Consider the following 71,295-nt stretch of genomic DNA (forward strand, 5'->3'; position numbering starts at 1 on the left):
ACCACTTAAACCGAGAGCAACAAGAACAAGAACAAAGCTTGATTCAGGGCGCAGGAATTCAAACTGTTACCTAATACTACTTACATAGAGTATGTTGATCAATAGCGTTATAACACTTTTCTTGCTCATTTGTTAAGCAATGTATATGAATTTAAAACTGGGGTGACGATTGTTATCCATGTAATATCATTTAATAGCCATGGCCTTAAATTAGGTTTAATGAACAATTGCGGTGTATAGGAACATGCTCTAAGACCTTACAATACATCCCCAGAAACTTTTTTTGATTATCATAAGAAAACATTTCCTCATTCAAAAAATGTGAACAACAACTTTCTTTACTGGGGGCTCGGGGAGAAATTGCATATTTTAGGAGAGTGTCCAGGAGTTTTGTTGTTCAAGATAAGTAACTAAGAGGCATGGGGCATACTCAAATTTCTAGTATGTTGATACTGGTGTCGAATGAGGATGACTTGCAAAAAATTACGGTAATTGGAACTAAACCAACCCCGTTCCGACCCTTAACTGCCCCCTTTCTACGTCTCTTTTAATCATAAAATTTTTTTTTTGCTCTATTATAAACTAGATCAAAATTCATCGACAGATTTCAAATATCATCAAAAAATCTCTTTTCGTTTAAGATTTATAACCATGCAAAGCTTAAAATTATCTCCAGCTACACCCTGAAATAACCTAAAATCATCTTAATTTTTACACGAAAATTTTTTTTTACTGTAATTTGAAATCTGTCGATGAATTTTGATCTAGTTTAATATGGAACAAGCAAAAAATTGAAAAGGGTTTTTAAGAACCATACACTAGGGAGGGCTATTAGGGGTCGAGTAGGGTTTGCTACAATTATTTATTACATTAAAATAAAAAATTTTTAGTCTTTATGATTAGATTATAATTGATATTTTAGATTTCAAAATTATACTAAATACTTGTTCATAGGAGGTTTAAAACTTTACTTTTTACAAACTACATTCCTGCAAATAGAAAGCTAATTTAAAAGTGCTTGTAGTTGTAAGCTATAACCGCGTTTTTTAGCGCGGTTATATGTGGAGCTTAATGATTTTCCAAAACAACCATGGACTATTCTTTCAAAATCTCCAAGTACCTTAACGTATATGGCAGTGGAAACTCCAAGACTAGACTCCTGAAAAAAACAGTTTAAAGCTATCTAAGTTTTTAAGCAACTTATTTCAAGCTTTGCCTTCAAAACAGTGCTGCCCTTTGTAGGACACTCTGCAGATGTTTATCTTAGACAGATATTGGTTAATAAACTGTAATCAACAATCTTTGTTTTCAAATAAATTTCAATCTCTTTTAAAACTTTGTCTACAACCTCTAGCAGTATATGTAGACCAGGAATATTTACAAGTTCTATTACTTTTTTGCTTTTCTCGCCTGTTAATAAAGGGGGATTAACAACATTTGTGTACTTTTTGGTTTTTTTAAATTTTTACCATTAGCCATCCATTGGTCGTACAATCTACACAAAGATTCTAGAGTATAATGATCAGCTTTTTGAAAGTCACGAGATGATGTCATGCAATACGGACAAGGGTGCTTGGATGTTCCAGTTTGTTTTCCATCTATTTAAAGGAAAAACTTTAGATCTTCAGATACTGTGTAATCTAAGGATGAAATGTTCAATTTATTCAAAAAATATCCGCAAATTATGGTATTTTTCGTTCAATGAAGGCAAAATGGCCAATATAATAGTTTTGTGGACATTTGAATCTTTAAAATCTTTGCACGCATATCTGTAACACTTATTCAGTTTCTCTGAAACTTTATTACTTTTAATTCTGGTTTTAGGGTTACTGAGAGTGTAACTTTAAGGAATTCCTGCCCTCCATCTACACCTATTTTGATATCAACATCTTTTGTTGACTTCTATGATGAAGTGCCATTGCTACAAGCTCTTCAATGTCGTTGCAATACATAATAGGAGTATCTTTTTCTACCAACTATCATACCAACATCCATAAAAAATCAAAATGAATGAACCAAATTGCAATTTTGTTATCAAAAAATGTTTTTTTTTGGTAATATTTTACTTACCTCTTTGCTTTCTTTTAATTCTAATAGCAATTGGAGTTAATCACAATTGAATAATTTTCCAATCATTTCATCGCTCTCAATCAGTTTAATATTAAAACCAGATTCTACACTTTCCCGTCCTGCCTCAGTTCTCAGAAATTGTGCAACTTCAATCATGTTTTGATTACTTAAAAATCATAATGAAGTTATTTCAAAAACTGGTTTTAAACTCATAACAAATTTATTTTTAAAAGTATTTTTAAGCAACAAAAACTTACCTGGAATGTATTTTTAAGTGAAGCTTGTTGAACTTATTTTAAGAAAAGAAAGGCTTCTTAACTTCAGTTTTTCCGAAAGAGAAAATGAAATCTGAAATCTTTGATAGAACTGGAAAGAACTTTTCCTTGCGTTGTTTGGGATGTTGATTTTACAATGGCAGTCAAATCCTTTTGTCTTTCTAATTTCGTACAGGGATGTGTAATTCCTTGTCCCACTTGGGCATGGGCATGATTTTGAGGTGTTTGCAACGATCCCCCGAATCCCCCCTAGGGTATGGTTCCTAAAAACCCTTTTCAATTTTTTGCTTTTTCCATATTAAAGTAGATCAATATTCATCGACTGATTTCAAATTACATTAAAAAAAAATTTTTCGTTTAAAAATTAAGATGTTTTTAGGCTATTTCAGGGGGTAGTTGGAGATAATTTTAAGCTTTGGATTGTTATAAATCTTAAATGAGGGATTGTTTTCTAATAATAATCAAAAAAAAATATCTGGAGATGTGTGGCAAGGTCTTAGAGCATGTTCCTATGCACCGTGCTATGTTACCTTTTATTTAAAAATGATAGAAAAATCAAGAACACACTCAGTACTAATTAATTATATTTATGTATAAAGTAATGAAGTGAATAAAAAATAAAGTAATTCTAGTGTATTCCATTTACCTTATATGTCGTTTATAGCGGGAAAATCAGCAATAATTATAACAACTTTCATTAAGAAAAACTTCAAACGCTCACTCAACTTCAACAAAATGAGTATAGCTGTAAAGTTACATGTCACATGTGCTGAAAAATACAGTTGTAAAGTAACATGTCACGTGTGCTGAAAAATACAGTTGTAAAGTAACATGTCACATGTGCTGAAAAATAAACTTCTTCTTGTTGAACTGTATTTAGACTGCAATCAAAGCCCACTTTATTAAGTTGCTTCTTCACATTGATCTATTATAAATATTACATCACGTTAACTTGATAAAATCTTTGTTCGGTACTGCTATATAAAATGTCTTATGGCACGTTGGCAATCATTTATTAAAATTTAAAGCAAAAAGTTTTAAAGTAAATGATGATGAGTACAGATGCCACTGTTTTGCGATTGCAACAAAACAGTGGCATCGGCATCTTTAAAAAAATTCAAATTCAATAGGTGTATTCGCATATAAAAGTCTGAAATTTTTTTATTATATTTCAGTTTTTTGTAAAGTGAAAAATTAGTCAGTAGTTTTTAATTTTATCTTAATAAACCTCCCTGCTGCATTATACCTATCTGGAAGATAACACTCCCTGCTGGATTTGATCCAGAAATAAGACTCTAGTTAATTATAAATACAGTTAGATTTGAAATTAAATAACAGTTAGGTTGATTAGAAGTGGACAACTAACTTGCTGTTAACATCTTTCTTACGTCTGTTTGTGTACAAAAAGGTATTAAAGTTTAAGCCACCTGTTTTTGTCATTGAAAACAGTAGCTGATATTTTCTCCCGTTTTAAAGCAACTTGTAATTCTACTAATATTTTAATTTTTACTTGAGTTTTTAGAGAAAACGAAGTTCCTTCAAACGCTTCTCTTTGATTTCAATGAGTTAGTTCTGTGAATAATGTGAATTGATTTATAAGTCAACTAATTTTTTTCTACGTTTATACAGTTTTTAATGAATTAAACTTAGAGCTATAAATGTTGGACAAGTCAACTAATCTAACACAATTAAAACAAACGCAGTTGCTGAATATCATGTATAAGTAAGTTATAGTTGCATAAAACTTTTTGTAAATGTAGATATATATACATCAAATGGTAAAAATAAAATTTGCGATGGAAATGGCACATTTTAAAACAATAACTTTCTTACTAAATGTGTGCTCCACTCAAAAAATATTTGATAAAGGTTTTACAAGTATTATTTTGCATCTGAAATTCATTTTTATTGTATTTAGAATCCTTTCAAAACCTTAAAAAAATAATATTTTCCGTAGCTGGCCATAGACTTTCAAATAATATGCGCATAAATTACATATTAAACTATTAAGAAACGAACTAGAGTACTTTCTTAATGGTCTTCGTGATTTAAAAATAAAAGAACTGTTACTTCAAACGTTTCTTGTTCCACTTTAGATTACAACTTATGGTGGAGAAATGAAAACTGCTATTCGGAGGAGATCCAAAAACCTTCTTCTACTTTTTGTTGTCGACCATTAAGATTTAGATATGAAAAAGAATTAACTAATTTAACACTTATCAAAGAAGTAATTTTGAATTGTGAATTCTTTAATATTGTAGAAATTTGTGTTGAGCTATCTAATGCCAAGTCCATTTCAGTCAGACATAACAGTCAATGTATTATGTTGGATGGCAAAGTCAAAAGAAATGAATAACACGCAATACGGATTATCTACGCTTAATGAATATACAAGATGAGCGCTTTATACAATTTTTTAAGATTGTATTACTTTTAAATTATAACAATTCTAATTACAAAAACCGATTTTGTTGCTGTGCGAATCTTGAGAAAAATTAATGAGAAATCGCAATAATTTTCTATATAAACGTTATTTTGAAAGAAAGCCTTATCAACGGTTGTACGAGTACGTCACGAGTTTCTTAATATTTTCTCTAAACACTATCAATGTAAACAACTGATGCTTTGCTAGCCGTCAGGTTATGACATTTACACCACCAAGAACTCGTAAATGTGATCTGCTGGCTACCTGCTCAGTTTTCAACCATATATATATTCAACTATTAAAAAAAAAATTGATACCAAATATAACATCATGGCTTCTTTTTCTGAAACACTTTATGATAATTGGATTCAACTTTGGGAAAGCTTTCTTCAAACTGTTGAACCACATTTACCTGAGCATTTGCATTGGAATGAACTATGTGTATGTTTTTTGTTTGTTTGTTTTTTTCGTAAAAAAAAGGTTTCATAACTTCTGTTAAGTTTTCTGTTAGTTTCTTTGAAAAAGGCTTCATAATTACTGTTATTACAGCATCTATTAAAACGAGTTTCTCACACCATGATACTTAATTTTACATTTTGCTTAACAACTTTATCCTTATTACTAGCTATTTATAGACAGAGTTTTGCTAGTGAGTATTTGACTATGCTACTGAGATTCAAGCTTGTAGAAATGAAAATTACCAAAGCATTTAAAAAATTTTAAATAAAATTATTTAATATTAAGTATTCTTATTTGTTAAGAAATACCCTTGTCTTTTTTGCTATGCTTCCTTTATTTAAGCAAAAAAAAAAAAAGCTAAAAATCTAAAGGAAACAGGCTGGCTATTAAAGGACATTTTTCCATTAAACTCGTATTTGCTTACAGATCTAAAATCAGTGCTAATTGTATTTGGACTCCAGCTTAATATTTTGCCTGACTTTGGTTCTGTTTGTCACTCAGTCTACCTAGTAAACTAGTTTGTCATATTTGTAAAGCAGGTCTTTGTATATCAAAAGACATCTTAATAATAGATTTTACTTTACTAATAATATGTTTTATATAATCTTCACATAAAAAAAAGCAACAATAATTTAGATGCCTTATGCTTAATTTAAAATGTGTTTCAATTTTTAAAAATCAAAACAAGAATGCAATGCAGAGAGATAATTTTCTATTTTTGTTATAACTTACTACTGAAAGTTTTATATTTTATGTTAATTCTGTTTTCTCTCTTTATGCTTCTTCTATAAAGATTCATTTTATGTATATTCTATTTATCTTTTAATTGTTTCTTTGTTTATCTTAATTTTTTTTACTTTTGTATTTCTAAAATTAATACTTTCTTTTGTGCTTATTTATCTTTATTAGTGGACATTTGTTTTTTACATGGCTGAGTTGCGACTCTATATTCACAGCAAAACTCGTGGATTGGAAAATTGGGAGGTTAGTTAGCATTGAATGTGTGTTCTACTCTAATTTTTCAGTTTTGTGCTATAGGAAGTTACTGTTACTTTTATATTATTAATTTCCAAATATTTCAACAGTTTAAGTAATAAAAATAAAGTTCAGTTAATATGAAAATCTTAGTAAATTTAATTCAGAATTGTTTTAACATGGAATAACCCTAAACATCTTATGTATCTTGTTGTTAATGAGACAATTCTTTGCTTAAAATGTCAACTATTATGACCACCTTTTTATCAAAGTTGTAATTGACAATAACTTATAAATAAAAAGAGCTGCATTTGGTAATGAAGCAAGGAGAAAATTAGAAAATGCAGTTGCCTTTAGTTGAAGTTATTGTCAATCAAAAGGTTTAGTTTTGAAGTAATAAATTGTGAAATAAGTAAATCTGAAATACTATAATTAACATAAGTTATGTTGCTAAATTTGAAAATTTTGTTGCATAAAATATATATTCCATTTTCTTTTTTGTAGATTGTTGTGAATACCACAGTCATTTGTTTCTGGGTGTTTGTTGCGTTTGAAGTTTTACGTATTCTTATTCCCTTCATTTTTTTCAATGATGAAGGTAACTGTTACATTTTTATCAGCTGTTCAGATCTTCAAGTCATATATAAAGATTAAGCAAGTGAATAATATCATTTAATCATTAGTAGTATGTTAATTTCTTACTCAAATTTCAACTGTTTTTCTTTTATTTTGCCTTACATTTTAAACAGTATATTTAGTTATGTAGAGGAGACCAGAACTAGTTGACTATAGTATCAGTTTTTAAAGTTTTTTTAAACTACAGTTTTTAAGTATTTGGTAATTTTGTCCAGGAACTTAGGTTTTGTATCTTAACTTTATATGCCAAGTAGAGGTCTCCCAAAAATAAAAATGAAGTATACCAACCATTCAGTAATGGAGAATGTTGCATATACCCACCTATTAAGTTTGTACAACCAAACAAGTAGGAAAAATGTGCATCAATAAGGGTAAAATTTAAGTACAAATTTATTGTCTATCAAGATGGTAACAATTTTTTTCCAAAATAATTATCCCAGTTCAAGAGAAAACATCTAAATAAAAATAAATGGAATTTTTATACTAATACCGGTTAATGTTATAATCATAGTTACAATTGCAACATGCATAAAATGAAGGATCAACGTCTGTTCAGTGCAAACCTTACATTTTACATGTAGCCTTAACCCTAAAAGTTTTGGGATAGATAAAAAAAAAAAAAAAACTGTGGCATAAAGTAGTAATTTTTAAAAATTTCTTTTAAGTTTAAAGATTTTTTTTGTTTGTTTTACATCTTTTAGTAAACAATTTAAAGGAAATAAAAGTTTCTTATTATTGTTTTACTTTATTTATCTCTTTATTTTAGTACTATTTTTCTGTTTTTAGGATTTTTTAGTGTTGTTAAAAAGTTCTTTTTTAAAAAAGTTCGAAGTTTGCCATATGTTGGAACTAAGGTAAAATTAAAATTCTTCCTTGGCTGATAATGTGATGTATTGGTTGAGATAAAAAAAGATTCAAGTTCCAACAAAAAAATCCTTTATACTTGTATATTGTTTTAAGACAAAATTTAGAAGATTCTTGTTACCTTTGATTCAATTACTATGATGTATTTGATATGGATAGGTGTATAAAATAGTAAACACTTTAATGTGTTAAAAGGTTAACTTAAAAGATAAGAATATTTCATTGTGAAAGACGATGTTAATTGCGTTACTTTTAAAGTTCTTTGATTATTTAGATTCAACAGCAAATAGATAAAACTTGTCAAGATATTGAGAACACTTCATTTTCAACAAATGGCGTTCCTTATGTAACAAAGGTAGTTTTTATAACCTTTTTACTCATTTAAATAAATTTCCTTTCTTAAAATTTCTTTCAAGTTCCCCTTCTCTTTCTAGTTTCTAATCTAGATCTCATTCTATTTCTAGTTACCAGCAAAGGGCCTTACTCCAGTAAGTGTACTAAATTCTTTTCTTTTTTTTTTTTTTTTTTTTAAATATTTTAATTTGTTAAAGCAACAAAAGTAATATTGGTCATTTTTTGAGTATTTATTATTTTTTGTGCTAATGTGTTTTTTGTGTATATTTCCAGGAAAATATTCAATTAGAAATAAAGAAATATAAAGAAATCAGTAAGTTTACTTATTCTGGTTGTTTTATTTCTTTAAAAGTGTTGTATTGTTGAGCTATCTTAAAATTATATCTTGATGTTATCCTTATCTAACCTTTCTGCTAACTATGAATTGTCATTTGTGATATATATGATATAGATAACAATTATACAAAAACCATTATGTGAATCATATCATCTCTATAACTTCATTGTTATCTATATCATTTTTATTACTTAAATTATTATCTTTTGTAGTATTATTTGAAATATAATTAATATCAGTATTATATCAAAAACACAACAAGTTAATGGACAAATTTTCAAAATAGTTTGTGAAAAATTTGAATAAAGTTTTTACAGAAAATTTTAAGATATCCTTTTATTAATACAATGCTTTTAAAAATCCCTAATATATTTGTTTTAGGTGGAACTGAATCTTGGGAGAATGGATATGTTTCTGGCACTGTATATTCTTCTGATAATGTACTGTCAAATCTTATGACCACGGTAAAGTGCTGTATTTTATTGGTTTTAATTTTAAAATTTTTAACCTATGAGATTTTTATCAATCAATCTTTCAATCTAGCAAACTTGTTAAATAATCTGAAATATTTGACTCAAGTACTTTTTTTTAACACTTACAAATCTTTTTAATATATATAAATGTGGATAATAATATGCAATCAAAAGTAACTCAAAAATATTCTCTAACCTCCTTTGGGCACAAAGCCAAAATGTTTTTTTTAGATAAAAAAAAATAATAAATATAACAGCTAAACATATGATAAGGGAACTACAATTAGCAAATAAAAAAAGATTTCAAATTTGAAAGATTATAAAGAACTTAAAATGTTGTAGTAAAACTGCAATAAATGTGTAAAGTAGGATAAAGTGTGGTAATATTGTCAGGCTTTACTAACATGAAATAATTTCAGACAAAAATAGAATAATAACCAATGAAAAAAATATAAAGTTATTTTAAAAACAAGTGAATAGGTTATCTTAAAAACAAGAGTTAATACTTAGTTAACATATATTGGATAAAAATGGCTTCAAATGATGAAGTATATAAAATGATTTTTTACATTTCTTTTGTATATGAAATGATCTATTTATAACTATATTATGTGGGGTAAATTTGTTATGTGAAGGGTAAATTTGTCAGATTTTTTGACTGCAGCATAAATGATAAATGTAAACATGTTTTCAAAATTTACAAGATGTTATTAGTTATTTGCACACAATTTCCACGTGTGTCTACTCCAAAACATCTTTCACGTGCCAGTTCCACTTAACTCACTTCAATTCTACAAACACAGCATAAAGTCTTTCTCTGTTATTTTTTTTGTTGAAAACCCTTAGGTTTGCCTGACTGATTTTGATCAGTGGGAAAAAAGGACATATTTATTTTCAATTTGACTGTTTTAATTTTGTCTTTTCTGCTCTTTTGAGCAGTATTTCACACTAACAGTATTATTATGTGAAGCCTTTTTAGCAGGTGGTTCCTTAACAAAATTTTCATTTTCTAGTGATGTGATGATTAAAATGTACCATTTTGCATGATTAGGGCTAAATTCATTAAACTTTTTGGAGAAGTAAATAGATAAATTTTGGTCTACTTGCAGAATGTCTGTTTTATTGAGGCATTCACTGCTCTTAATCAAGCAAGGCAAACATATTTGCAAATAAAATGAATTGATTACCTAACCTATTAGGCTTAGTAATTGGTTAAGTGAGCATGACAATCTTTAATACACAAATATAGACTTAATGGACAATCTTCAGGCGATTTTCATCTTCCCACACTTAAAATCATCTGAAACACTTTCAACTAGAGCTTATGTTATCTGTGCTATTTTTGCATCACACCACTATTAATTCACACCCAGGTGATGCCCTAATGTTGATGGGCCTGGACCAATAGGATTCAGATATATGTGATCTATACTAAAACCACACCATCTGCTATATGATTTAATTATTTTAGAGTGGAGTAAAACTGACAAAAGAAAATTTTCTGCTAAAATAAGAGCTGAGAAAAGAATTAAAAAGCTCTCATAAAATCATTAGTTCATTTGTATATAAGCTTTATATGGTGTTTGTATGCATCTGTTTTTTCAAGTCATTTAGTCTAGTCTCATTTTATAGTGAATGAGCACTTTCAAACTAGGTGGACAATTTTGTTCCAATTTGGTAGTTGAATTGCCATGCCATCCTCAATATCTGTTAGACATTTGTGACCACCACCTTTGCATAAATCATATAGGAGATCTAGAGAAACCATCTACAGCTAATATTCTTTTAAACTATTTTAGGCTGTATTCTGTTAAAAATAATGTGAAAATTGCATTGAGGCAAAGATACATCATCTTAATCAGCCAAGTACTTGGCCAAAGCCTCAAACCACAATTTTTAATGACTTTATTGATGTGTTTCATGTAGTTTTAAGCAATGTGTAATATAAGGTGGAATCATAGCGTTCTCTACTACAGGCCTATTCATCGCGCAACCGGATTTTTTTGTGGAGGCCTACTTTTTTACGGCAAAAAAGATAATAACTTCGTAATTTTAAAACTAAAAAGTATTTTTAATTCTCTGTATAGCCTAATAATTTTTTTTCATGAAAAAAGAAAAAGAAAGAAAAAATATTTTTAAGTAATAAACAGTGTAAATAAAAGACAAAGAAATTTTTTCTAATTTAAAATTTCACACAATTACATTATTATTACACCTTTAATTTTGACTTTAACATTGAAATACAAAATTGATATTTTCTTAAATTAAGTAGAAATGTTATTAAACCAAACAAAGAATATTAGATAAATTTTGATTAAAATTGTTAACAAAATCTGAAAAAACAAACTACTATTTGAAACTTTTACAAATCTTTTATAAAATAGTATACTATATATATTATAAATAGTAGACAACTAAGTAGACTTCTAAGAGATTTTTAATACTCTTAGAGCAGGTTCTTTGCCAGATCTTGGAGTGACAGTGGTACATAAACTTTTTTAAAAAATGTTGCTCAATATTACACAATGATGTTCTTCCATATCCAATAAATAATGGTCTGATATAATCATAAATAAACCACTTAAAGATTTTTTGCAAACATGATCTTTAATTATTTGAAAAATTACAAAACAAAAAAATGTCCATTGGCACGAATAATCAGTTGGAATTTTTAATCCAGCACGATCTAAAAATTTAGAAAACTGACCATATTTCTGATAATAGAACGTTGTTTGATCTAAAAGTTCATAATCAGTTCGTTCTTTATCATTTCGTGTAACATAACCAGCTATGTGAATAAGTGACATTTTGACATCATCAGCAATAGAAGATTCTAGATCTTGCAAGTTATCAAGAATTTCGCAGCAGTCTTCAGACAATTTGTAATGGCATAACGCACATTGATGACCAGACTTCACATTAAAATTGTCAATATCTACATTTAATTTCAAAAGTAAAGATACATGTTTGATACGTAATTTTTCAATAACTTGTTGAACACTAAGAAAATATGAACCTTGACAAAGTATACTATATTCTTTTTCCAGGTGATCTGATGTAAATTGACCAAGAAGTACATAGTTTTGCGTAGTGCTAAGTAAATATCTACATAAATCTACTAGTCCATAACAAGTTTGATGTATACAAGTTGCAGTATCTTTAGAAAGCTGTTTAATGCGTTTACCTTTGGGACCTGCCATTTTAAGTGCCATATCACCAAATTGTAGTATTAAATTTAAACGGTTGTCATCAGGATTATTGATAACAGCCTGCAAAGGATCATTATGCCTTGTATCAGCACCAATGGCTTTGACATTTAAAATTTTCCACCAACTAATAACTTTATTGATAAATATAGCAGTGTCATTAACATCACTATGAATCATGTCAGGATGTTGCAAAAGAGCAGCGTAAGTTTTTCAGAAATTACTCTTAAAACCGTCAATACACACTGTCATTCAACAGGTTTAGGAGAAATAGAAATTTCATTCAGGTCAGATAACTCTAGAAAGCTACTGGATTCTGCATTGTAAAGCTGTTTCAAATGAGTCCATTTTGCAATCCTGGTTACTCCATTATCGTCAAATATTAATTCCTGAGTTTTTTCAGTTAACCAAAGATTACGAACATTTTTTATGAGGTGTACAAAATCATAAAGTAAATACTTTCCATCTACTGTTAACCATGGTTTTCCCGGAACAAATGTGTACATTTTAAAAAAAGACTGATTGACACGATTCCCATCACATATAATAGCTTTTACATTTGCATTAGCTGAATCAATTATTTGATTCGTTAAATTAATCTGTTCAAACAAAAAATCAGATCGTAATTTTGATATTGGTATCATTTTAATTAACACCTTTGGACCTCCATTTAAACAAACAGCCATAATCCCTAACAATGTTTTGAACAATTCTACTGGGTTATCCTCCGATCTACCAAAAATAGTTCCACCATGGTAAAGCAAAGGTTTTTTAACATATATTTCATCATGTAGTATGATACATAATTTCTGCTTATCTGGAAGAGAGTTAAAAATTGAGTTAACAAATTTGTTTTCATTAATATTAGAAATTTTTGAACTAATTTGAGTCAGTGTTGAAATAGTTGGAAGTTGATAGTCATTACTTAAGCGATTATATAATGCCCTTGATGTTGAAAAATATACAAAAGAGCATATAAGTATTTCAGGTGTATAAAGTTTCTCAAACTGTTTTTGGTCCCATAACTGAAATATGTTGCATAATTACCTCTTTTTTATTGTCCATTTTCAAGGAGCTTAAAAAACGAAGTATCTCATCAAACTTAGACCAGGTGTCAACAGTTATGATTCAATTTACTGTTAAGCTAGAAATGTGACACTTAATCCCATAATGAAATGTTTCAAAGGTAAGATTTTCATAAATTTTAAGTACAAAAAAAGGTATTCCATTAAAAAATTGCAAAGATTGTATAACAACATAGCCATCAACCATAAACGATATAACTGGATATTGGTGATCACTGCTATTGATAAACTTGTTTTTGATGTCACAAAAAGTAGCTTTATCTCTTTTAAGAAATGTGTCTAGCTCATCATCTAATGTACTTTTAATGCCACCTAAAGATCTTTTGGTTGTTCTTTCAGTTGGATTAGCAGTTGGAATTTGAGATAAAGGTATTCCCAGCCAAACAGAAGGAGGACTTTTTGGTCGACGTTTTCCTCCACGCACTATAACTGTATCAAAATTTGGAGGCCAGTGTAACTCACAGATAACAGTATACTTGTTAGCAACCAAATTAGAGTTTGGAATAGCTTTTATCCATTTTACACGCTCAACGTTATCACTTGGAAACCAATATTTTATTAACTTCACTAGATATTTTGTTTTTTTCACTTTGATAGTTGGTGCGACAAGCATACACACAACATTTATTTGCCATGATGATTTAATCTAAATTTTATAAATATATTATTAGCTTTGAATTAAATCTGAAACTCCATGTTTAAATTATATAAGTTTACTAACATTGTATTACATTCCATTACTTAAATATATATCATAAATGACATGACATTTTATCTGGTCTGAACATGGAGAAATAATTTTTTTTTGCCGTAAAAAAGTAGGCCTCCACAAAAAAATCTGGTTACGCGATGAATAGGCCTGTAGTAGAGAATGCTATGGGTGGAATACATACTAGTTCAATATCCATCTGTTTTGCTAATTCAATTGCTTTAAAGATCACACTACTTTTATGACCATCCAAATATAATGCCTTTTTCCAACTCACTTGGTACAAAACTTGTTAAAGTGATGCAAAAACTCAATAAAAATATCTTTATCAATGTATCCACTTTTACTGCAGTGTACTTTAGTACCTTAAGAAAATTTTGAAATATCTGGAACCTTTGTTCATTTGAATATTAAAAAAGGTGGTAAGTTGTCTCCTGCTGGATTGATATTGGTCAAGCATAATGTTAGCATGCCATATTTTCCAACAACTTAAGCACCTGACAGGAACCTTTTTATTGCAATACCTTTGCAGATACTTGGTAAAGATGAAAGACTAATTTCATTACATTTTAAATTAACTTGGAAGTTTTTTAACATTAATTTATGATATCATAAAAATTATTGTAAACTTTTCAAAATGCCAATGACTTTTAATTATGACATAAAAACTTCTGCAGCATTGAAGCATGTTTTTGGTTTAAAAAAAGTGTAAATGGCAGTGTATATTTTTAACATAACATAATCAAAGATTTAAATTTTTTCTGGATCATTATGTCTAAAATAACCAAGTTGCCCTTAATTTGACCAATTTAACTTAATTAAGCAATTTATTATGATGTGATGATTCAAATGAAAATTTTAGAGCAAAGTAAATCATTATGTAGCAAATACTGACATAAATATTTTTGGTAAAATGTCATATAAACTGATTAGTTCTCTTAAACAAAAATTCAAACATGAAACGATTATTTCAACTTTATTATTTACAATATGATATTTAGAGCATAAAAAAAAAGGGTATTTTGAAAAAACATTTCAAATTAAATTTAGAAATAATAATGTAATAACAAGCAGTAACAATGAACAAAAAACCTGGTAGATAGTTACTTTTAGTTCCTTTGCTATATGTTGATAAAGTTAGTTTACCCCACTCTACCCTAGTTGCAAGCTTCAAATGCAAAAATTAAGTTTATAAAAAAAGATGTTGAGAATTCAGGAATTTTCTGCTTTATTTTGAACACAAAATTTTTGAATTTTGTTCATAATTGTTTACTGAAAAGATAAAAACTCAAATAGAAAAGATTTTTCTTTTTTGAAGAATGAGAAAGTTTGATTCAAAAATGAAATTTTTTTTTTTTTTTTATGTTATTTTAATGTCCTTTAAAGATAAATTTGTAAATTTATTATCAGATGTTTTTAATTTAAAAGTATTAAAAAAACTTCTTTACTATTCAAGGTATATGCTGAGTATACATGGTCAAATCCCCTTCACTCAGATGTATTTCCAGATGGTAAGATACTTAGTTTTGCATTTGGATGTTCAACCATAACAGGTTAAAATGTGCTGCTGGTAGGTGTTATAGACAGTGATTTTTTTAAATGCACAGATGAAAAGAAATAAATGTTTTGTAACTTAAGCATAAGACAAAATTTCCTCTAAACGATTAACAATTCAATGAGTAAACATGTAAGAAAGTTTTCATCAATTAAGTGTAAAAATAATATGAACCTATGTGAAATAAAAAAATGATAACCTTCTTAGAGCAGATAGCTTTATGAAAGTTGTTAGAAAAATGCTACAGAGCACATAGCTTTTAGAAAAATTTGTTTTAGAAAAATTTATTTTGCTGAAATTTACTTCAAAAGAGCAAGAAAGATGAATAGGAGTGAAGATTTAATCTTCAATATTTGATAAATCTTTTTTTTTAAAGGAGCAAAAAAAGAATAAACTTCGTTTACTTTTAATAAAAATAGATGCCAAAAAAAAAAAAGCTATTGACAGTGAATCAATCAAATTTTTAAATATCCTCTAAATTGTAATCAGTTGTAAAAAAAACTTTTCTCATAGACTTTTAATAAGATTATCAAAATAATCGATAACGCAGCATGCAATAAAAATATTCATTTTTTAGAAGAATTTTTTTCAAATAATTTTATAAATTTTAAGGTGCTGATAGAAACATCTTTTAAAGTCTATTAATATTAACTTTATTATATGGTTGATGAATATAAAATATCATATTTTAGTATTTTAATAATGATAATCTTATTCACAAATCTGAATAAAATTATTATAAAATCTTTTTTGCTATGTAATTTTCATAAGGTATCCTTCATATATAAATATAAGTTCTCAACAGTTTATTAAATTTTATTTTCAGTTCAATAAAAAGTACTTAAATGCATGTTATAAAAAGTTAAATTTTTTTTTAGTTCGTAAGATGGAAGCTGAGATTGTGAGTATGTGTGTAAACATGTATAATGGCACCTCAGGATGCTGTGGAATGGTTAGTATTTACTTTTTATTGACTGTGTTGAAGAACATATGTGTGTTTAGTCACTCTAATATCCCTATTTCTATCTTTTTTTATCATAAGCATGTCTGCTACAAAATAAACTAGATATCAATCCACTATTTTAAAATGTGTTGTTTCATGAGCCTCTTTATTTGTTTCTATTGGCTAATGAACACAACTTTTGTGTTGAATATTTTCCATTTTGTGAGTAAGCTTTTATTTTATTACTGTAGATGACTTCTGGAGGAACTGAGAGTATATTGATGGCAGTAAAATGTTATCGAGAGATTGGACGTGAGAGGGGCATAAAGTATCCTGAAATGTAAATTTGTTATCTTTCAAAGTTTGAAATGTGTTAGTTTTTTAGTAAACCTGATAAACTTACTAAACTTAAGAAAATCATTCTAGAATTAACTTCATGTTTGATATATTGCAATGTGTAAGTGTAATTTTCAAATTAACCTGATTTCTGATCTCAAATTATATTCCTTGTTGCCATCTCTTGTACTGGTTTAACTTTTAAGATAATTTTTTCTGAAATTCAAAAAATAGTTTTTAAATTTTTTGTTATATAATTAGTTTATTACTACCATATTTATTACTACTTTAAAGTTATTGTTTATTGATATAAAAACATAATTCAGCTGGAAAGATTGTTTAAAATATATTTCTTTTTTTTTTTTTTTTTTTTTTTTTTTTTTTTTTTTTTTTTTTTTTGTTATTTTTTGAAATAATAAATAATAAACATTTCTGGTTTCAGCAAAAAATTTTTTTTTTCTGGGATTAAAAATACTCTTAAGTTTTTAATTCAAAGAAAATGAAAGTATGTCATTTTTTACAATTTATTTTCTTTATTTTAGAATTGCTCCAGTCAGTGCTCATCCTGCCTTTGATAAGGTTTTTTATTTTGTTCTGTTTTTTAACCTTTATTTAGACAGCTTACAAATGTTTTTATTAAAATGTGTGCTGAAGATAAAGGAGTGGTTTAGTGGTTTACAAACCCCCATAGAGGAAACAAAATGAAATATTTTCAATACTTTTTTCTTGTGGATTTATTATCTTTAGCATCTTTTGTATATGGGATACTGTAACTGATTTATGTTCTATATAGATAACACGAATTGTGAGAAATATTAAAATATTTCAGTTTTTTTACTGAACTTCATGGCTCACATATTTTTTATGATTTTGGTTTGAAGAGAAATTTATTGTAACTAAAGATTTTGGTTTGAAGAGAAGTTTACTGTAACTAAAGATTTTAATTTGAAGAGAAATTTACTGCAACATTCCAGAATGATTAATAATGACCCATACAATTTTTGAAATGTTTTGAGGACCACTTAATTAACTTTGATATTTTTTAAAATTGTTTTAAAGCAACAATTTTCTCCTTTTTAAATAGTAATAAAAGTTGCTTGTAAATAATAATAGTTGTAATAAAGGTAATAAAAGTTGCTTTTAAATTAAGAAAAAACAAGTAGAAGTGAGAAAATTCATTTTGCCATAAAAATTGTAATATTACAATTAATTCGCTAGAACAAAAAGTATAAAGCTCAAAGGAAAACTGTCAGTCGTAGTGAAGGTTGTGGATCGGAAAGAAAGTCCAAGAAAAAACCTAGAAAGAGATCTATCAAGTTTGGTGGAACTTTTTCTCAGTTTTTTTACGAAAATCCAGAGTACTTTATTTATGATATTGAAAAAAAACTGGTGTTCCAATCCAAGAAGTCAATAAACCAAGAAGTTAAAAAGATATATGGCTACAAGATGTACAGGAAGTAGAAATTCCCTGTAGAAATTCAGCAAAAGGTGAAAAATACAGTTGAAAACTCCAATGAGAAAATCTACTAGGAAATTGAAAGTGCATTATAATGAATGATGAAACCTACAATTATAATGAACAATGAAACCTACAGCAAACAAGATTGTTTGATACTCCCAGACCAGCAATTTTATGCAATCTCAAAATGAAGAAACCCTGATGCTTTACTAAAAGCAATTAAAAGAGAAAAATTTGACAAGAAAGTTAGTTTAGCAAGTCATTTGTTCATGTGGTTTCAAAACTCAGCCTATTTTCACAAATGGAAACATGAACTTCAAAGTTTATGTGTAACACTGCAAACCAGAGAGACCACCAGGTTTTTATGTCGTTTCACGTAATCTACTGGTTCAAAAGTTGACTTGTAGTCAACTTTTGAACAAATAATATCTTCTTCACCAGATAACTCAAAACTCTGTGGAAACGAAAATCAATCGTGTCCAAACCTTTATTGTTAATTTAGTATTAATGTATATGGTTCATCAAAAATATTTTTAAAATCTAGTTTGCGTGCTAAGGTTTGAAAAATCAATTTTTAAGTTTTTACATATATTCATGTATGGCCAAATTAAACTCTTCTTTCATTAATTTCAAAAAAGATAAAAATAATTTCTAATATATATATTAGTCAATTTGATATTAGCTGCACTATTTTTTCTAAAATTGCATAATTTGCAAAATTACATAACTACTAATGGTTACAAATTATATAGCACAATATGTAATTCATATAATATTTTTATGTGGAGCCATTACAAATTCTACCGGTACACTTAAATTATGGTGGAGGATCTTTCTGTTTCTCTTTACATATGATATATCTATACAAAATGTAAAAACATTCTAAAAGAGCACTTGTGTGAGTAATATTTAATAATAATCTTTTCAACATGATAAAAATGTGATATGGATTTCTCAAGATCATTCAATTTGTCAAAAATATTAGGTTCTCAAGCAATCTTATTCCCAAATCCTTTCCGAAGGGTAGATATTAACTGTTTGGTTTTACTCATAGAAAGTTCTTTTTAGAACCTGAAAGGATACTTGTTTTAATGATCTTCAATTAAACTTGTTAGCAGAACGTCCAACAGTTACAACTAATGGGTTTCCACTAGTTGATAAAGAAAAAGTTGACCCTTTTTGAATGAAGTCAGCATTCATCTTATTTTTTAATAAATCTGAAGCAACTTGCTCAGCTTGAATGCTTCCCAAACTTATGGCAAGAGAAATCAAGTTTGTTACAGCAACTGAAGAAGATCAGATTGGGCATGTTCAGGTGCTAATATTGAGAAACACTTTCCACAGAGTTTTTAGTTATCTGGTGAAGAAGATATTATTGGTTCAGTTTCACTTCTTTGAAGCATTAAAGTTGATTTCCTAGTCAGCATTTTACAATCAACCATCAAGTGATATTTAAATTCGTAATTTTATAAATATAAATCTCTCATTACAATCTATGATTTGATATAAATATTATAATATATATATGTACTAATAAGGTAAAAAAACTCATCAAAATTTTATTTTATTAAATTATTAATCTCTTTTAGAGAGATTATTAGGCTTGCTTTATTGTAACACTTTTTAAAAAAATGAGTTTAAAAATAATTTTATTCTGAAAATATGAGAATTACTTTTAATACTTTCTCTCCCTACAAGCATCTGGGTGTATTACCCGATTTCATGATTTTATTACAACTTTTTTTCCCAATTTTTTAGTAATTTTTTTAAGCATTTATTCAAGGCTTTTAATTGTTATTTTTGACATGTTAATACATGATTTTGAATTCAAAGATATTTTTAATGATCAATTTAGACTAATACTAAATTAATAGTAAACTTTCTGATTAAGTGACATGAAATGGTGTTCCCTTTGGTTCACAGTGGAAAGAATGTTTAAAAAAGTGACTTAATTCTATGATTTGAAAGCATCATGATCTGCCTGTCTTCTGGCTTGATCTTGCATCTTGCTATTATTTAAGAAATGTAATCATATACTATTGACAAAATGACATCAATTTTGTCCCAAAAAACATGAATTCAAGAAACATGCCACAATCTAGTCCAATTAAAAAGTTTGGGGCAAGCATGAATTGTGTAAGAAGGGTAAAATATACAGTCTTAAAAGGTGTGTTTGAATTATTTGATCATCTTCGAAGATATTCTATATGTTCTTTATCTCAATTCTCTTAAGCAAGAAAAATGAAAGTTTGAACAAAGTTTGAATTGAGGTAATTGTAAGTTTTGTTAAGCTTAGTGTCTTTTTTGAAACACTGGTAGGTGTGTTCATCTTTATTAGCATTAATCTGTGTGTGTTCATCTTTATCACCATTTCTCTGTGTGTGTTCATCTTTATCAGCATTAATCTGTGTGCGTTCATCTTTATCAGCATTAATATGGCTCCATCTGACCTTTTTTACATAACTTCTGCTGCAATTTTTTTACAGAATTTTTCAACTCTTCTCCTTTATCTCACTCTCTTATCTTCTCTTCAAATTCTTTACAGCTTTTTGTCTCATTCAATAGTAGAAGTATTAAAGATTTTTTTAGTATTCAAAGTAAAACTCTCCTTTTGCATGAACTGACTAAAAAAGGTTGGTAATCAACTCATAAAGTTAAAGTCACCACCATGTAAAGTTAAAACATCTTTTATAGTGGAAAATTTTTCACTTCTCAATGAGGTAATGTTACAAGTTGTTAAAATTTTCCTCACCTAATCACAGATTTTTCTAAAGACAATCATGTTGTTCCACTACCACAGTTGAGGTAATCCGAGTTTGTAAATTGTTATGAGGAAAATGTTAGCTGCCTGGGTTAATTCTGTTTAGTGCTCAACCACACAGTTTCTAAAATGTGTCTTGTGTCTAAAAAAGATTCTTTTAAATCAAGAAATTTTTTTAATGGTTGAAGTTATATAATGTAGGATAAATTTAAATTTTAATAGTTTATGTTAATATTTTATCATGCATTATGGTTCTGTAGGCATGTCAGTACTTTGGGGTGAAGCTTACTCACATTCCTGTGGATGCCAAAACTGGAAAAGCAAATGTTAAAGTATTTTTTTGCTTCCTTTTTGATAATGATTGATATTTCTAATGATGATCACAATTGTTGATTCTAATAATAATGATGCTAGTGTGATTTAAAACAAACAGAGAAATAGAGAATCATTTGAAGGTTTTTTAATCTCAAATTTTGTTTCTTGATATAGTTTTATGATTTGCAACAGGACTAATGATTCAAAATATTTTTTAGCTGACCAGAAGAGCTATTGGACGAAGGACTATTTTGGTACAAATATTTTTTTAAAGAAAGTAATAACTTTCAAATAAATAAACATTTTACCAATCACAAGTTTAACTTTAGTTATTGTAAGGTGGTATCTCTTCTATCTTCTATCTTTTCTCCAATTAAAAAAATGATTTAATGGATGGTCAAGTTAAATTTTTATTCTTTGTAATGATTTCAGTTGGTAGGGTCAGTCCCAAGTTATCCTCATGGATGCATTGATCCCATTGAAGAACTTGCTGCTGTAATTTGTTCTTTAATTTTTTTTTATGAGTTTTTGAATTAAACTGAAAACATTTTACAAAATTTCTAACAAAAAAAAAGACCAGTTTTTTTTTTTTGGGGAAATTTTCCCATCCTTTTTGTTAGATGGTTATGTGTTTACTAAAGTGATTATTTATTGTTAGTTAAGGGTTACTAAAGTGAGTTAATTGTTTCCCAGCAAAAATCTTTGTTTAACAACAAATAGGTTGACTTAACTCTTGTCATTAACTTCTATTTTCTATTGATAACCATGTACATCAATATTAGCTTTCTTTGTTATAGTTGGCACAGAAATACAACATATACATGCATGCTGACTGTTGTCTTGGTGGCTTTTTGGTTCCTTTCATGAAAAAGGCTGGGTATTTTTATTATTGTATACTTTATATTTTCTTTTTAGTTACAACTTTAAAAATTTTAGCAATTATATGTCTTATGAAATTTTATTTAGATTTCAGGTGCCAGCCTTTGATTTTACCGTTCCTGGTGTAACAAGCATATCTGTTGACACCCATAAGGTATCTTTTTTTAAAAAAAATCTTAATGAGAAAAAGTGTCTGAAATAATTTTATTTTTATGTAATATAACTCTGTACAAAAGGTGTGTGTATAACAGCACCATTACACAGTTTAGATGGTTTTTTTATCTTGAGAAGTGTCCTGATTAAGATTTAGTTTTAGATATTACTATTTTGACTTTTAGTATGGCTATTCTCCAAAAGGTTCGTCTGTCATTTTATACAGAAGCAAAGAAATACGACATCATCAGGTAACATTGCTACTAAAAATTTATGCAGTGTTTACTAAAATTATGCAGAGAAACTATGGATCTTGTTTCTATGAACAAATTAGTTTAAACAATTTTTATAAGTTTTCTGTATTCTTAATATTTATAGTCTCCAGTTTTGGTGTTTAATTATTTTTTTATTAGTAAATATATTTGTTGGTTTGACACCAAATGAGCTATTGATAACACATTGGTGAGTTCAGTTTACGAGTTGGTAAACATGGCGATGATGTTAAAGTTATATAACATTCTTTTTAAATTCATGACAACTTTTGTTTGATTTTGTTATGACAACCAGAATACTTTTGAAAATTTTTTTGAGGTGCATGAATATACAGTATATAAATATTGAACAATTAACAATATGTTCAATATAAATATTGAACATATTGTTAATTGGTCTCATAAGTCCTTTAAAAACACTTGCTGTTTAATCTAAAAACCAAAACAGGATTTTTCCATTACCACTTTACAATGTAGCATATATATGTAAATATATAGTATCTAAATATAGCATACATATCTAAAAGTAGGAAGTAAACTTAAGTAGTTGTCTGTTTTTTTGACATCTTTGACATAAATTTAAATACTTTTGATAACAATTGAAGCAGTTTTTTTAACTAAAGCTAACATTTTCATTAAATGGATGTTGCCAATATGTTGGTTGATAAATCTATTTAAAAAAACGTAAGGAAATGTAGGTAAGGCATTTATTTTTTCAGATTTTTTTACTTTTTTTTTACTTCTTGTTCTTAGTACTTTACCCAACCAAATTGGACTGGTGGTGTTTATGCCTCAGCTTCTATGCCTGGTAGTCGTCCTGGAAGTATCATCGCTACTACATGGGCTGCCATGATGTATCACGGAGAAAAAGGTTAAAATTTGTGTTATAGAAGATAAAGAAAATGGTAAAATCAAAATCTATGATAACAAATTCACACTCACATACTTGATAAAAAAACCTAAAAAATGCACTTGTGTATTTTATGTATGTATGTTCATACTTGAGTTTTACATTTGTTTAAACTATTTTTAGGCTATATTGAGAGTACTAGAAAGATCATATTAACTGCAAGAAATATTGGCTCAAGGTAGCAAATGAAATTGTTTTTTTTATAATTAACAGTCCTGTTTCTTAGTTGTATTGATTTAATAAATTTATGTAAACTTCTTTACATTTGATATTACTTTACAAATGACTTGAAACAGATGTTATTTTTCTTATAATAAACTTTTAAATAAAATGCACTATAAGAAAAAAAGCATCTGTTTCAAGTTAATAGTAAAATAACGTTACTGAAATGCATTTCTGTTTGCAATTTTTTCAAAAAATCCACTTCTTTTAAACTCTCACTACAGCACTTTATATTTCATGGGTTTTATTGGCATCTTTTTGCAAGTTGATGTCTGTGAGTTATTCCAAACAATTTCACAAAGCTTTTGTGGGTTTTTTTTTCCTAAAATAGGACACATTCACGAATGGCCAAATCTGAGCATACTCTGATTGGCAATTTATCTTCAGGAATATTATAAAATAGCACTAAAAGAACTTGAAAATTTGGATGCAGACATTTGATGATTTAACCCTCTTTCCCCTTTCCCTGTCCACCTACTTAACATCTTTTTTAAAGCTTCTTAATTCCAAGTTGTTAAAAAAGCTTGTTAAAAGAACAACCAATAATTTGTTTACACGTTCGTAGCCGAGCTATTTTAAACTATGCTTTATATCTTTGCCGAGCCATAATGTCTGCAATGATTAATTTTTGCCGAGGCTGTTTTGCATGGTTTCATTCTCATTGCCAAGGCTAGATATCAACATTTCAATAAATAAAATATCTGAAATAATTCTATAGTATTTTTTATTCTGAATATTACTGACACAAAAAAAAGCACTACAAGTATACTCCTAGTTTGGCAATGGAGAAGAAATTCTTTTCTCCAGTGCCGAAGTACGAGTTTACTCGTAACACCGTAATAACTCATTGTAGTGAAAGTTGTAATTGAGAAAAGTTTATAATATATATTTCAAATTACATATTGCGATTACTTATTTACATGTTGGGTCTCTCAATTACATTTTAAAATTTCTTAATTACATGTTGTATTTCTCAATTACATCTTGAAAAGGTGTAGTAATGTAGCTTATTTGATGCATTATTATTATAGTGTTTCATTTTTTTTGCACATGCACATGCACATTTGCAGTTATCATGAGTAAAAAAAGGTAATTTATATTTTGTTTTCTTAATTCTAAATTGTTGTGTTTTTTAGGCTAGAAGCTAAAACATATTTGATAACTAAATTATACTGTATGTTATTAAAAATGTGAAAAAAAATTTGAAGTACACGATAAGATGTTTTTTAATACATTAAAAAACATTTCAGTGTGCACTTTAAATTTTTTACACAGTATACTAATTAATGTATTTTATAGATGAGTAATTTCTTTTTTATAAATACATAATTTATAAATTTATGTATCTCCTATTAGCTCAACACAGATATTCCACAATTGGATCAGCACATATGATTATGGAAGATTGTGAGGTTAGTGAAGATGATGATATTGAAGATTCGGATTCATTTTTCGCTTATACTACTACGTCTTCGAGCTTGACTGCATCAGAATCAGGTTCTGAAGATAATAACACTGAAGAAATTGATGACAATCAGTTAACAGACGTTCATTTAGGAGCCACTGCAGAAGATTTTTTAATGCCGCCGAAAAGAGCTAGAACAATGGGTGGTCCATCTAGAAATTCAAAACAATGGAAAGATGAGCCGAACATTGTAAAACAAATTTAATTTACTGCCGATCCTGGTTTGAAGATTAACATGGAGAGCAAGAAACCATTAGATTTCTTTAGACTATTTGTTACAGAAGAGCTTATAAATACTATGGTAGTTGAAACTAATCGCTACGCAACGCAAGAAATAAATAAGCAGTGTCCCCTTAGAAGAAGTTCACGTTTTAAAGACTGGAAACCAATAAATTCAGATAATATGCGGCAGTTCCTAAGAGTTCTTCATATGGGATGTGTCAAAATGCCATCTTTAGAACACTGTTGGTCTGTTAGTATAACTACGAGTTTACTCGTAGTTGGCAAACTCATGACGCCGGCTTACTACGAGTATTCTCGTAGTTGGCAAATATCAAAGTCCCGCTAACTACGAGTATACTTGTAGTTGGCAAATAAATGACGCCAACTTACTACGAGTATACTCGCAGTTGGCAGTGAAAGTGTTAAACGTGAGCAAATAAATTTTTGTGCTTTTGTTCTTAATAATTTTTTTTTTTTTTTTTTTTTTTAACTTAGGCCCAGTCCATTTTCTAATTATTTTAATGAATTTGTTAATTTCTAGATTTTAAAAAAGTTGAAAGGCACTGTCTCTTAAGAAATATTTTGCATGATCTGTGGTGTAGTAAGTCCACAAAGTATAAAATGTAAAATATCTTTTGATGTTCAAAATTTTATGTAGATTAAGTTTGCGTCATGTCACAAATCGCACGAGTGCAGATAAGCTGTATCTTGTGTTACATCACGTATCGCACGAGTGCCGATTACGAAAATATCTTTAAGATTTTAATGTTTGCCTGTTGCTATGGATTTAAATGCTTGTGGTTACTTAAAGGAAGTATTTATCAAAATTTTTATTTAAAGTAATCTTAATTTTCTGAAAAATATAGACACGCATTTTTTATGTATATCTTGCATACAGTTCGTAAGAAAACGTTTGGCCATTTGTAAAATTCTTATTTTATTCTTAATATTTTTTTTTTCTTTAAAGAAAAAGCTGCCGAAAATTTCCTTGTTTTTAAAGAATTTTTTGAATTTTGCATCGAATTGGCGCATCGCAATGTCATAGTGATGAAAACAGCAATTATGCATTATATTTGCTGTTTGATTTATTGTGAAGAAAGCATTAAAACTTAATAACTGAACTTAATTGAAAGAAGTGTAAGAAATGAAATTTCTTAATGAAAACATAATCAAAGAAAAAAAAGAAGGAGGGGAGGGGAGGGGACTAACTTCCTGGGTTTTCTATTTAAAAAAAAAAAAGTAAGAATAAACGAAAATTAAGCTGATCACTTTTTATGGTTATAAAAGCATCAACTTATTAAATAAATCGCTTAGTTGACATAAGTTTGATAAATTACGCATTTATGTCACTATTTTATTGAGGACAGTCGGAAAACACGAAAGTGGTGTTTTTCGTGTTTTTTTTTTTTTTTACAATTTTTTGTTGATAAATTTAACATTAAAATTCAAGATTTAAACAGAAAAACTGGTGAAATACACGCCTTTTTTTTTGTACTTCTGTCTCCCTAGCTATTGTTAATCTTTCACTCTATCGCGATGCATGATGGTACTTCATTATATCTTGTTATTAAACATCCTCCCCATGATATTAACTTGCACTTCTAAGTCATCGTTTAAAAAGCTGAAACTTTAAATCTGCTTTCTAAACAATGAGCACTTGTAGTTCCAAGATTCTGCACTGATGATGAACACTTGCTACTGTAATTTCACAATCTCTTTCTATGCGTTTTCGTCACGGATTACTTTCCAATATTTTGAAAGCAGTAAAAAATTCTAAACATTTTTATATTTAGGATTGAACGAATACCAGGGTTAAAATTGATGAGTGCTGTTGATGTATCTGTGGTCTCGTTTACCTCAGACGTTTTTGACATCTTTCTAATGTCAAATGAGCTGAAAAAGAAAAAATGGCACTTAAATCCATTACAGTTTCCATCCGGGTGAGAGAGCCTCTTCGTTTAGAAACAATGTTTCTCTTTGACTCTTTTGTGTTATTATCTTTGTATAACCTTTAACACTTTGGTTTTTCAGCATACATATAGCTGTTACCATGCGCCACACAAAAGATGGTGTAGCTGACCGCTTTGTTAATGATATCAAAGAAATCGCTGCACAACTCATGAAAAATCCGACTCAAAAGGCTGAAGGCCAGGTGAGCGCTCAAATCTCGAATTTTTTGATAACTTGTTTTTTTTTATTGTTCAAATGATAGTAATTTGTTTGTTGTTGTTTTTTGTTTGTTTTTTTTTTGTGCCAGGGTGCAATTTACGGATTATCCCAGCAAATTCCTGATCGCTCTATTATAACAGAGATAACAACGGTATTCCTCGATTCGTATTACAGCGTTTCTTCTAACATTAGCAACAAGCTTCAGGAAGTTCAAAAAATCAAAACATAATATATAATTAGTAGAATAGATTTTAGCTGATTGTGATGTTGTACCTTGTTGTTGTACCTTCACATACAGCGAATCTTAAAGGTTACAAAATTGTTAGCCTATCGATATTCCTCTGCTCTTCTTACGTTATCTTTACTCAGCATTTTGGGGTTATCGAGTTTTTTTTTTTTTTTTTTTTTTTTTTTTTATTTATTTTGGTTCTAAAAAAAAAATCATACTCTTTAAAACTTTAATAGTTCTTTACTTTTTACCTTTTTAAAATGAGTCAAATTTCTTTTACTTGGTGACGTTGAGCAAAACGATTGTCGAGATCATGAATTTAAGATCTTTATATGATCCCCTTGCGGCATAAAAATTTTTATTGAGAGCGAAACATGCGAATTTCTAATGGAAGCGGATCATGGTCTGCTAAGAGTAAAACAGCTTTGAGCATGCTCAACATAATTGAACTCGACGTTCGTCTCAAGTCAACTAGTAAGCCACCTTGAGACAATTTCACTCGTTCCTTAATTGAATCCATTTTATTCTTAACTATAATTCAATGTGTTTTCTTATTTTAAAAATTTTATACTTTAGTTGACTAGTTTTTTTTTTTTTTTTTTTTTTTTTTTTTTTTTTTTTTTTTTTTTTTTGTATTTTGTTTGTTACTGATGTTTATTTAGTAGAAGTTTGAGAGTATTTTTTAGTTACGTATTTATTGTTATTACAATTCTTTTTTTACTCGTTTGGATTTTTTTTATAGATTTATTAACGAAGTTCTGTGTGAATATTTCAAAGAATTTAGTATTCTCTTGCTTAATTGCCTCGTTCCCAATAATTCTCATATTGCTCCTTGAGGTTCGGCTTGACATGAAACTCGTTATTAATCAGGTTTCTCAGGAATTTTTTTTTAGAAATATTTTTTCTTGTTTTTCAAGTCACGTTTTTAAAAAGTACTAATTAAATTTCATGAAAAATGTTTTCTTCGTCCCCAAATATAAAGTCATAAATCAAAGAAGTCCGGATATGTAATATTGGAATTCTTATGACTTGTGATAATTTTATATGCTTTGTTTTTCTTTTGTCGAATTGAAGCTAGTTGTAAAGAGTATCTGTTTAAGAAAAGTGCTAACAGAAACTTAACAAAGGAAGTGAACTGAAGATCGTTGCCGAAGACCACAAACTTCACTTTGCTGTTGCCGATGGTATCGCCCAACTCGAAGGGTTTTTTAACTTGTTTGCAAGAGAAAAAGATTTGTAAACGTAAATCTTGATTTCTTGACGAACGTTCTTCGAGCTCATCGTTATCATTCGTTATTGTGTTTAGCTTTCTTTCTTGAGCAAAAATTCTTACATGAGCATTCTGTTTCATCTATGCAAAGTACAATTTACTTGCGTCAATGTCTTGTTTAAAGCCTTGCAATTTATTTATAGTGCATTATCGCTGATTTAAAACATTAAACGATATTGTACAGTTTTAATCCTCGAATGCGTGGAATTTTTTATTCTTTTTTCAACGAAATTGCGGCTTCGTACAAAAGTTAGTAATTCAAATTTTCAAACTTCAATCGGTCGTCTCAAAACTATTTTCTTTCGGAAATAAAAAGAAGTCCAGAGTAAAATTCAGAAGTAGGCTTAATTCGTTGTAGTTAAGTAAACTTTTTGCAACTAATAACTCTGTTTTAATTGCAATAAAAGCCATTTTACAAAACTCTTTTAAAAAGACTGGTAACTAGACCCTTTAAAATTTAAAAAAGAAATCTTTTCTTTTTTTGTTGTACATCTTTCTATAAAAATATTTGTTACTAACAAAAAAATGCAGACATATTTAGACAAGATCATAGCAGGCTACTTTAACTAATGGAATAATTTAATATATAAAAAAAACAACGCGATAATCTCGGAGGAGTAATGACGTCCAACTACGACTTAAGGTTCGTTTTAACTTATCACTTAAATTACTTATCAATTTATACTTAATGTTTTTTTGTTGTTGTTTTTTTTTTGTTTGTTTGTTTTTCACAAAAAGATTTTACTAGATTCAAAGTTTTACTTTTAACCAAGGTAGTTTAACCAAGGTAGTTTAACAACGTAGTTACTTAAGGAGCTTAGAAGGCAAAGAAAACAAAACCCAAATTCATTTTATGGGCTACACAAGCCATTGAAGTCAGAGTTGCTTTGAATATGATATGAAGCCTTTTTTTTTTAATATTACCTCCGCTACAATCTTGAATATGATTTAGTAGCATATTAAGCATCAATTCAATGAGATTAAGTGTGATCCTTTAAGTCGTTCATTGTTGTCAAGTATCCTTTGTAAATGAAAAAAAGGTGTCAAAAACATTAAATGAAATTCCGTAAAGGAGTCGAAATGGCATTGAGATTGAAAATATCGATAACAAAGAAAGAGGTTGGCTGGTTACGCAAACAACCGTAAACATCTTTTTAAGAAATTCTTTTTTGATGGAAGAGAGAAGTTGTTAATGAGATGGAGAAAAAAAACAAAAAAAAACACTTTTTTCAATTTTTAAAAAGAAAGAGCAACAGCTACGCTTGATTAGCTGCAAGAAAGATGAGTAAAAGCTGCAGAGTTTTAGTTTTATGGCTCGAACTTTATAAAAACGTGTGGAAAATATAAATTTTCGTTTGCATTACGAGATTTGTGAAAGTGTTTTTAACTAATCAATTTATTGTTTGTTGAATGTAAAGTCTTTTCAACAAGATATTTTAAAATCTAATGGAGAATAATGTAAGGAAGTTTAAAAAATAATTTACAAATATTTACAGTAGATATTTACTGAAAAATATGAAAGAGGTAATATTTATCAAAACAATTTCTTTAATGCAATAAAATGGCTCTTCTTACTTTGCATAATTAAATCAGCATAATTAAGAGTATATCAAATTGGATTAAACAATAAGAAAAGAAAGTAATTGATTGGATCAAGGAACGTTATTTTTCATCTCGTTCTAATTTTTTGAAAGGTATTTTTTGTAGTTTCTTTGTAATTTTTTTGTATTTTTTTGATACCAATTATTCTGTAGAAAACTAACGCCATTTTTTAATAGGTGTTTTTGAAAAATTAATTAATTTGAACAGGAAAGGTTATATGGATGCATGGAAAATAATTCGTATTTAAAATATTCATTGAGAAACGCTTCTGTCTGTCCGAAATTTTTTATAAATAAATGCATTCAAATAAACATTCCGAAACAATAGGAAAAAAATACTTAAGAAGAAATGAGTTTCCGATAAACTAAAAAAAAAAAAGAGTCTTAAGATAAGATTTAAATAAATGGATATTATAAAGTGTTATTTAGTTTGAAATTCTGGTAACTAGAAGAAAAAGTCTTAGGTGGTTATTGAAGAAGTGGACGATACCACTAACTAATATTCCTTTACATAGCAGTGGTTACGTCTACGTTTCAAGTTTTGTAGCAATTTTCTAATTGCCTGTAGATTCTTTACCATTTCTGAGCTATTTCTAATATTTATAACCGTTTTTAGGTAAATTATGAACACGCGCGCGCGCACATGTACGTGTATTTATGTTTGTGTGTTTTCAATCAAAAAGGATTATCTTCAAGATAAAATACAAATAGAAAATTATCATTACTTTTGTCTTTAAAAATTTATTTCAAACATCTGACGCATTAAGTATTTCGGCATATTTACGTATTTTCTACTTTTTCTTATTATCTGCATCACATTTATTCTTAATTAAAACGGTTTGTTTGCAATTAAAAATGCAAAGTTAATTTTTAAAACTGTTGGATTGTAATACTTGCACATATCTACTGATGTGGTGATCGAGAAATTTAAAACAGGTTTGTCTGTTTGTTTGTTTTTTTTTAACATGAGCCAGTTTTCAAGATCTCTCAAGGGAAATAAACCGTAGCAGTCTACGTTTAAAAAATATGTAACTTTTTAAAAATATTCGAAACGTTTGAAACTTAGTGTCAAACCATGGTAGTGGTATGTTAAACCATGGTAGTAGTGTGTTAAAATGTTTTTTACTTTTATTTACTCATCTATTTTTCTTGATAAAAATATTCATTAAGGTCTTTTTTTTGGATTAAAATCGTAAAAAACCATTTTTAAAAACTGATCGCGTTTGACCATTGAAAAGATGAGAAAAAAATTTTTTTTGGCAATTTAGGCGAAAGTTCTATAATTTCTTCGTGTCAAAACTGTTTAAACTGTTGATAAAACTATTAAGCTGCTATTTAATTTTAAAAAAACATTTACATATAACCTTTAAAAATTAAGTAACTGAAACATAAGCAAGTTTCATTAAGAGAGAGTAGAGGTAACATCGTTATTTAGTTAGAGCATTTGTTTTTCTGTAACCATCATAGAAATGTTTACAAAACTTTAACGTTTAAACGTGTTGTTTAAATCAAAGAACTACTTGTATAATTTTTTCTGTAAATTTATAATTTATAATAATACAGGTATTTATGAAAAACTAAGTAGTTTGCTGATAAGATATTTTTTTCTTCTCGTATCATTTTAATGATTTTTTTTCCCCCTCTTTCTTTAGTTTCATAATGACAAAATCCCTACGGGAACCAAATGAATGCGCCTTTTATCCGTATCAATTTTCTACTACTTTGAGTCCTGAAAGTACAGGTGAGTGTGGGCACGGATGTAACATAAAAAAAAGGAGGTCGTCGTTTTTAAAAATCACCAACGCATTCAGAGAGTTGCAACAGCGCTTAGTAACGATATCAAAAAAACAAGATGCAGAGCAAAATTTGAACGAAAATAAACGTTCTTCATCCCTTCCTTCAATTACCTCAGAATCAAGTGAAGCACCTGCTGTTGAAAATAAACTCTTTCGAAAACAAAGCCTTCCTGCCTTCGATAAAGCGAATCAAGTCGAGATTAAAAACGAGAGCGTTTTTAAGCGAACAAGTACTTACAGACTAACTTTACGGAGTGACGATAAACGTGAAGAATTTCAAAAGAGACGTCTTCAAGGTCGGAGCAAATCTGTACAACTCTCAATTGCTAGAGACAGCAGTTACCAAGCAAAGCACAAAAGCTTTTTTCCCAGCAAGTCTGTTCACGAAGCCAACGAAACATTTGACGCTAACTTTAACGGACCGCACAAGCTCAGTAGAACATTTCCTTCTTCAAATGATGGCGTTAAACTTGTTGCTCAGAGAAGCTTATCAGCTAGCTTACCTAGAAAAATAATTACTCGAGAATTAACTCCGCTCATTAAAAAAAGAGACTTTCAAATATGCGAAACGACTCCTAAAATTAGAAAACGCAGCAACTCTGCAATATTTACGTTCACCAGCGTAGAAGAAAATTCTATTCCTCTTTGGGCCCAGAACACACTGAGTGAAGATATAATTTGTTTACATTCAAGCATGAAAGACAAGCTGTCTCTTTCTAAAGAAACTCACATTTGTTCGACTATTTTATAAACTTGTGCTCGAGCCAAGGTAGAGAATTTAAATATCACATGTTTAAGCTGGTGAAGCTTTTCAAGTTTGATTTTTTTTGTTCTGCTTCGATTATAAACCAGAGCCGTAGTTCCCATAGTTCCCATCTCTCTCTCTCTCTTTCTCTCTCTCTCTCTCTCTCTCTCTCTCTCTCTCTTTTTCTCTCTCTCTCTCTCTTTTGTTTTCCGTTAGTTAAATGCATGGTTTCTGTATAAGAAAATATCGTCTAGCCAATCGGCCATGGAGACCCGTTTTCCATGCAAATCTAAACTTTTTTGCTTAAGTTTAAATACAAGTGTTTATATTTAAAAAAAAAAAAAAAAGAAAGATTTTTCGAATTTTCTTGATATAAATGAATCATTTTATATTTAAATTTATTCAAACGACGTATAATATACATGCTTTTAGCATATCTGAATCTATTTTTCGAGTTTAAGCAGATTTTTTTTTTAAAAAGAACCACTTACCTAAATAGTTTTAGTTTTGAGAATTCACAGAACGAGGAATTAATTTATTCACCGCAAGTTATATTTTGACAAATATTATGACATTGTTCTTGTTTTGCCGAGCGTTAAAGAATGTCTTTGTATATGCATAAAGGAATTTTCTTCAATCTTGAAGATTGAAGAAAATTCCATTACACATATATAGAGAAATTCTTCACATGTAAATAGAGATTGACAAAGCTTGACTGAATGATATTGGGATGTCAAGATTTAATTTCTTTTTTATTCTATTATCGTGGAGGTTCTTAATTAATGCTATTCTTCTTTTTAGGTCAACACTTTGTATCTCTCTCATAATAAAAAAAGGAAATTCGACATTTTTCAGAGATTTTTTCACAAGAAATCATTCTTAAGATTTTTTTTTGTTTATAGACACGTTTTTTTTGTTTTGTTTTGTTTTTTTTTAAGTTGAAAGAAAAGAAAAAGTTTTTTCATTATTTAATGTCAACTTTTTTTTGTTAGTTGATCCGGACGAATCGGATTTTTGATAAAAATTAATAAAACCGAGTAGTTTCTTTTGTTAAAAATCTAAGTTTGTATATCTATTATATGAGTTTATCTTTTACACATATAACAAGGAAATATATATAAATAGTTCAAATATTCAGTAATGCATACATTCAATATTTGAATGTTATCACCTTCTTCCTCTGCCCAACTTACAATACATTTATCTTCATTCTCCAATACTCAAGCACCCTACAAACTGAATGCTTAAGCTTATTGATGAAACTAGCATTTATTACAGATTCTAAATATTCCACCTGTGATGGATGTCATCTTTTTATGTCCTTCAAAATTGGTTCAAAAATTCAAACCTGGAGGAATACGATGATGGTATTAAGTTTTTTTAATTTCCTTCCAAGATCTGATCTTAGATTACAAAGAACGGACGATTAAGTTTGTACCATGTAATGTCAACCTGGATGCAGTAGAAAGATTAAGTTTATGCAAGATTAAGTATATATATATATATATATATATATATATATATATATATATATATATATATATATATATATATATATACATTTATTGTTACAGCACATAAACCATAAATGTTAGTTTCATTAAGCCTAAATACTTAAAAGGTGGTTTTGTATTTGGTTTTTCAAGAAACATTTTATTAATTAAAAAAAACCAGGTTTCAAAAAATTTTGAAATTAACCATATAAACAGCATTATCAATTGGAATAAACTAAGGCTGCAAGAAGATCTTTAATATTTTCCTTTAAAAAAGAATACCTCGTGCGAAAAAGAAAGAACCTCGGGCGAAACAAATGTGTAAAATGTTGATGAAAAGTGAAAGTAACCGTTTGGTAGTTTGTCTAAAAAGCCGAAAGTTGAAACAGTCTCAATGGAAAACTTCACAAGTACTGTACCGTATAGGTTTCCTTTAGCTACGGAGTTTTGTTTTATTTAATTACAGAAAATTTAATTATTTGTTTTGAATAATTACACAAACGCTTTGCTCAGGGTGTTTGAAAAGTCCCACAGGATCGCTCTTTTACAAAAACTGAAATGAAACTATTTCTTCCAAATAAATATATTGCATTTGAAAATTCTTAGTTTTTTTTTCTATCACAATAAGAGCAAAATGATGAATATTACAAAATTTTACAGTTTTACAGCAATAAAAATGATCTAGATGAACGGGGAAAGTTCTGCAGAAAGTAGACCTTGCACAGGGAAGTTGCACAAATGAAAAAAGAGGTGTTGTTCCTTTTGTACCTTTCACAGTGGCTCTGGAAGCGGTGATGCATAGATCCAAGAGCATGTACACTGAAGATGCTAAAGGGAATTTTTTTCATGGAAATAAAGTCCTTGACATGAATACTGGTGATGCCTTGCAGGATAGGAGTGGTGACACTGATGCCTTGCAGGATAGGAGTGGTGACACAGACATTTTCTGTTTGTAATCATCAACCAGGCACTGGAACGGGTGTTTTTCGTTAAGTTTCAACTTTCCCTATCTGATAATTTAGACAGTTACAGCTTCGTGTTGTTGTTTGTTGTTGTGTCTCTTGTGTCTAGCTTTGATGTGATTGTGTCGAACTTGAAAAGAGAAAGATGAGTGATACTCTCATCTTCGGACATTTTACAAAAAGCCACACAGCATAGCTTACATATTCCCTGTGCAACATATTCTCTTGAGTCAGTGAAATCAATTTCCGTGGCCAAGGTACTTCCCCATACATAGGAAACACACAGCTTTACGACAATCATCATGTGTTTTAAATTTGTTTGGCGTTTTACCCAGGAGTTTGAAGTCTGAACTTTGAGTTTGAACTGTCAATGGTTTCGGAACTCAGAGAACAGCTTCGTAAAATCCAATTCTAAAGTGTAAATATGCAAAACTAATGCTAAATATGCAAAACTGATGCTAAATATGCAGTTATTGGGAGCAAGGGGATTATCAAACTTAGAAATTATATTGTATTTTTATTTTTTTGCCAAATTAAAGCTTGTAAGCATTCAGCTTACTTTCTTTAATTCGGCAAAAAAAAAAATTGTAAAACTTTTGTTTTTTCTACTTAAATAATTAATTAGTTCCTAAACCACAATGGTTTAGTTTCTTACCTGTGCGCATTACCTATGCGCATTATCTATGCGCATTACCTATGCGCATTACCTATGCGCATTACCTATGCGCATTACCTATGCGCATTACCTATGCGCATTACCTATGCGCATTTAGATCAGTATTAACGCTGTAATTCTGAGAAAAACTTTTAAAAGCTTTCATTTGGCATCTTTTGTGTTGGAATTAAAACTAAGAATTTTCAAATGCAATTTTATTTTCTTTGACGAAGTAGTTTTATTTCAATTTTTGTATGAGAGTGATCCTGTGGGACTGGACTAACATACTGCGCAGAGCGTTTCTTCGGGAACAGCCAAAAAGGTTATTCACCATTCTAATCGACAATGAGGTCGCCCGAATATTTTTGTATGGCAATTTGTGGCCTGTGTGACCACGTACTCGAATAATCAATATTTAAGTATGCAAAAAAACAAAAATGGAATTTTTTTTTTTCTACATTAAATTAAATAATAACTTTAATTATGCATAAAGATAATGTAGAAATTTAATTTTATCACATACTTTATTGCTATTCCCTGGTCAGTGAATTTGGTCAGATTTACTAAACATAATTTTATGATTAACTTTTAAATTAGCTAACAAAAGAAAAGTTTTTTTAAACCTTTAAAAAAACCTTTGACATCAAAAATTTAAAAAAATTAAAAAAAAACAACATTTTTTATTGTGAATTAAACATTAAATACTTAAAAAATACGTGAAAAAAAATTTGAATTAAAAAAAAAAACACTTAAAAAAAGTGTTTAAAATTTCCCCTCAGCAATGCAAGGTGAGTCAGCGACGATGAACAAAATCAAACATTTTCTTTTACTCCAAAAAAAGGGATTTTTTTGAAACGTGGTTTTAGAACAAAGAGGCGAGTAAACTTTTGGTTCTGGAATCAAAAATTTTAAAGTAGACATGGAAATGAAGCAACCAATCTGTTTAAAGCGATGGATAAAGTTAAAGACATTTTCAGAATAAAAGCTATGGATACATTACTCATTTTTACTGTAAAAGTTATAGAATTAAGAAAACAATTGCAACGGTATGTCAAACAAATCCTCTATATTTAATTTTGTCATAAATGTAATAAATTAAATAGTTAATTAACAAATTATGGCATTTTTGAAATTAAATGTAAAGGATTGGTTTGAAACACGCATATGCAAAGAAAACATGAAGTTAATGCAAAAAAAGCATGATAATGAAGATGGTGAAGAGAAAGCATGGTGATTAAGTTGGTTTAAAAAGAGAAAAAAAAACGAAACAACGGATTTGTTTTTGGCTTATCGATCAAAACAAAGTAGATTATTAAAGATTACTTTAACAAATACATTATAAATATTGGCTCTAATCGCGTAGATAAAGTAAATACCAGCAGAAACTCATTGCAAGTCATTTAACACGATCAACAATCCACGTAATTAAAAATAATCTAACAAAATTGACTTTAATTTATTTTGGGTTTAACTCACTTAAAAGGGCAATATTTGATTTAGTCATATTTCTCTAATCAGTCATCGTATAAACATCCGTTGCATAAACTTTTAGGGAGTTTGCAGTGATTTCAACATCACTTTCTTTCCTCTCCCATAAAAACATCACAGAGGAAATAATGATCAGTGGCATTAATTTTCTTAGCAATTTGTATAATTTACACAAATTTCAAAAATCAGTCAAAATAAACAAACATTCTCATAGCCATTTTTATAGACAGTTGGGCCAATCCATTCATGTAGTTCAGAATGAAAAGAGCTTCGGTGAAAATAATCCTTGGATTGCGCTACATACGTAAAACCATTTCAGCGACGAACTCGGAATCAAAATTTAAAGTTTGCGTTTCTTGATTATCATGCGGAGATATTTTCATTTTGTTTTAAAAAAGATAATATTAACTTTTCTTATTCTACTTTTGCTTGTGATATGCGATATGTGTTATTATGTGTTATTATGTATATGCGATATGTGTTATTATGTATATGCGATATGTGCTATTATGTATATGCGATATGTGTTATTATGTATATGCGATATGTGCTATTATGTATATGCGATATGTGTTATTATGTATATGCGATATGTGTTATTATGTATATGCGATATGTGTTATTATGTATATGCGATATGTGTTATTATGTATATGCGATATGTGCTATTATGTATATGCGATATGTGTTATTATGTATATGCGATATGTGCTATTATGTATATGCGATATGTGTTATTATGTATATGCGATATGTGTTATTATGTATATGCGATATGTGTTATTATGTATATGCGATAATGTGTTATTATGTGATTTGTTTAGAATCAAAACTTGTGAAAATATGTTTGATATTCGTACGTCAAATAAAAAGTTATTGTAAAAATTAGCATTCTTATGCAAAGAATCTGATTTGCAATTTGAAACATTGCAAATCAGATTCTTTGCATAAGCGTGCATGAATATGTATAAATATGCATGAATATGTATAAGTATGCATGAATATGCATAAATGTGCATGAATATACACAAATTTGTGCGAACCATTGTCTTCTAAAGGGATTTAAAAACAAGTTTTTTAATTCCTCGTGTCTTAAGCACTCTACAAACGCAAATTCTTCCAGATTATTTGACTTAAGTTTATTATAAAAGATACAACGTCTAAGTGACGTTTATATGCAATAGATTTCCATAACATGATGAAACTTGAATGTGCCTGTTGCAATCGGAAGAACAACATTGTAAAAAGATTTATTGACGTCATTATGTGTTTTTCTTTTTCATTTTAAGATAGATAAGAACACATCTTACAAAAATGAAACCTTCTGAAAGCAAACCACACAACCGTTTGAGTTACTTTCAGTAGAAGAATGAGTATCAATAAACATTTTAAATGTATTTCATTCGAAATTATAAAATTTGAAATTAGCCAACTTTTGTTAAAGAATCATAAAAAAAGTAACCGAATTTTGATTTTTTGCTTCGTTTTTAACTTTTGATTCACTGCAAATTCATGATCGTGGTGATCTTTTAATGTTGAAATTGTGAGCTTCAAAGTTCACTACGTCTCGATTAAAAAATTATTAAGCTAATAATGAGATATTAAAAAAGCAATATTAAAAAAAGAAATTATTAGATGTGATGTTCTGAAATTATCAACAGGTGGCTCTTAACACCCTCAACTCAAAGAAAAACTGCAAATGTAAAAAAAAAAAACACACAAAGTTCAAAAGTAGAAATTTCTTTAGTGCCATCTCCAGTTGCTTTAGTTACCTGACAAAATTAAAAATGTCAGCCCAACAGCTTAATTAGGAATATCACGTTGACTAATAAATATAAAAATATATTGTGTTCAGTATCTTGATTACTGCTTTGCAAACGATTTTTTCAGGGAAGTTGCAAAGAAAAAAACATGGATAGAGCCTAGACTGCAGAAACCTTTGAACAGAATAAATGGAATGTTGAGAACGTGGTCACCCTCACCTTGAAGAATTTGAAGTTTACAAAAGTGAAAAAGAGACAGGTTCTATCATCGCGTGCAACGATCTTGAATATGTATTAATGTTGTATGATAGTAAATTAATACCAGCTAAGTACTCCAACCCTTATAAGAAACAAGTTAACATTGATAGTGAAGATTTTTAAAATTAAGAAACAATTGTCTTAGTTTTCTTTATTTTTACTTGATATAAAAATTTAACGGAACTTGTACCGACCACAATGATAGAACATTTTAATGGTTCGTTTACATTTAAGAAATTTAAATCCTGTATTACATGTGACTAATTTTGAAGCATAGATTTTAAAACTGAGTAATGGAAATTTCACTGACAAAACAAGAACTTATTAAAGTTTTAGGTTTTTTCTTTAAGGCAGAAGTCTGTAACGTTGTTATACGATACAAAGAGATGGTGTTACGAAAGAAGTGATAACCATGTCTTCTCACTCATTTATCATACGAGACGAGTCCTGTACTTTTTTTTAAATACTTACAACCTCGCTCTTCTTGAAGTTCGACATTGCAAACTCCAACCTTGAAAACTCTAAATCTTCAACTTGACGCAGAGATAAAAACCACTTTTTTAACGAGTTCCTGCAAAATTCTACAAAATTCCTTTAGATCTTCCCGTTTCTTCTTTTTCTTCTTCTTCTACGTCTTGAAGATTTAATTCAAATATTGGTTTAGAGCTTAAAGAATAAAATGAGTGCAAAAATTTTTAAATTAAGTTAAAAAAGAAGTCTCATGTTTGTAGTCGCTTTAATATTTAAAACAGTATGCAACCTTAAAGCAACAACTTAAAAATTTCAATGTGACACGCTGAATTTGTTCTGTTTTTTTCCCCTATAATTATCTTTTCAAAGATTTATGTATAATTTTTCTTTTAAAAAAAAAAAAAAAAAAAATTGTTAAATTTGCTTTCATATCATGATCTTTTTAATAAGAAAAAAAAAAAAAAAAAGCGTTTTTTTTTTTAAATATTGAAATGTCCGCTACACTATTTTGTAGAACGACCTGCTGATCTAACGACCTGCTGATCTAACGAAATCCTGTATCAAATTATGACTAATACCAAGAAAACTGAAAAAATTTTCGATGATTCAAAATTATTAATTGAAAGAAATTTAATAATTTGTTAACAGTTTTTCCCTACGACTTTTCTGTCTTTTGATAACTTCTCGCATCAGGTTTCTTCTGTATGGAAATGGTGCTTAAAATGCTTCGAAACTCTTCACAATGCTGCAGCGAACTTTAGAGCAGCTTTTTGTAATGGGTTTAATTGAAAACGTAACATTACAATTTTATCGCTTTTTTCGTGACGGTTTTTCGAACTGCTGTTTTAATCCGCCGCTGATTTTTTCATGATACTTCATTCCTTGTGCTGTTTCAGAAAACCACGGAGAATCAGCCTAAAAAGAGTGAATTCAAAATATTTTTAAGTAAAATCAACAATTTCTACTTTCTTTACCCTCACTGAACATTTTGCGTTGAAATATTCTTTCATTTTTATATTCTTAATGCCATTACAGGTTCATAGTAACACCTGTGACTCAAACCCTTGTAAGTGCGCTTATTGGGTTTTGCGCAGCTTTTTACTTACAACACCAAGTTCGTGACCAGCAACTCAAACACTAATTTGAAAAAACCCAAAACAATTCACGGTTTAAAGAGCACCTGAGCAGTGTCTTGGTCAACGAGATGAGTATACTTTGTGCGTCCAGATCGCCCAAAGTTTTTAACTTGCATTGCTTTTGGTAAAACTGTTTTATCGAAATGATCTTCAAGTGTTGCTCCAGTGAAGTCACGTTTAAATATATCTTCCTCTTTGTCCTATAAAAACAAGAGATTTAGAGAAGTCTCGGTATAGAAAAACTTTGACTAAAAAAAAAAAAAAAAATCTCAGTGAAAAACCAACCATAAAAAAAGCTCCTCTATGGTAGTATTTTTGAAGGAACTTGTATTTTCCTTTGGTTCCCTTATTTGTGATAACTTTTGGCTTTCTACGCAACTCTTCTCTGCGTTCTTCTTCCGTTAAGTTGTGCATCCTTTCCACTTCTAATTTCTCACGTTCTCGGCTAAAAATCAATAACGGTGATAAGAATCGTATCAAAGATAAAAAATTAATACTCAATTCAAAATTTAAAGCAGCGGTGGAGTCCGCTTTTGGTCCGAAACCATTCGCTAATGTTGCAAAATAAAAGACGGCACAGAACGTTTTTTGCTTTGCAACCATTAAAATCTAAGAGATAGTCTTGTGAGTTTTCTACATTCTTAAACTTTTTTAAAGACCAATATAAAAACACTTACGCTTCTTTTTCATCTTTGTCTCTTTTGATCCGTTTTAGCTCTCTGACTTTCCATGCTTCGTACTAACATAAAATAATTATAGATATTTTACCAAATATACCAAATTGAAAAAAAAAAAAACACGGAGCAGGAGGAACCTACTAGCATCACAAGCAATTTCAAAAAGAAAAATTCAATTTCGAAAAAATTTCGACATGAAATAATCAAAGGTGAAAGTGATGGAAGTCACCTCTTCTTCGTCGTTCTCATCGTCAGTGATGACGAGTTGCTCGATCTCAACCACTAAAAATACATGATTTTTTTTTTTTATTAAAGCAACAAAATTACGAAAGAAAAATAAAAATACTAAAGGAGAAATATTGTGAGCATGAAGCTGTTTTTATATAATTTTGGGGCGGCAAAAAACAAGAAAAAAAGTAAAAAAAGTAAATTGGCTCCAGTGTCAATAATCTTAGCAATCGCCTTTTTAAGTAAGAATAACAAAATGCAACTCACCCCCCTGCTCCTCCTTTAGTTCTTCTTGAATTATTTCATTTACCAACTAAATAAAATTGTTTTATCAATTGCAAATTTGACATCTAGATTTATGCGAAAATATAATATACACGTCAATTATTGTCACCCTACTCCCCAACCCCCATCCCCACTTTTCTATGACATGTGATTATGGGAAAAACTTAGATTCGGAGGTAAATGCCAATCCTAAACTCTGCTGTTAAAAGACCTCCCCCGTATCCCAACAAACCTAATGAAAGTTCTCCTAACTAAATTACTTAAATAACCGATATCTTTTAACAAGAATTTTAATTACTCTTGTTGATGCACGTTTTCTTTCATCAAGTATCTTCTTCATCTTCTCTTCACTGATCTCTGTTTCCATTTGAATACGCTCACGCTCTTGAATAGTAACACGATCGCTCCTAAAAACACAGCATGGTCAGTAACTTTTTCAGAACCCGTTGTCAAGCAAATGATTGTATGCAGAATAGTTTTAAAGCACGTAAAAAAATTAAAAGATAAAAAAACATAATATACAATAATAAACTTTTTTTAAATACGAAATGGAAACTATATCAAATACATATTGAGTACAACTGAAGGAGAATGACTTTAAAGTCATGAAAGATCCTCCATGGCAGTCGAGGATCTTTCATGACTTTAAAGTCATTCTCCTCCAGTTGTAAATCTCAAACTTCATAAAATGCCTACACGATGGCAGTAGTGTCAGCATTCTGTGATCATAATTTTTGTTTGTATTAATAAATGCCATTATACAAAATTATCAGAAAATGATTTTGTTAGCGTGATCTGTAATTGTCAGTTGTTTTTTTTGCGCTAATAAATGTTGTTACGCTGAAATGCTGGAAAAATATTTATCTGTAAAAGTCCGTACAAAGATTGCTGAAGTTCGTACACCGAGAATATCAAAACACGGTATTTTTCTCTAAATTATCATATTCTCATGGGAATATTAAATATTTAGTAATTTCTTGCGGAAACATTTCTTGTTATGCCGGAGTCGGAATACGACCGGGGCTAAGTGCTGCAATCAATTATAAACAGAAAATGTCATGTGTCATGTGTCATGTTATTTAAGTATGTGCGTCTTATTATTATTTATTATAAATTAAAAAAAAAACTGTCAAATTTGAAATTTAAATAAAAAAAAAATAATTATGAAATTTTAAGAAAAAAAATTTTTTTTTGAGATTTATCTTATTTGAAATATTATATTGTTTGTAAATAAAAACATTGTATTCTTTGTAAATAAAAAAATTGTACTTTTTGAAAATTAAAATATTCTATTCTTTGTAAATCAATTTATTATAACATTTTTCTACGGTAGATATTTTTTTCCCATTATTTTAGTGTAAATTTTAGGTTTTCTAATAAATATGTAACAAAATTTCATTTTTCATTACGAGGATTATGTGTTTAACTATATTTTAAGCATATTCATAAATAAATATATTTATAGATAAATATATTCATAGGTTAACACAATCATCGATAAATACATTCATATATAAATATGTTAATACATTCATATATAAATATGTTAATAGAAAGAAAAGAAACTTTATTTTAGATTGATTTAAAATTTTAATTTTTGTTATTTAAGAAAAAAAAATAATAAAGGAAAATACAACATGCTGGAAACAATTTGTTCTTAAGCTTTATTGTGTCAATCAAGTGACAAAATGGTAACTTACTTTCTAACAAACACTGGTTTTAACCTTAAAGCATTTTCTTCATCACTATCACTGTATTCTTCATACTCTGACGACTAAATATAAACAGTAGAAAAATCTTACAAAAATCACAGATTGCTCTTTATTTCGAGAAACATTTTATTCATAACACAGGCTAGAAGACATTCGCATTAGCCTGTGTTATGAAGAGAAAGTTTTAAGGTATTTCATCATTCAAATATTTCATATTAAGAATTTGAGGAATAAGTAATCCAAAATAACAAAGCTGTGACACACTGTGATTATATGGTCATCCTGCCTCATACTAAGCATACTGAACATGGCATTTCGGCTTTTTTATGATCAAGTAGATGGATTAAAAAAACATGAACTTAAAAAACAATGATATTTTGAGATCTTATGAAAAATCAACCTTTTCCTGTTACAGCAACATAAAAAAGGTTTTTTTATGTTCTACCCAAGAATTTGTTTTCCTTGTTCAAGTTGTTTTATTGCACATCCTTACAGTGTAGAAGGCACAGTTAGTTTACCCTTTCGGTTGACACTTTGCAGGCTTCAAAAGTAATTTTGTGTAATACATTTTATAATTATAATAAAATAATAAAGGAATTTTAATTTTATATTTTTAGTTCTGAAATAATTTATCCTTGAACAAAATTTAACATTGAGTTTTTTTTTAACTGAAAGTGACCTAAGTCAATTTTTTCTGGATTAAAATAGACTATTGTTTGGTCTCTTCATTTGTGGCTCAAACTAAGAGATGGTGTGTGATCCTGGTTTCTCATCTAATATTTAATTAACCACATGCTTATTTACTTTATTAACCACATGCTTACAAACTGTGATTATTTTTCTAAGTTTAAGCCTAATAAAATGTCACTTTTCTTGCCAAACTCCTAAGATCCAACACTAAAAAGGCTCTTTACAGAGGCCAATGGTGCTGAGAGTTGGCCAGGGGGTCTTGGTCCCTCAAATAAAGTTTTTAATCTAAAAAACAATAAGAAATAAAAACTATCTCAAAGTTTCTTTTTGAACTTGATTTCTAGAATTATTTTATTTTATACTTTTCCTTTTTACTATACGTAAACATCAAGTATGATAGCATTTAGTTTTTAGTTTAAAAATAGTGTTCTCAGAACTGGCAGACTGAGCCTGTTTTGAAAATTGCAATCTTGCAAAAACCTGCCTACCATCATCCTAAAGGAGGCAAATTTTTAAGTTCTTGAATGATCAATTGTTGCAACTGGTGTATTATTCATTTAGCATTTAATATTGCTTGGAAAAACATTTATAAAAAAAAAAAAAGATTAAAAAAAATACCTCTTCTTCCTCTTCTTCTTCAATAATATCTTCATCATCTTCCACATCAAGAAGATCCTAAATTCAAACTAAATTTATATACAGGATAATAATTTTATGCAGTGCAACATTTACTTTTCAGAAAACCAACCTTTTCTTTTTCTTTTCTTATTTGTGCTCTTTTTTTAAGAATTTCTCTTCTCCTTTCAATAGCCTTTCACAAAATAAAAACAGTAAATATAAATAAAATGATATACAACGACTAAAAATCTGAACATTCAGTAACAAAGCAACAACATTTTAATTAAAGAGCTGGAAATTTAACATCATAATTATTTCTGAAGTTGCACAACCAAGTGAATATTAAAAATAATTGAATGAGATAAATTTCCAGTTGCACCTTCTCATCAAATTCTTCTTCAGCATTGTTCTCTTCATCACTAAAAAGAAAAAATTGCAATTTCACTGCAAGAATATAAAATTAGTAAAATGATCTTAAGAACTAAACTATCTATTACTTTTCATAATAAATAATAATTAATTTAAATACAACATCATTAATTCTTATTATATTTATGCAAATCTTAAATCAAACTTTAACTTCATCATAAAAAATCATTAAGAGTAATTTATTCAAACAAAAAGAGAGTGTTAATTTTTGAAGAATTTTTTTCCTTTTTTAAACAATAAACCATTTTGACAAATTCTAAAACAAACTGATTACTATTTTCAAACAAATTATAAATAAAATTACCAACCTACTTTCTTCACTTCTTTTTAAATACTTAAATAAACAAAGAATAAAAAAATATTTTCCAGAATGTAAAACTGAAAGAGAAAAAATATACACTGTAAATGAGATAACAAATTTATGAAAAATTATAAAAAATCAAAACACCTCATCTTCCTCGCCGTCATGCTGAGTAACAATTCGAGGTTCATAAACTCTGCGATGACCATGATCATCTCTGCAGTAAATTAAAAAAAGGTTGCTCATTATAAACTAATTTGTCAAAGCCCTAAAATAAACAAACTTACAAGATTCGAGATAAAATAAAATAATCAAAATAAAATAATCTACATACAATAAAAGTTCTAAAAAATACTTTTATAAAAAGCCAAACTAAATATATACACTTTTAATAAAAATCCTGTTTTGTTTGCAAACAAAAGTTTTAAATAAGAAATGACCTTATTTCTTCAATATCTTCCTCAATATCATCTGCGTGTAGCTTAAAGGGAAAAGAATTATCAAACAACTTGTAAACCGATTCTTAAACAAACAATTACTCTTACATTCTCCAATGACAAATATAACATGTCATATAATATAAATCATTTAAAAATAATAATAACATAAACAGAATGTCTTTCAGACCTAAATCAAAAGTTAAACATTACCTGCTGTGGAGAGTGTGCACCTTGCTCATTATCTTGTAAACCTTCATCCTCACTTTCTTCTTCGCTTGACTCTTCAGCTGCCCATTCAGGTCTGAATTTAAATAGAATTAAATAAAAGAAAGGTTCTAAGAAATTAGCAGCTATTTTTTAATATTAAAAGATTAAAAAGATTACTTAAAAAAACTTAAAATATGATCAGAATAATAGCATTTAATATTTTAAAAGTTTAATTTTTAAAGGGGTTAGGGGGGAAGGTAAAATACTTTTATATTGAGGCAAATCAAAGAAATTAAAAGAACAGTGAATTGAATTAACAAAATATAATCCAATATTTTAATATTTCTTACAAAAATTAAATTTTCCAAAACAATTTAACTTCTCTGTAACATAATAGAAAAGTGAATGTGTTTTAAGCAGCTTAACAGAGATAATATTTTTGACATTTTTTTCTGTTTTTTATTGCAGCTTAATGGAGATAATATTTATGACATCTGTTTCTGTGTTTTTCAAAGTAATTCAAATAATAAACTTGCTAAGCTTTCATGAATTATGCTTAACTCAACTGTGATTATAAAAATATACCTTGGTTTTTTTTTTTTTTTTGAAAGATTAGCTACAATCACTAGGTCATTTTTTCAACTTGACAGAAATGCCAAACGTATAGACAATTATGCTTATAAATTAGTTGACAAACAAATGTATCATAGATAAAAATTGCAATGTGCTGTGTGTAATATTCAATAAACTATTGTTTAGTTCAATAAGCTATAAACGATTGTATAAACGATCTGTGCAGTGGGCTAATATTTCATACTGTTTTAAACTATTTAAGTACTTATAATTTACTTTATTATTTTAGCATTAGGCATTTTAAAGCTTACAATACAATTTTTTAATTAAAATGTAATTTTTAAAATCATTTAAAAAGTTTTATTTTTAAAGTACTACTTTTTGTCTCTCTAAAATGACACATATAGAACCACATAAAATGGTAGAAATGACACAGAACTACTTAGAATAATAATTTTTGATAACAATAATAATTACACTTTTTAAAAATTTTAATTGAAATTTAACAGTTATTTGTCTAATTGCTTATTTTATAATTTTCACATTTTAATTTTTGTTTAAAAGTTTTAATTTCTAAATAAGACAAAATCAATAGACTCCTTATCTGAAAATATTTTTTCTTTTTAAAAGGTTGATAAGCTAAAATATAAGATTCCAGCAGCTAAGCAAAATATAAACAATTAGATTTTAAAAAAATCAAAATAAAGAAACACTGACCAAATTTACAAATTTTAATAATTGATGAAATATTTTGCATTTTTTGTTCTAAGTTTATTTCTCTAATCTTCCAGAAATGAGTAAAGGGCTCAATGGAAACCCCCTTGCAATTCCGAACCTAGTTTAGAAGTTGGCATTTATATTCATTTCAGGAACTTAGAATGATGTGTTCATTCCTATGTTCTGCAACTGTCATACTGTGCTTCAGAACTGAGTTATGAATTCAATTGCTCCTCAACAATATTATGGAGATATTTTTTTCTGAGGGCTTTAATAAGCATTGGAAAAAAGAAGATTCTGCTTTTATAAGAATTGAGAGAGGCAATCTATCCCTTGGAAAGGCAATAAAGTCAAGACTTTCAAGATGCAAACGCTCTGTATTTTTTAACTTTTGTATTGGTAAATGCTTTGTATTTTTTAACTTTTGTATTGCTAAAATAAAAAGTTTCATAGGCACTTTTGTTAATTGTTTTTTAAAACTATGTGAAAAGTTTTATATAGTTTTTATAAAATTAAAAAATGAAAGTCTTATTTACACATCACACTTTAATTTTCATAATAAAAGCATTAAACTTTTCCTTGATACTTGTAAAATTGAACTTATTTGTTGTTTATGATTTTAAGCACTTACTTTTTACCAGCGATATATCGTTTAACATTGACTTTTTCTACTACCAAGTTACCTATTAAAAATAAAAAAAATCAAAGCAATCAGTTCCTATGTGGTCAGTATTGTGATCCTATTCAGAGGTTAATAATCAGTGATGCAATAAAAATAACTAAACTGTTTCCTTTATCATAAAATCACAATGGGAGCACCTACTTTTGCAAAAATTAAATTAACTTAAATCCATGTTAAATTTTTTTTTTTGTTCTTTTTTTTATATAAAAAGTTCTTTAGTTCTTTTTTTAGTAGAGAGATGAAGCATTTGCTTTTCTATTTCTTTCTTTTTGGTTAATGCTGGTTAAAACAATATAAATATACTCATCTCTCTCTCTCAAAAAAAAAAAAAAAAAAAAACATTTAAACACTTATTACTGAGTAGTATAGATTACTTTGCTTTGAAAACAAAACTTATTTTGGAAATGAAACTTAAAGTGATAAAATTTTTTTTCTATCTAAATAAAAATTGTTCAAAAACTTGTTTTGAGATATTTGCAGAAATAAAGTAAAACTTTTTAAATAAAGATAAGCTTTTTGCTGGGTGTCCACTAAAAAATTGGTATTAAGCAGGCATTATTTTTTTGTTTTAACACTGCTTTTAACTTAAAAACTTAAAAACATTTCTTCATTTATTAATTCTGCGTTACAAAAAATGTCAATATACAGTTCTTGATTTTTTATAAACATCACAAAATGGAGGATGTCTATAGAGTTTGTGTTGGTACTTTACAAAAAGGAAAGACAATATTTGCAAAGTTTTTTTTCCCTTTTTTTCCTTTTTAAAATGAAGCTAAGAATACAACAGGAGTGAATTCAATTTTCTTAAATATACTAATATTAAAGTCTATTTAATGGTATTAAATCTTACTCTGGTTAAAACATTTATGCAAAGACTCGAGGATTCCAAACTTCAAAACTTAGTAAATGTAAATTTTTTTAACTAATAATAAATTTTCTAACTTTTAGAATAAAATATTTTAAAAAAACATTTTTCTTTTTTCTTTTTTTTTTTTTTTTTAACATTGTAATTCAGCAGAGTTAGATTTCCAATATTGGTAAATATTTAAAATTCCTTTATAAAAATGTTAACTTCAAACAATTTTTTTCCTGTGCCAAAATTTAATTGTACATATAAAAAAGAAAATACCTTTAGGTGTTTTAGTAGTGACGGCTCCAGCTGTTGACTGTATGTATCGATGACCAATACGTGGTTGGTTTTTAAAGTCACTACCAAACCGAACATGCTCCATACTTTTTATTTAGCTGAAGCCAATGTTTATTTGCATCATTTATTTTTACTGCAGAAAATACTTAACTATTGACTTAAATAAGTCTAAAAGAAAGTCAAAATAATTATAAAGATCAAAATAAAAAAGATAATCATAGTTAAAAATTCTTATTATATTCATCAAGGTATATAGTTTCAGTGTTTATACTTAAAGTAGCACTCAAGCTTGCAGATATTTAGTTATGCAGAAACAAAGAAGTTAGCAAATATAAAAACTTTTCGATTAAATTTTTAATTTTAGAGTAATGTATCTTCAGGTATAGGATCATGCTTTTGTGTTCACACTCATGCACGCTCATTCACACTCATGAACTCCATTCTATATAATTTAACAAGCTTTTTGTGTTCGTCTCACGCTTTGACGTAAAATATTCACGAACTTGCGATAGATTCCTGACATTTAACGACAATCGAATAAGTTCGCACTTAAATTGTTGCGTTTAAGTCGTAGCAGATCTAGGGTTAGTCAACGATGCTCAGGATATCACCGTTAAAAATAAAAATCCTCTCGAAAAAAATTGCCCAATCAATTAATCTGAGCCGTAGAAAAGATTTTAAAATTTTTTTCTACGAAAGTGGGAATGGGAGAAGAGAGGGGACGACTGTGATCTTTAGCTCGTGAAGACCATACTTATTTACAGTCCTGCATTTTAATAAAATACGCACATCATGGTATAATAGGTAATCTTTCTTTAAGTAATCAAAAAATATAAGCTAATTTCGACAGCAGCATACACATCTAATTATAAAATGTTAGCCACCTGAAACCCAATTGATAATTTTACTTTAAAAACGGAGTTTCATTTGGGTACTGGGAATGAAGTTTCATTGAAGCACTGTGAACGTAGTTCATTAATCTTTGCATTTGCAAGTTGGACTTCAATTGAGGTTATCCAACTACATTGAATATTTAGACTACGTCACTCAATACCACAACTGCGACAAGAACCTACTGGTCTTTCAACCTCTTTACACAAAACTTTAAATGGCAATCGGGCCCCTATTCCTGTCTACCTGCTTCTGATAATGTTTTAGTAGTATGTTGTAGTTACGAACCAATCCAGTCACTACAAAATGAAGTAGCGAATCAATCTATATTCACCACAAAAGGAAGTAGCGTCATCGTACTTCATTCAGCGATCGAAAAGAACATGATTTAGAATGCCACCGAATTTTCCCTTTAAGTTCTGTATCTGAATTTAAAATAAAAACATTTGTCGCAAAAAAATGTTTTGAGATTGGTTGCTTGGCGATATTTTATACGTAAAGTTAAGAATTTCATTAACAACTAAAAGTTTAAGTCAGATTATGTAATCTCTTTTACAACTGCATCGATACAACCAACAAAATTCAAAAGAATAATTTTTTCCAGACAAATTTTGCCAATTCATTTTTAATGTAGTAATCGGAACAGAGTGATGTCATCTATTAAAGCCACAGCTGGATTAGACAACTTTGATTCCAAATAATTCCTGATTACCAGTGCACATATTATTTTCACTGAGGGTTAATGATAGAGATTCCGCACTTGGAGCGCAACTGTGAAGTCATAAGTTCTACCTATCTTTTTAATGTTTGAAGAGATTTCTTATTTTCTAAAGACAATGATTTGGGGAGAGGAGGGCAGCTTTGAACGGTGACAGCTTTGAAAAAATGCATTTTTGAAGCGTTTTTTATATTTAAACTTAATAAAACTAAATAATATTGTGAAGATAATATTTACCTTCGCACCTGTCACCTGTCCTTCCTGGCATTTGGCATAAACTGGACAAAATATACGATTGGTTTGATTTGAGGACAAATCGTAAACATTTCGATATAAAGTTGTAAGAATTTTTTTACCACGTTTCTAACCAGTGAAATGTTTAATATTATTTATAAGATAGGATAACTCATAAGATTTACAATTAAGCAGAAAATGCCAATCGTTGAGATAACTTTGTTTGGAAAAATCATCGTTTATTATTTAAATCGCTATTGGGGCAGTTTTGAATAAAATGAATGGGGCACCTTTGAATCATTGTTTAAACTTCTTGCACTTTATTCCTTGATTATTACGACCTGAATTTTGATTATTTAAAGATAAAAATGGTTCGAAATTGTAAAAACAAGAGAGTGACTGAAGTCATAGAGGATGGTGTTAATAATGCTGTTCTCCAAGTTGTAAATGGATTAATGAGGCCAAACGAAGTTGCTGTAACTTATGATATAAAACGTAATACTTTACATTACAGAATAAAGAAGTATAAAAATTTATCATCTAAGACCAATCTTGGTTTGACAACTAAATATACTGTCGCACAAGTATTTAATAAACATGAGGAAATAATGTTAAGAGGCTACCTAATAAAAAGCTCTAAAATGAATTAAGGCTTAACATACTTAACTTAAACTTAATCCATTTCCATCTATTTCCAGTTATAACCGTGTTATTTTTTGAAGTTTAAAGTTTAGTTGGTTTTATAAATTTTTTTTTTTTTTTAAATTGCTTCTATTTAAAGCTTAAATAGCTTTATATAACTTTTGTTAAATGAACTCTTTAGAGTGATTATAAGATAAGTTAATTTAAAAAAGATAACTGATTTTTACTATTTGAAACTTAAACTTAATGAAATTTAAAAAAAATCAATGCTTTATTTTTTAAAAAAAAAAAAATTAATCACTAGTTATTTCCATTTGTCAGAGATAATTCAAAGCTGCCCCAGGTGTGTTCAAAGCTGCCTCAGTATGGGGCAGTTTTGAACATTTTCACGCATGTTGAAGAAATAAGGATTCAGACTTGTTTTTTAGCTCAAAAATTGTTAAAACACCGCAGTTTTATTCCTTATTAATTGTTTTCACTATTCAGAAGAAAAAAAGTGGTTTGACTAATTAAAATATTGGTTTTTTAAAATAAAGTTTAAAAAGTGTTCAAAACTGCCCCCTCTCCCCTATCTAAATTGTAAAATTAACTTTTAAATTGATTCAGTTAACGTAATTTATAAAAAGGTATTTAGAAAAAATAGTTATAATCTTATGTGTATTTCAAAAGTAGTCGTTACTTAACACTATTGTTTATTATTTTCTCCCCGGCAATAAAATTAAAGATTATAATTCCTAGCTTACGAATTCGCAGGACTCAAAGGTGGTTTCTAACAGAACCTAAGGCACAGAGCTGTTCTCGTATAAAAGGTACATCACTTATAAGTCTATGAGCTAAATGGGCATTCATTTGATTTTTTCCTAATAAAATGCTGGGTTCACTTACAGAAATAGAAAAATGTTATAAAAAGCTCCAAGAGTAACAGCTTTTTCTTTTCAAGTGAACTTATCAAACGCTACATTAAATACCGTACGCGTGTTTAAAATTAGAACTCAATTTTAAGAGGGATTTGTGATCGCACCAACCAATACTCCGAAAAAATATTTTCGTCAAAAGATATTAAAAAAGTGTAAATTGAGCCTTAAAATAATGTTGTTGGAAGAATAGTGAAAAAAAGAAAAGAAAAATCGAAGGATATTAAAGCTCTTTACACAAAAATGTCAGTTTTTGAGATATTTGAAGATCTCAAGGTTCTTGGCAGACCCATTTCGGTTGATCACTGGGATTTTGTCAACAAGATTAATAGGAGGATCTGGATCAACGCAGCTAAGACAATCAAAAGCATGGCCCGAGATATTGAGAGGAGTGGTTACCCTATCAGAGAGGCTGTGAAGAAAGCTTGGGCACGGTCTTTAGCTAAGAAAAAAATATTTATGCTCACTGAAAAATGAAGACCTCCAGATTTGAAAAATGTAAGATCCAATTATTATCCTCAAGAAGAGGACATTATCCCCTTCTTAGATGTATTTCACAGTGAGTTCTATCTCAAACTCCCATAACGATCGATTTATCTTATCTTTGAAGATTGTATATTCCAGACAAGATCAAGTTTGCACCCCAGACAAATCATCCATTGCAGATTCCTGAATTGGTTAGTTCCGCTGGTATTACCAGTAATTCTATCTTCTGGGCTGAAAACGGGTACCCTTAACTATACTGAAAGAGTTCCGAGGCCTCACGTCCTTCCTTGGGTTCAAACCTATTGTGTTTTCATGCAATATGGAGCCTGTTTCACAAGGTCAATGTTACCAAGCAGTGGCTTGCTTATCACCTGAAATTTTGACCCAAAACGTCTAATCACCTAGCTCTAACCTTAACCTTGGTGTTCAATATCTGGGTTAAAGTTCAAGCATAAACTTGTAAGCAACAGAACTTAACACTCATCAGATCATTAACATCAGACAAGACCTGCTCAAAATTCTTGGATTGAAGCAGTGAACACAACTGAAAGCAGTTACATTGACATTATGTAAAGCTTATTATTAAGTTTATTTGATGAAATTAAAGTTTTTTCCTGTAACTTCTGTCAACTTTGTATCTTTGGGCTCTAAAGTTTTATCTTAGAAAAGTACTTAACTTTAACATGCATGGTAGTAACTCAGATAGCATTCAATTATAAAAACCATGCCAGTAGAAACATAACCTTTATCTAAAACACAAAATATTTGGAAATACGAATATATTCTTTAACTACAAACGTCTTCCACGGCGACCACCCTTTCTTCTTGTGCTGTCTGATGGAATAGGAGTGACATCCTCTGAAAGAAAAATTGATACAAAAAATTTTTTAATTTGTAAAAGACTTAAGTACATCACTGAAAGAAAAATAAAAATGAGCTATTAGTTCAGCTTGATGAGCATAGTTCAGCTTGTAAAGATTCCTGTTATCTTAGCTAATTTCTAATTAATTTTGATTCCAGTTTAGCAGTGGCAACTCTTAAATCTAGGATGAGTAAATCCAAAACTCAAGTGTAACTTTCTTTTGTAATTCCACAACCTAATGGAGAATTTTTCTAATAACTAAATATTATCACAAATGAAAAGTTTGATTTGCAAATTTATTCTAGTCTATTAATTAGAAATGCATGTCTAATCAATTTGCTGATGGAATTCCTGATTTTAAGGGCACAATATAAAATTTTCATGTTTAAAAAAAGTACACAATTGTTGTTGGAAAATTACATAAGCAACATGTTCTTTTAAAAATGTAAGGTTCAGAAACAGCAATAATTAAGAGGATTTTTCACTAGTTTAATTTTTTTAAAAAATCCTAATTTCCATGCAACATTAAAAAAACAAAAAAAACAAACCTATTCTTCCTATTTTCATTCCAGCACGGGCTAGAGCACGTAGAGCAGATTGTGCACCAGGTCCGGGTGTTTTTGTTCGATTTCCACCTGTGGCTCTTAATTTAACATGTAAAGCAGTGATACCAAGCTCCTTGCATCGCACAGCAACATCTTGCGCAGCCAACATAGCAGCATAAGGGGAAGACTCATCTCTGTCAGCTTTGACTTTCATACCTCCAGTGACTCGCACAATTGTTTCTCTGTCGAATTAAGGTTTTCATTTAGTTAATTTAATTCATACAAAAATTAAAAGCAGAATAGTAATAGAAGCCAAATGGATGTAATTATCTTTTTAACTATTTTATGATATCATTTTAATAATTTTTTGAAAACTCAACTCTTTTCACTGTCATCTCAAATATTTACATGATAACTGTATCATCTTCAAAACTTACTGAAAATTCAATTAACACAAGAAGGTAAATAGTTTTTACAACACTATATCAGAGAGGAAAAAAGTCGATAAAGCTTGCCCAAAATAGAAGATTTTTGATTTTCTAGCAAAGATAGCTACTTACTTCCCAGATAAGTCAGTTACATGGACAAATGTGTCATTAAATGAAGCAAATATGTGAGCTACTCCAAAAACATTTTCACCATCAGCCACCTATAATCAAATCCAATAATAATTAGTTAAATTACAACTAAATATGCATACCTTAGAAGGATTTGGTATTTTACATGCTACCTTTTTCTACTTCTTACTTCCCAAGAAAGATATAAAAAACATCATCGTCTCCTTTGAGAAATGTGGCGGATCACCCATTAATCAATTAACATCAAAAGAGTCTATAGGTGTCATCCTTCGTCTAATGAGTTATTAAATTGATCTAATGGGGATACCGTTCACCGCCACATACATGACTAATTCTAAAAAACAACTGTTTCACATAGGCTTGGGAGTATAACTTTTATAATTAAACTACTTTAAACAAATGTCACTGAAACGTTATAACAACCTGAGGTCCAAGTGCTATTACTTGCTCTTCTTTCTGAACTTTCCCTTTTTTAGGAGCCATTCTAAAAATAAATTACAATCTTAAATGTATCCCAGCTAAAGCATATGAATTTTTAAACTACATAGAAATAACACACAGGATCAAAAAGATAAATTAGGTTATTTCTAACTCCTTACTCCTTAGATTTTTTAGTACGAGCGAGCTCGATGTTCTTAAAAAGGAAGATTTATCGCGGCTGCCGGTTATTTCAACAAAATAGTTTGTTCTGTAGAATAAACACAGGGAAACATTAGGCGGTGTGAATAAAAATGAGCAATTGCTTTTGCTATGTGTTTTTGAGCAATTACTTTACGTAAAGTGGAGTGAATTTCTCCGAAAACACATAGCAAAAGCAATTGCTCATTTTTATTCACACCGTCTATTGTCTATTTTAATGATTTCTCATGACAACAATATATAGCTAATAATAGCCATAAAGTACATAATAGAACTAAATAATAACACTAAATAGTCTTAACAACAAAAAATAATTATCTTAGCAATAATTAGGCTACTAGATTTTTTATATTTTTTGATAGACTTTAGCTCGTAATTTACTTTAAAATAAATTTGTGCTTTTACTAGAGGCGATTTATTCTGCAACTTTATTGAACTTCAGCTTAGTTACAAATTATTGAAACTTTTGTATTTACGCTAAGTAAAATTAAACATTGAAAAGTTCTTTATTTGACTCATTTACTCTCGTCATCCATTAAAAAGTAGCCATCTGATTAAATTTAAAAAAAAAAACTTAAAAATTATAGTATTTTTCCTTTTCAAAAGTGGAAAAATACTATAATTTTTAAGTTTTTTTTACACTTTTCCAAAATTTTAATTACAAGACCTTAAACGTTACATAAAGTTACAAATTTAATTACATCCAAAACTTCTTGTTCGACATAAAAAAGATGAGATGATCTTATACATAAAATAGACAAACAAAAATAGTTATAGTAACTTTTTAAGTATCTTTACTTTTCTTGTAAAATTCTCAAATTATTGATTAAAATAAACAGGCTGATTATCATCAATTTTAACCACACAAAGACTAGTCACCAGTTATCAATAATTAAACAAATTACAATGTTTTTTAGTTGGATGGCTTCCTCAAAATAGTGAATTCGGAACATGGGAAAGACGGCTACGGATCTATATATATTTGAGGTATAAGTCTAAAAAGTTCTTATAAATTAGTTTGGCGTCAGACATTGGCTAAAACTTTTTTTTTTTTTTTTTACAGGCCCTTAACAGCTGCATCGCAACAAGTAACAATGCTACTTTGAATTAATTTCGAATCTAAAATAACTTTTAAGTTTTTTTAAATTCATCCATTTTTGTATTTTAAAAGATTTGTTTGAGGAGTTTTTGCTCTTGCTCACCCGTCAAGCTGACATATATATTAAATAAGCACCAAGGATTCTCACTAAAAATATGTGTAATATGTAGGTTTTGTTCAATATACAAGCATTCTCATACCTCTTCTCAATTCATACATACACAAAATAATTGAAGAGGAAAAAAGCGCATGAACTCAACTATTGCACAATTATTACATTTTGAGAGATTGAAAAAGCTAATCATCTTGAATTATTAGGTGCTATGGAATCTACGGTGCTCTTTCTATTTTTAGTTCTTGAAAAGTTTAACGTAAGATGTAATTATAACAACCGGCTACGGTGCTCTTTCTATTTTTAGTTCTTGAAAAGTTTAACGTAAGATGTAATTATAACATAGGAAATGGAAACACTGCATCATACAACAAAATAAGAAAATTTTAAATTTAATAAAATCAAGTATGAATTTATGATATAGCATGTATAATATAGCTTTAGTAAAGCGTCTGAATTAAAGAAATAATGCATACTTGAAAGATGTATTCTAAAAATTCCCAGACAATTGAATGATAAAAAAACTTCTCAACTTTTTCGTTCTCAATTTCATTGATTTTTTTTTCTTTTCATTTTTATACGAGTTTCATACGAGTTGTACGAGAACATGTGATTTTATTCGAGTTGCACGATTTTTGTATTTTTTAAGTAGGAAATAACCCAGAACGAAAATGTCCCTCTGTGAAATTCAAGTTACTGAAATGTTGTTTTTTTTAATGTGAAATTTAACCTCTATTAAATGAAAAACCTGCTGAGAAAACACCTAACTCTAAATCACATTTTGAAATATAACGAATATTCGAGCATTTTTCCCACATTTTGTTCGATTGAAAGACTCGTTAGGGTTAAAACAGCAAGTTTAGCTTTTTTATATTGTACAGTTTGTCGTTATGATAAGTAATTCTATATAAAGTTAATACTTGTATTAGGCGATCCTCCTTTATCAGTTAAAGTTTGTTAACATCCAACTTCTCTATTTATTTTAGTACACCTAAATTTTGAAGCCTTTTTTTTGGAAAGTGTTAGAGATGCAGGGTTTACATTTCCTGTATTTTGTTTTCTCGTTTTCTGAGTAAGTGAATTTTTCAACTTTAAACAAAGATATTTTTTTAACTACTCGGAGATTATTTATTAAATTTTCACAGATTACTCATCAGGTTAATGTAAAGGGATTTGACTTAAACAAATTTTATAGTTCAAGGTCTGCTGTTCTTAAGATAAATGTAAATGGATAACATGCACTTTACTATAAAATTAAAAACCACATTTTGAAAACGTCCCTATTTTGAAACTACAAGTCTTATGATGGTGATTCTGCTCGAATCCTTTTATCAATATGTTGTTAACCACTTTTAAAAAATTTAAACTCAAAGTTTTTCTAACTTAAGAACTTGTATGTACTTAAGAAGAAATCTCTGTTTAAAAGCTTGAGAGCTGCGTGGTTTTTGCTGTTTCAGCATTTTTTCACACTTAATATTTTTCATTGCACAGTTTTTAATAAATTTTCTATCGAAAATCAAAGTATTGACAGTTTCAACAGTTACAGGCTAGGTTTCAATAACTATATGATTGTACCACTTTAAAGTATGCATCATTTGTTTAATGCAAATGCATTACTAAAATTATATTCTACAAGGTATATCATAAATACACACTTGATTTATCAAATTTGAAATTCTTTGCCTGAAATATGGTTAGCGTACCGTTGGCCAGTCTAGAGGATGAACGAGGCCCAGAAAAACTTACTCAGGTGGGTATTCTAGCGTCAAGGGAAGACTGCATGGGGGATGAGGTTAGGATTTACATAGCAGTCAACTAAAATCTTGTTCCATATTGCAGCTTTCATAAGATACACATAAATCGTTGATTCTTCTGTGAGCTTCAACGAATATCTGTCCAAAAAAATTTGTATCAATAATAGTGTCAATTTACTGTAGGGGAGAGGGGTATAAAGCTGAACAAAAATCTTTTAAACTGAGGAAAATTTTTAAATTTTATAATTAGAGAAGTGCTTTTAAGATAAACTTGGTTAAGGTAAATTTTTACGAATCTCAAAAACCAGGTTCGAAAAATATCGAAAGCTTCAAAGTTCAAATTTTTTTTCACCATTTCGGTTCGAACTTTATCGTCCTATGTGGTTTTATGATGCATGAGTGGATTCTTAAATCCAACATCAAGAAGCTGCGTTTTGTGGCTGCAGTGATGCATAAATGATGGCATCGTAATGCAATAATCTTCTAATATATTGATTATTTCAAGATTGATTGAGTGAGTTGTATGTTCATAAAAAATTGTTTTGAAGTGATAAATATGCTCATGAGACGGGTGGAGGGGGGGGGGGCTAAACGAACGAGTTATTAAAGTCAAAGATCGGCGAGTTATATACTCACGGACCTCAAGAAATGTACCAGTCAATAAAACATTTTTTGAAAACTGAAACAACGTTTTATTTAGAAATGTAAGGTCATTAAAAACCTTTGAAATGCTGTAACCAATTTTTCTTTTTCTTTCTTTTTTCTGCAGGTGAAAAAGGCAAATCATCTAATATCTGTCAATCACAAAAATATTGGATTGATATTCTCAAATAATTAAGTTTGTTAAATAACTTTGTTAAAATTTACAAACTTGATAAACTTATGAAATTTGATAAATTCGAGTGGAAATTAAACTTGACAAACCTGTCAAACTTGAACTCGAACTATTTGAAAAATTTTACTATTTGACAAACTTGTATCGGAAAACTTGAACAAAATCTTTAAACTCGAAAAATTCGAAAAACTCGAACTTGCCAAGTTTGACGAACTCGCATGTGCTTATTTGGGATGTAAAATAAATTCCTATTTAAAATAAAAACTGCCTAAAATTTAAAGTGAAAAAAATGCTAAAAATATATGAAATATACAAAATATTCGAATATATGAAAACCTAAATTAAAATTTGAAATAAAAGTATGAAGTGATTTTAAAATAATACAAGAAGCTTTAGGCGTAACAGCTGCAAGTTAATTGCTAGAAGCTGTTGTGTTTACAGCAGCTCAAAGCTGATAAATATGGACACGATGCATCAACACAGATGTATATAAATTTAAATATTTACCAAACCAAGACAACTTTATGCGAACAATATTGTGGTCTGGATGCTGAAATTGCATGTAAAATGTTATAAAATATTTATAAAATCTTTTTATATGTGAAACAAGTTTTACGTAAATTGCATAATAATTTTTCATAAGATTTATATGAGTTCAACACGATCGCCGAAAAAAACAGCGGACTTCAGACTCCATTTTAAGAATTTGCAAAAATTTATAAAAGTCATTGTCGGATAACAGTTTCATAAAATCAACCAAATTAATGAACTACAAACTTAACCCATAAAAATGAGCCACAAAACTCAGCGTATAAAACAAATCCATTGATAAATTTCGTGTTGCTGTAAAAGCTTTCACACAACTCAAAAAAAAAAAAAATTAATTCTAAAAAGTATTAAAAATAAAACTCGCGAGGATTTGGGTCGACCAAAATGTCAATCAAAATAAGCTTGGTAATGAAAAGTAAAAATCTCACGCCTTAATTAGTAAACTAATCATGAATAAGAATTAATAAAAATTTTTTCTCCAATCACCAAATAGTTCCTGATGATAATTTACGAACAAATTCTTTCGCCACAAAATATTTAACGGCCTCATTTAAACATTTAAAGATACTTAATAGAAATAAACATTTATATATATAAATAATAAAAAAATAAAAAAATTAAAACAAAAAAAGACGTAATACAAAGGGTCATTTTTTTGAATGTTTATTAGGAAGAATAAACGTTCAAGTAGGCTTTGAAATGAGGCCTGGTACTAACAGATGTCTTTGATTGTCCCACAATTAATCAAACACATTGCAAAATACTTTTTTACAAAATACCTCCTCTTTATAAAATTTATGAACAGGCATAAAATATTCTTTTTTATGAAAGTTGCATGAAAAAATGGAAAGTATTTTTCTTGCAGTTCTGTTGGTTTTGATTGGTTTTGCAGCAACACAAGAAGGTTCATTTTTAACTTTTTGCATCTAATAACGCTGTTGTTGGTCTTGTTGTTGTTGCTTTTGTTGTTAAATTGTTCAATTGCAATTGCTTCTTTTTAATGTTTTTAAATTATTTGGTCCGTTTGTTTTTTTTTTGTTTTTTTTTTGAAGTTGGATAAAAGTTTAAAGAAGATCAGTTTTCATCAAAAACTTTTTCATCTACTTTTTCAACGGGTCGTTTTTCATGGCTTATTGTCTTTTAATGATGATTTTCATTTAGAATGCAAAGATGAATCAACTTTATGTAGTCAAAGTATCGACTGTAATGCTCCTGTTTTTAAAAAGAGATGCTGTCGCACGTGCTCAGGTTTCTTTAATTTCACTTTAACACCCAAAAGCATCAATTCGTGCAATTAAATTTTTACTTTTTGATAAATTCTTTCTTTTTTTGCCATTCTTACCATTTTGAAATTTAGGTTCCAACCCTCCAACTCTTACTCCACTTACAAAACCACCAGCAGGTTAGCTTGTTGTAATTTTGTTGTAATTTTGTTGTAATTTTGTTGTAATTTTGTTATAATTACATCAAATGTTTGTTATATTATGATAGTTCTTAATGTGCTTATGATTATATATGAATAATTTTTTCTTTGGATGAATAAAGAGTACTGTGGAATACAACAGATTGCATCAAGTAGGGTAGTTGGTGGACATGATGCTATACCTGGGTCTTGGCCTTGGCAAGTTGTTGTCTATTATCGAGGTTCTCGTGGGTGCGGTGGAACAATTGTTTCACCTTGGTATGTTATCACTGCTGCCCATTGTTTACCGAGGGAAGCTACTGCGGCAAACTTTATTGTCAGGTAGGTGTCGCTACAGTACAGTAGGTTTTGATACAATAGGAAGCTTTATAACCAGGCGGGTGTTTCTGACAGACTTTTAAAAAATTTAAAAAAAATAAATTCAGTTTATTCAATAGTTACATTTATTTTAAACTTGAAAAGAAAAAAAAAAAGGAGAGAAAAAAAACAACAACAAAAAAACAAGGGGGTTGAAAACATATAACTAGTTCATCCCAATATAATGGAACTAAAGAACAAAAATTTTCATTCAAACAAATCTTTCTTTGTTTTTACTTGTTATTAGTCATAAATTTTAACAAAACAGTCTTTAATTAGGGTAGGTGAATACGATGTCCGCAAAGTCGAAGGCTATGAAGTGGATCATTCAGTTGAAAAAATCATACCGCACCCTGCGTATTGGCGGTTAACTCTAGATCATGACGTTGGGCTTCTAAAACTCAGCAAGCCGATACAATTCAATAAATGGGTGCAACCCATTTGTTTACCGATCATCGACGTGCCAAGCGGCACTGAGTGTTTTGTTACAGGTAAAAATCAAAATGGCAGAACATTATTCCACTCCCGAATTTTTATTTAAATTTAGGATTATAAGCATTATACAAACTTTTTTTTTTAGGCTGGGGAAAGATTGCGGTAAATGGAACACCTCACACAGTGTTGCAACAAGCTAAACTACCTGCTGTCTCAAATGAAGAATGTCGCAAACTAAACAAAGCCATAATACCCATACCGGTACTAGTAGCTTTCTAAAAGTTTGTTCAACATTATTTCAATATAGAAGAGTAATTTATACATTTTATGCAAAATAGCAAAAACGTTTTATCTATCGTTAAGTTTCACAGTTTTTTCATTCTTTATATTGTTTCATAGATTTCTGAGACGATGTTATGCGCAGGCCATGGTGGGGCTACGACAATGGCATCATGCCATGGAGATTCAGGTAGTGGTTTTGTTTGTAGGACTGGATCAGGTGGAAGGTGGCATCTTCATGGTGTGGTCAGTTGGGGATCACCTAAATGCGATGCTTCAGCAGCTTATTCAGTCTTTGCTCGTGTATCCAAACTAAGAAGTTGGTTAGAATACGAAATGAAGAATAACTGAATTTTCCAAGTTTCAACTTAAATAAAAATTATAAATTACAAATATCTAGTTAACTATTCATCATAAATTTTATATTAACTATTTTCTTATTTTTACATTAGTTCTGAATTTATGTTTCGAAAATATCCTCAGCTCTGGTAATTCATCCTAAAAATTCAGATTGTTTTGATTGGTTGGATTTAATGACGCATTGTGTATTTGATTTTTAGGTTCTGAGATTTATAATTTTGAGGAGTTATTTATTGCTAATTTCATATTTTTCTGGATGATTTTCATTAAATACCATGAATAAAATTTCTTTTTGAATCTAGGCGACTAGGGATATCCCCATTTTGCTAAAAGTGTAAGCGCTTATGTCAGTAACCATAGCTTGATTTCTAAATTTTTCAAATGATTCTAATACAGGGAAAAGTTTGTTGATTTTTTCTCTTTCTGTTGGTGAATTGTTTATCTTAGAATTAGTTTTAGCCGAGTGATACTTAGCATTCAACCACCCTAAAACTTTACTAACGACGGACTTTATTTATGCTTGGAATGAGCTATAGATTTAGTGCTAAAAAATTAATTGTCAGATACAACATCTTTAGTTTACTCCTCCTATGCGGCAGGGAAGACAGGGGTTATCACATTTTTAAACCATACTACTTGTTTACTAGATAAACTGTTAATTAAATCAAAGTTCGTAGTCTTGTAAGATTTTTTATTGGAAATATTATAGAGGTAAATATTATGGAATAACTTTTATGGGGGTAACTTCCAAGACTTGTGACAACTTATCCGTTTGACAAGCCCCGGTCTTAACTAAAAGGGTAATTCTAAAATTATTTACCTGAATATTTCTACTTTAAAAGAAAAAAAGAAAAACGTATAAAACAAACTTTTTGATAAAATAAGCTAATTATAGAATTTTTATAAAGAAAAACTCAAAAAATAAAAAAAAGCAATAAACTCTCAAAACACCCCCACCCCACCCCCACCCCCACCCCTAAGTCGCCTGTCTGCAGATTTGCAAAGTTGAGGGTGTGGTTAACCGTGCCATGTAAATATACAGGAGCTTGAAAACCATTAGATGCTGCCCACATTTTACCCCAGAGAAGTATCCATTGATGTATGACTTGAATCAATCTTACAGCATTGGGATTTTGGACAGGAACTAAAAAAACCCTTTCTTAGCTGAAGGTTCATATCCACCAAATATCCACTGATGTGGGATTATTCTCTTTGATACTTCCTTCGACAGAAAACATATTCATCTGCTCAAACAATACACCCGGGACCGCCGATTGGATTAGGGTTATTGAGAGAGTATGAGACGCGAACATCTTTGAAAATTCATTCCAATCAACAATGCGTCATCACTTCCGATGTTTAGCTCTTGCCTTAAATCGCTTATTGATAATCTCCGGCTTTTACCAGCAAGTTTACTCCAAACCTCCAAAAAGTTAAGCCAAATATTTGCCACAAATGTAGGTAGAATTTCTCAAAGGAGCTGTCTTTCTTATGCTGAAGATTCTTTTGCATCTCTTACTGGGCATCTCCAAATGACTTGATCGATTGATCCATCCCTTATTTGCTGTGAGCGGGGCATGTTAAATACACTAAAATTCATACTTTCAGCGAGTAAACCATAAGATCTTCAATAGTAAATTGTATCTTCTATTTCTTACTTGAACTTTGCACTTATTTCTGTCAAGGAAAGGGAATCAAAATCGTTTACTGTCGGTTTTCGAAGAGCCATAATGTGGATAAATGAAGTAACAGAGATACTTTTGTAAAACATTCCTTTTTAGATGACAGACATATTGAAAATCGATTTTCACGGAGGGTTTGCTTGAAGTGTTAAAAGAAAGTCAATAGTTTTAAATATATATATATTTTTTAGTATAAATAAACAGCTTTATTTGTTTTAGATAAGAGCACTTTAGATTGACTTTGAAACCTGAGTTTTTACATGAATCTTAATCAGCATAAAACTCTTTATCTTAATCAATCATAAAGATAGGGATATGGGGTGGGGTCGGGGTTGAAGTGGGGAGAAAGTTAAGTAGTGCCTCCAAATTATATGCAAAATATATGCATCAATTATACAAAGGCACAACTGAAAGATATATTTTAACCTAAAGATATGTTAACTAATTTTATTGAACTTTACTTCGCATCATTTATTCTCAAATAGTTGTGTAACATCAAATGTAACTAAAAATCATGTCTGACAATATGACATATTGTTTACAAAATACAGGCCACTTAAGCATACCCAATGATTACGTAGAAGTAAATAAGGAAACGTCCGGTAAATGCCATTCAGCGATGTATCGTACATTTTTTTACATTAAACTTCAAATTAGAACACCTTACTTTGAATTTGAGACCTATGCGATTATGCGATTATGCTTTTATGCGATTCTTAATCAGCATAAAATTCTCTGTCATATTCAGCCATAACATGTGAGGCGGGAAGAAAATCGTTTGGCTTGCTCTGAAATTGACAGATTGTCATTTCTATCTAGGGCCTGTTTGGCTATAAAAAAATTGAAACCCGAATATAAAGCAGTCAAAATTCTACTTCTTTGATTGTATATGCTGAAAAAAAAAAAAAAGAAGCTGTACACAAAAATGTTCGTGTAATGTTTTGTTTACAGTCATTTTCATTAAAATTATGGATATTGAGTTTAACATTTTTTGTTTCTCGTATACTATTTGAAGACAGAACAATAAAAAAGTTCTACTTTAACTCAAAATAGTGAGTTTATACAAAAAGATGGCTTTTTAATGTTGCCTGTAGCCAACTAAGTATATTATTGGGGTTTAAAAGTTAATCTTTCCACTAAAAGAACTCAAAAGTGTCTCATAAACGGACTTCATGAAGATTATTTTTGCTTTCACAGCGCAATTCAATGAGAATTGTATATAAATTGTGAAAGATATCCTACAATAGGAGTTGGCAGCCTTTGATAATAATTTAGGAGGCAAAAGGTTTTTTGACTCCGCGTTTTACAAGTGTTTATAACAAACGATATTATAGTGAAATATAAATTTTTAAAATAAAATAAATTCACAATGAATAAAAATCTATCGCTTCACTTTAAAAAATGATATTTGTTTTAAGGTATTATAAATCGATTTAAATATTTATAAATAGATTTAAATATTTATATTTGTAAAGATAATGATCTTTTTCTATTTTTACAATCGGAAACTTTAATTTTTCGATATCTTTTGAGTTTTTTAATCAGCGTTTTTCATTTAGAAAATTTCCCTATAGCTTCATTTTAAGCATCTTTTTTTTTTAATCTTAAAGATAACTATCTTCGTCGTAAGCCTTATTGAATCGCAATCCAGTCATTTCTCTCGATTTATCTCTTTTATTCATTTCAAAATCAGACCTCTTACGATATTGATCATTTAATCGGCGTTCGTTTCTTTGTTCGAATCCAGTTCGGCGAGATAAATCCTTCCTTAAATTTGCATGGGAAATGCGCTCATGAAATCGAGGCGAAGTTCTATCAGGTAATGCTATGGAAACCTTTCTTGGGCTGATTGTCGCGCCCTCTCGCTGTTCCAGTGTATAGTAATCTGTCATAGACGAATCACTATAACTACGAGGCCGATCATATATTTCTAAGGAGTTACTTGTACTGCTAGGTAATTCTCGAACGGACTTACCAAAGTAAAAGTCATCTGATAAAGAGCTCGTACTGTAACTACGGTCAACCTTTCTGACAGATGTTTTGCGTGAGTTCGTGTAGTACCTGTTATCTTTCGCACCTACTAATTTCACTTTTCCATTACCACGTAGAAGCCGTTTTATATCATTCGGTTGAATTTGTATTTTATTGGAATCACCTGATCTTAAGTATTTTTTAAGCTCAGAACGCCGAACTTTAACAGTAATGGGTCTCTTAATTGTAGAACGTCTTCTTAAACTGCCGCTATCATATCGGACTAACTGAGAACGTTCCTCAGAGGGGCGATGAAAACGTCTGTTTTTTGATTTTAAATAAGCAAGATCAGTATCTAATGCTATTGATGGACGTATATATTGCCTGGTTGCATCTGTCGCATCTGGATAATCTGAATAAATAAGATCATTTTCTTTTCCTTTAACAAGAGAAAAACTCGGTCTATTGCTATGAAAGTGTTCATCACGATATTCGTGATTTAAATGGCGCTGCAAGTTAACTTGATTGTCTTCAACTACACTGCTTCGATATGATCGGCTGTAAACACTAGCTTTTCTCTCGTCATGCCAAGATTCTGTTTGATAGGGAATCGAAACAGGTAATGGCGGTTTTATAAGATCTTTAATTATATTAGAGGGCGTCTGCTGCTCGCTTGTTTGAGTATAGCTATCAACAAGAGAATGATGCCAGTCACGTTCGTCATCACTAATAAACGGTATATTAGATTTGTTATTAGGATCATCTGAGGTGATGCTATCTTTTTTACTGATATAACTTACAGGTGGGGATACACTAGGATATGGTTTTTGATTGATTGGAGTCGAAAATAAACTGTTTGATCTGCTACGCTGCAAATAACCACCACAACAAGAGTCAAAACACGTCTTTCCGTCAGCAGGTAGAGATGCAAATCTGCCGCCCCTTTTACAACAAGGGTCGCAGCATGAACAAAATCTGGAACAACAACTTGGGCAGCATCTCGGAATGAAAAACCATAGTAACCAAAATAACAGCAAAAAAAACAGAATTATAATAATAAGGATTATCCACAATGGGGGTATACCTGGAGTAGCAGGGCATTGATCGTGTTCAACCTTAACAACTTTGTAACCAGAGTTTTGCAAATTTTGGATAAAAACTTCATTTCCTTTTTCATCTTTATAAAACTTCTCTACGTATGTGATTAACTCATCATCGTCGCATGATTTAGTTGAATAGAATCTAGAGCCAAACTCAATGAACGTTCCATTTACTGTAACATTATTTCCAGAAAGCTTGTAAACCACTATGTCACTTAAACTAACCCCTGCAGTATTAGCAAGTAGTTGTATCAGATTACCCAAATCTGAGCAATTCCCAATTAATCGATTGTATGGAAAGTCAAACCACACATAAAAGCTGTACCTGATTGAGGGAAAAGTTTCTGTAAGTTTTATGGTAAAAAGGTCGTATGCAACTTTTCCACAAGAATCTTTAGCAGCCACTGAATATACTTGGCTCGTTTCTTTGCTGTATCCAACTTGTAAAAAGTCAAAATATCCCATAACTCCACAAATTGAATTGCTGTAAAGCTGTAACCAATCCGGATATATCGATTCATATTTAGTATTCACAAGAAACAGTGTAAGGTTGCTATTCGCACCATCTTCAGCATCAATAAACTGATCGTTCGGCAAATACACTCTGTAAAAATTACCAGGGTTTACAAAGATCTCTGAGATACCGTTAATTAATTGAGGCCCCATGGTTGCCTTACAGTAACCATAGAGTGTATAAACTGTATCTAATCGTTTTACACAAGTTTTGATAATTTCACTAAAACTAGCTTTTTCAATTAATTGCTGAGAACGTTTAATCTCTGAACAATCACATGAGTTTGTCATTCTTCTACAGAAACTCCAAGTGTAATCAACAATTTGATTCTGTTTAATTTCCAAGCTTATGCTATTCACTGATGAATTAAAGTAACTGCTTATTTTTTCAATTAAACAAATTTCTTGAAGCGCAGGGCTCTTCAATGGATCTACAATATAACCAGTGAGAGTCAGCTGATAATCAAGAACAGGAGTCTCACCATAAACGTCAATGTCAACTTCTACAATAGATTCGTTGCCGCCATCGTCAGTAACTTTCAAAAAATATGAGTATCTTTTAAAAAGGGCTGTGTTACCATTATATTTAGGATAACCAAAAATAGTCCTCGTTTGTTTGTCATATTGTAACCATGATGTAGTTGGTAAAATTTCTGTTCCTGAGTTTGCAATGTAAACAGTTGTGAGTAAACTTCTCATGTCATCATTCTTGTTGCTCACACATAAATCATCATTGAATTTAAAGCTGAAAAAATTGCAAATTTGAGCTTTAAGGACAATTCGGGTCGTGTTACACTTGGGTGACTTTGAATTGCATCTTGTGTCAGAACTTGCACTTACAACTTGAACAGCTTTCTTAAACTCGTCACTCAAAACTCCAGGCTGCAAAAACAAAGTGTTTGTTAAACTTGTGACAACTTCTTCATTGCATATACGGCAATCGCCAATTTTGAGTGTAAGTAAATTCTTGTTAATCTTATAATCGATGATTTGAATTTGCTGGAGAGCGCCCATTGACTTAGAAAGATATTGAAGCAGTGGTTCATAAACTGCTTTTAAAATACTAATATCAGTATTATATGGGTCGGAAAAGTTCTGATAAACATCACGTGACTTACTTGAAATATTTACATCCATTGACCATTCATAACCTAAGTTTGCTTTGTAAGTACTCAAAATACTAACAGTAATAGGAATTTGTACTGAATTATTGCAAGTATTTGCTGCTTGCAATTTAAAGCTATATACCCCCTCAGTAACATTAACAGTTGGGTAAAAACATATATATTGATTAGCTAACTGAGTCCAATATGAGTTTGGCACAATACGATCATCAGAGAAATATAAAGTGTACTTTAAACTATCTTGGTTGTATGAATCAAAAAATATATTACTAATATCAATACATTGTGCTTGGCAGGCATACAGAACTACTGTTGGAAGAACCTTTTTAACAATAGGGGAGGTCTGCACCATTAAGGCAGATATATCATGCTGGATTGTGATCAGAGTGAAGTATTGCATGACATATGTACTAAAGCTATCTGTTGCATGCCCATCAACAGTCATAATTTTTACATCATTCTCTAACATACTTTTCTGTTCTTTTTCACACACCATTCTTGGCACAGTACAATCTGCATATTTAAGATAATATAAGCTATTTCCAGGTGTAGCCTCTATATATAAAACACGAAAATCAGTGAGCTGTCTTTTAGAGTAACTAGTAATAAGTTCAAGAAGTTTAATTTCTATATCCAATAATGGAGTGGTAGGAATTAAAAGACTTTGAAATCCAGTGCTTACTGAATAATAGCTATCTCGGTCATTTTCAACTTCAACACTAACATTGTATTGAGTTACAAAATCATTAGCAGATTGCAATATATATCTCTGAATTTGCTTAAGACGAATAATGTACTCTGTTGGCAGAGCATAAATCTCTCCTGATGTTGCATTTAAGCGTATCCATGAATCAAACGGAAGCTCACTGCCATCTAATTGCAGCAGTTTGATAATATTACCTGGCTTTGTAAAAGTTGCATTAAGTTTATATCTAAACAAACCACAAACTGGAATATATAACTGTATGGCTGAACCAGATATTGGTTTGTTGATGCAATTGTTTAAGAGAACATTGACAACATAACCAGGTGGTAGAGTCATAGAAGAAATAAGAGCATGGACTGTTTTATAATCAGAAGAAGTACAATCA

At 29.4% G+C, this 71,295-nt stretch overlaps 6 protein-coding genes and 1 pseudogene across 16 annotated transcripts in view; 3 read left to right on the forward strand and 4 right to left on the reverse strand.

Moving 5' to 3' along the window:
• Positions 1-4,787: 4,787 nt before the first annotated feature.
• On the forward strand, positions 4,788-27,848 carry LOC145186728 (sphingosine-1-phosphate lyase 1-like). 5 transcript variants are annotated; one of them, XR_016454693.1, is made up of 23 exons: positions 4,788-5,211; positions 6,139-6,213; positions 6,709-6,802; positions 7,627-7,694; positions 7,979-8,059; positions 8,169-8,192; positions 8,332-8,371; positions 8,777-8,859; positions 15,325-15,379; positions 16,302-16,375; positions 16,618-16,706; positions 17,245-17,281; positions 21,183-21,254; positions 21,456-21,491; positions 21,670-21,732; positions 22,035-22,114; positions 22,204-22,270; positions 22,455-22,520; positions 23,295-23,412; positions 23,575-23,629; positions 24,744-24,762; positions 25,030-25,788; positions 26,019-26,244. XR_016454693.1 is itself a non-coding variant. In XM_090094826.1 (23 exons), exons 1-23 carry the CDS (start codon positions 5,101-5,103, stop codon positions 27,756-27,758), a joined length of 1,797 nt encoding a protein of 598 aa, XP_089950952.1. In that variant the 5' UTR covers positions 4,812-5,100; the 3' UTR covers positions 27,759-27,848. The 5 variants fall into 5 exon arrangements, 3 of the variants coding, with proteins under 3 accessions (XP_089950952.1, XP_089950954.1, XP_089950953.1); XM_090094826.1 differs by lacking the exons at positions 24,744-24,762; positions 25,030-25,788; positions 26,019-26,244 and adding exons at positions 27,154-27,300; positions 27,392-27,512; positions 27,618-27,848 and having other exon boundaries at positions 4,812-5,211; XR_016454692.1 differs by lacking the exon at positions 24,744-24,762 and having other exon boundaries at positions 4,812-5,211.
• Positions 11,295-12,422, reverse strand: LOC145184322 (uncharacterized; annotated as a pseudogene).
• A 1,677-nt stretch (positions 27,849-29,525) lies between the features above and the next one.
• Positions 29,526-34,137, forward strand: LOC145187036 (uncharacterized). Of its 4 annotated transcripts, none has more exons than XM_090094830.1 (3): positions 29,526-29,671; positions 32,282-33,194; positions 33,972-34,106. In XM_090094830.1, the coding sequence occupies exons 1-2, from the start codon at positions 29,649-29,651 to the stop codon at positions 33,174-33,176; spliced, it is 918 nt and encodes a 305-aa protein (XP_089950956.1). In that variant the 5' UTR covers positions 29,526-29,648; the 3' UTR covers positions 33,177-33,194; positions 33,972-34,106. The 4 variants fall into 4 exon arrangements, with proteins under 4 accessions (XP_089950956.1, XP_089950955.1, XP_089950957.1 ...); XM_090094831.1 differs by lacking the exon at positions 29,526-29,671 and adding an exon at positions 30,546-30,722 and having other exon boundaries at positions 33,972-34,137; XM_090094829.1 differs by lacking the exon at positions 33,972-34,106 and having other exon boundaries at positions 32,282-33,243.
• Positions 34,138-40,855: 6,718 nt separating this feature from the next.
• LOC145186873 (microfibrillar-associated protein 1-like) lies at positions 40,856-50,550 on the reverse strand. The gene is made up of 17 exons (XM_090096009.1): positions 50,085-50,550; positions 48,905-48,956; positions 46,987-47,077; positions 46,777-46,817; positions 46,484-46,553; positions 46,344-46,369; positions 45,986-46,025; positions 45,737-45,799; positions 45,607-45,663; positions 44,287-44,360; positions 42,885-42,993; positions 42,569-42,614; positions 42,303-42,355; positions 42,074-42,135; positions 41,682-41,841; positions 41,441-41,596; positions 40,856-41,175 (listed from the first exon to the last, which is right to left on the reverse strand). Exons 1-17 carry the CDS (start codon positions 50,185-50,187, stop codon positions 41,068-41,070), a joined length of 1,311 nt encoding a protein of 436 aa, XP_089952135.1. The 5' UTR covers positions 50,188-50,550; the 3' UTR covers positions 40,856-41,067.
• A 4,201-nt stretch (positions 50,551-54,751) lies between these two features.
• LOC145186846 (small ribosomal subunit protein uS11) lies at positions 54,752-56,688 on the reverse strand. 2 transcript variants are annotated; one of them, XM_090096409.1, is made up of 6 exons: positions 56,572-56,610; positions 56,396-56,456; positions 56,125-56,306; positions 55,955-56,043; positions 55,398-55,636; positions 54,752-54,845 (listed from the first exon to the last, which is right to left on the reverse strand). In XM_090096409.1, exons 5-6 carry the CDS (start codon positions 55,606-55,608, stop codon positions 54,778-54,780), a joined length of 279 nt encoding a protein of 92 aa, XP_089952535.1. In that variant the 5' UTR covers positions 55,609-55,636; positions 55,955-56,043; positions 56,125-56,306; positions 56,396-56,456; positions 56,572-56,610; the 3' UTR covers positions 54,752-54,777. The 2 variants fall into 2 exon arrangements, with proteins under 2 accessions (XP_089952535.1, XP_079919257.2); XM_080063131.2 differs by lacking the exon at positions 56,125-56,306 and having other exon boundaries at positions 56,572-56,688.
• Positions 56,689-61,704: 5,016 nt separating this feature from the next.
• Positions 61,705-64,059, forward strand: LOC145187102 (chymotrypsinogen B-like). Its single transcript, XM_080063415.2, has 7 exons — positions 61,705-61,864; positions 62,122-62,208; positions 62,318-62,362; positions 62,506-62,704; positions 63,020-63,231; positions 63,321-63,436; positions 63,575-64,059. Exons 1-7 carry the CDS (start codon positions 61,804-61,806, stop codon positions 63,803-63,805), a joined length of 951 nt encoding a protein of 316 aa, XP_079919541.2. The 5' UTR covers positions 61,705-61,803; the 3' UTR covers positions 63,806-64,059.
• Positions 64,060-66,946: 2,887 nt separating this feature from the next.
• LOC145186900 (uncharacterized) overlaps positions 66,947-71,295 on the reverse strand; it is a 31,851-nt gene continuing 27,502 nt past the window's right edge. For all 3 annotated transcript variants that reach the window (XM_090094961.1, XM_090094962.1, XM_090094963.1), the window contains exon 10: positions 66,947-71,295. This exon is cut by the window's right edge and continues 211 nt beyond it. In XM_090094961.1, coding sequence (XP_089951087.1) covers positions 67,101-71,295 — 4,195 coding nt within the window. In that variant the 3' untranslated portion in view covers positions 66,947-67,100.

Source organism: Hydra viridissima, unplaced genomic scaffold (genome assembly GCF_058129835.1).
Source record: "Hydra viridissima isolate aposymbiotic clone 2 unplaced genomic scaffold, HvirCarnegie_v1 scaffold_8, whole genome shotgun sequence".
Taxonomy (NCBI): Eukaryota; Metazoa; Cnidaria; class Hydrozoa; order Anthoathecata; family Hydridae; genus Hydra; species Hydra viridissima.

Coding starts and splice junctions, on each gene's coding strand:
- LOC145186728 (XM_090094826.1), top strand. CDS start 5,101: ATGGCTTCTTTTTCTGAAACACTTTATGATAATTGGATTCAACTTTGG. Junction 8,372..8,776: donor AAAGAAATATAAAGAAATCA/GTAAGTTTACTT, acceptor TATTTGTTTTAG/GTGGAACTGAATCTTGGGAG. Junction 22,115..22,203: donor CCTTTCATGAAAAAGGCTGG/GTATTTTTATTA, acceptor AATTTTATTTAG/ATTTCAGGTGCCAGCCTTTG.
- LOC145187036 (XM_090094830.1), top strand. CDS start 29,649: ATGACGTCCAACTACGACTTAAG. Junction 29,672..32,281: donor ACGTCCAACTACGACTTAAG/GTTCGTTTTAAC, acceptor CTCTTTCTTTAG/TTTCATAATGACAAAATCCC.
- LOC145186873 (XM_090096009.1), bottom strand. CDS start 50,187: ATGGAGCATGTTCGGTTTGGTAGTGACTTTAAAAACCAACCACGTATT. Junction 44,361..45,606: donor AAGAAGAAGAGGAAGAAGAG/GTATTTTTTTTA, acceptor GTTTATATTTAG/TCGTCAGAGTATGAAGAATA. Junction 42,136..42,302: donor ATGAGAACGACGAAGAAGAG/GTGACTTCCATC, acceptor ATTTTATGTTAG/TACGAAGCATGGAAAGTCAG.
- LOC145186846 (XM_080063131.2), bottom strand. CDS start 56,455: ATGGCTCCTAAAAAAGGGAAAGTTCAGAAAGAAGAGCAAGTAATAGCA. Junction 56,044..56,395: donor TAATAGCACTTGGACCTCAG/GTTGTTATAACG, acceptor ATTTGATTATAG/GTGGCTGATGGTGAAAATGT. Junction 55,637..55,954: donor GTAACTGACTTATCTGGGAA/GTAAGTAGCTAT, acceptor TTAATTCGACAG/AGAAACAATTGTGCGAGTCA.
- LOC145187102 (XM_080063415.2), top strand. CDS start 61,804: ATGGAAAGTATTTTTCTTGCAGTTCTGTTGGTTTTGATTGGTTTTGCA. Junction 62,363..62,505: donor ACTTACAAAACCACCAGCAG/GTTAGCTTGTTG, acceptor GGATGAATAAAG/AGTACTGTGGAATACAACAG. Junction 63,437..63,574: donor AAGCCATAATACCCATACCG/GTACTAGTAGCT, acceptor ATTGTTTCATAG/ATTTCTGAGACGATGTTATG.